Below are 72089 nucleotides of genomic sequence, written 5' to 3' on the forward strand. Positions count from 1 at the left end.
ATTTAAAGTTCTTGCCATTTCCAAATGGAGCTCCTCAATAGGGTGTTTAAAAATGCTGACTAACAGCTGCTGGAAGTATTCCTTGTTAGAATGATTGACTTGGTGAACAGCTATCTCTATGTTGTAAATTCAAGATTAATTTACAAATATGATGTGCTATATAAATAATTTTAAAGTAAATTTCAAACAATATTACACTAAATATAACAATAGGACATATTTTAAAGAAATTATATGACAATAAAGTAGAATATCATACACTCATTAAACACAAAGGAGAAGAAAAATTCTCCAAAATATTGCACAGGTAATACTGTTTAATTTTCTTCAGACACATTTTTATTGTAAATCAATCTTAATTTGTACCTACCCAAATATTGAATAATCACATCTGCTTCTTAAGTAGACAGGTGGAATTCACCCAGAAGAAAGGGATCTTTGACTAACTTTGAAATTCCAACTACTCTTTTGAATTGCTAGCAATAATACATAAAATTCAAATTCATTCATTTTAAATGTAAATATCAAATTTTCACAAGTGGATACAGTCATGTAACCAACACCACATTCAAGATACAGAACAATTTCATCACTCCAAAAGTTTCCAAGTACCCTTAGTACTCAATCCCTTCCCCCATCCATGACCTCAGGCAAGCACTAATCTGCTGTCACTATAACTTGTCTTTTTTTTAGAATTTCATATAAATAAAAACATGCATTGCAGTGTAGAAATACAGTTGCAGTCTTGTGTCTGAGTTATTTCACTTAGCATAATACTCTTGAGAGTCATCCATGTTGTTGAGTATATTAACAGTGTTTTTCCCCCATCTTTTTATGGCTGAGTAGTATTCTATTGCATGATTATGAGACAATTTATTTCTGAATTCTCCAGTCAAAGGACTTTTGGGTTGCTCCCAGTTTGGGGTCTTATAAATAAAGCTGCTGAGAATATTCACATACAAGTCTTTGTGTAGAAAATTGTCTTTATTTCTCTTAAGTAAATAACTAGGAACAAGATTACTAGGTCACATGTATTCACATTTACAATAAATCTATCAATAACATACTAGGTATGTTTTTAACTTATAAAATACTACCAAACTGTTTTCAAAACTGTTTCAAAAATAGCTGTACTGTTTTGCAATTTTATTAGTGATGTACAAAAGCTGCTTTTGTTCCACATCCTCTTCTACACTTGGTGCTTCAATAGACTGAATATTGGTCTCTTCCCAAAGTTTGTATTTTGAAATCCTAACCCTCAATGTGATGGTATTAGGAGGTGGGGTCTTTGGGAGGAAATTAGGTCATAAGAGTGGAGCCCTCATTAACAAGATTAGTGCCCTTATAAAAGGGACCACCAGAGCCTCTCTCAGTCTCTTTACACTAGGTGAGGATACTACAAGAAGACGGCAGTCTGTAGCACAGGAGAGGACTCTCACCAGAACCTGACTAGGCTGGTACTCGGACCTGGAAATTCCAGTCTCTAGAGCAGTGGGAAATAAATTTCTATATTTTATAAGCCACCCAGTATATGATTATTTGTTGTAGCAGCCTGAACTAAGACAGTACTTTCAGGGTTTGTTTTTTTTATTATTATTATTATTTTAAGCATTCTAGTGGTTGTGTAGCAATGTCTCATTGTGGTTTCAATTAGCATTTGACTAATGATGATGAGCATCTTTTCATGAACTTATAAGCCACTCATATATCTTCTTTGATTAAAAATGTATTCAAATATTTTGCTGTGTTTTTGTTATTGAATTGTTTTACCTGTTATCTATTTATAGGAGTTTTTTTTTTTAATACTTTAAGTTCTAGGGTACATGTGCATAACGTGCAGGTTTGTTACATATGTATACTTGTGCCATGTTGCTGTGCTGCACCCATCAACTCGTCAGCACCCATCAACTCGTCATTTACATCAGGCATAACTCCCAATGCAATCCCTCCCCCCTCCCCCCTCCCCATGATAGGCCCCAGTGTGTGATGTTCCCCTTCCTGAGTCCAAGTGATCTCATTGTTCAGTTCCCACCTATGAGTGAGAACATGCGGTGTTTGGTTTTCTGTTCTTGTGATAGTTTGCTAAGAATGATGGTTTCCAGCTGCATCCATGTCCCTACAAAGGACACAAACTCATCCTTTTTTATGGCTGCATAGTATTCCATGGTGTACATGTGCCACATTTTCTTAATCCAGTCTGTCACTGATGGACATCTGGGTTGATTCCAAGTCTTTGCTATTGTGAATAGTGCTGCAATAAACATACATGTGCATGTGTCTTTATAGCAGCATGATTTATAATCCTTTGGGTATATACCCAGTAATGGGATGGCTGGGTCATATGGTACTTCTAGTTCGAGATCCTTGAGGAATCGCCATACTGTTTTCCATAATGGTTGAACTAGTTTACAATCCCACCAACAGTGTAAAAGTGTTCCTATTTCTCCACATCCTCTCCAGCACCTGTCATTTCCTGACTTTTTAATGATCGCCATTCTAACTGGTGTGAGATGATATCTCATTGTGGTTTTGATTTGCATTTCTCTGATGGCCAGTGATGATGACCTTACTCCTTATACGAAAATTAATTCAAGATGGATTAGAGACTTAAATGTTAGACCAAAAACCATAAAAACCCTAGAGGAAAACCTAGGTAGTACCATTCAGGACACAGGCATGGGCAAAGACTTCATGTCTAAAACACCAAAAGCAATGGCAACAAAAGCCAAAATTGACAAATGGGATCTCATTAAACTAAAGAGCTTCTGCACAACAAAAGAAACTACCATCAGAGTGAACAGGCAACCTACAGAATGGGAGAAAATTTTTGCAATCTACTCATTAGACAAAGGGCTAATATCCAGAACCTACAAAGAACTCAAACAAATTTACAAGAAAAAAACAAACAACCCCATCAAAAAGTGGGCAAAGGATATGAACAGACATTTCTCAAAAGAAGACATTCATACAGCCAACAGACATATAGGAGTTTTTTAAAGAATATTCCTTGGCCACTAATCCTTTATGACACATATGTTTTACAAATATTTTCTCCCCATCCCTGCTTTGTATTTTCTGCTTCTCAATAGTGCTTTTTGATGATCAAATTTTAATGGCTCTTATTTTTTCATGTACTGTCTAAAAAATCTTTGCTTAACTCAAAGTCACTCAAATTTTTCTGTTTTCCTTTAGAAAGTTTATAATTTCATCTATTACCCTGTCTATGACTCATCTAAATTTTCTCTACTCTTCTATCATTTTGGAAAACATTGTGATGAATTAGTATTATTTCTTCTTATATATTTAGTAGAATTCAACAATAAAATCATCTGGACATATCGTTTCATTGTATTAGGTATTTCAACTATAAATGCAAGTTTTTCAAAGATATATAAGGTTATGCAGATTATCTATATTTTTGAGTGACTCTAGATTGTTTCTTTTAAGAAATTTCTTTAATCTAACTTGTTGAACTTACCAGCATAAAGTTGTTTTATCATTTTTATCATATTTATGAAATCTGCATGAATAGTACAATCTCCTCCCTTTCATTCCTGATATCAGTAACTTGTGTCTTCTCTTTTTTGCCTGGATAGAGATGTACCTGTATTAATGATTTTTCAAAAGAGCTATCTTTTGATTTAAATAATTTTTTTCTAATTCTTTACATCTTTAACTCATTTATTTCCCACATTGTTATTTTTTTCTTTCCACTTGTTTTGGATTTAACATGTTCTTCTTGTTTCCGGTTACTTAAGATAGAAGCTTAGCTTATTAATTTTACACAGTGCTTTTTAAATTTTTAATTATTTAAACCTATAAATCATCCTCTGTGCACTGCATTAACTGCATCATTAACTGCATCTCACAAACTGAATACGTTGTATTTTCAATTTCTTCTAATTCAAAATAGTTTCCAGTTTTATTTTAATTTTCTTTGACTCAGTGGTTGTTTGCGTTTCCAATCATACGGAGTTTTCCAGAAAATTTGCTATTTTTATGTTCTTGCTTAATTGCATTATGGTGACAGAACATTCTTCATATGATTTCAATCCTTTTAAATTTATTAAGATTTGTTTAATGACTCAGAATATAGACTTTCTTGGTGATGTTCCTTGTGCTATTGAAAAGATTATGCTTGCTGCTGTTGTTAGATCGAAGGTTTATGTCAAGTAGGTCAAGTTGGTTGGTAGTGTGGTTCAGGTCTCTAGATCTCAGAGATCTCCTTTCTGCAACCCCTCTACAATTTCTAACGAAACATTTGGCACCCAATCAGAAGCAACAACTGGATTGTTAGAGATTAGCCCAGTATCTTGACAGTAAAAGCATTGCATGGCTTTTTTACCACAGCATAAATACCACATGTTCATAGGGCCTATATTTCTACTCTTAGAAAAATGAAACATTTTTGTTTTTATTTGTTTGTAAGATAAAGATAATGTACCAGGGGGCCTTATTTTATGAATAAGTAAGTAAATACCTACAGAGAGTTATACTATTTCCTAAAACAAGACCAAGGTGAGGACCAAATAAACAGTTTTCTTTTACTCCAAATAATCACCTTTTAAATGGAAAGTTGAGAATCCCCACCCCTAATTCAAAATTAAGCAGTCCTCAACAATGTTTTCAAAGAATAAAACATATATAAGTCTACGTTTCTGGCATGATTCACTTGAAACATTTAATAATTTCAGGCAAATTTAGATACATAGAGAAATTAAGAGAGAAAGTTGTTATGTTTTCAGAATCAAGATGATAGGCAATTTCTATGAACTAAAAATTATTTTGGAATAAAGTTCCATGTAACTAAGAGATTAATCCAGACACAAAAACTTTATTTTCTGGGTGAGGGACACACTGATTGGGTGATGGTTATTTTAGAATTGTAAAGATAGCCACAATATTTTTTGTTTCTGCATAAGTATAAGGTACATGTGAAATTTTGTTACATGTGTATAATGCATAGTAATCAAGTCAGTGTATTTAGGGTGTTGGTCACTTGAATATAACACATTTTTATAGCATTTTTGTGACAAAAATATTAAGTATAAGCACTCTATCCTGCCATTAAACATTGAATTTGTTTCTTCTTTCTTACTGTTATGTTTGCATCCTTTAGAACACCTCCCTTTATCCTGCTTCTTCCTCCAACTCACCCTCCTTGATCTATTTTATCAATCTTCCCCTCTCTATCTCAATGTGATGAAATTTTTTAGTTCCAAAATATGTGACAATATGTGATATTTGTCTTTTTGTGCCTGAATTATTTCACTTAAGATGATCTCTAGTTCCGTCTATCTTGCTGCAAATGACATAATATCATTCCTTTTCAGGGCCAAACAGTATTCCATTTTGTGTGTACATATCACATTTTCTTTATCCATTCATCCATTGATGGATGTTTAGGTTGATTCCATATCTTAGTTGTTGTGATTAATACTGCAATAAACATGCAAGTTCAGGTATCCCTTTGATATATTGGTTTCTATTCCTCTGGGTAGATACCCAGTAGTGGGATTTCTAGATCCAACAGTAATTCTATTTTAGTTTTTGAGAAATGTTCATATTGTCTTCATAGTGTACGTGCTAGTTTACATTCCCACCAGCAGTATATGAGAGTTCCTTTTTTTCCACATCTTTCGAGACATCTTTTTGTTTGTTTGTTTTACTTTTTAATAATAGCCATTCTGAATGGGAAAAGATTGTGTCCATTGCAGTTTTGATTTGCATTTATCTGGTGATTAGAGGTGTTGAGCATTTTTTTCAAATCATATTAGGCATTTTTATGTCTTCTTTTGAAAAATGTCTATTCATGTTCTTTGCCCACTTTTTCATGAGATTATTTGCTTTTGCCTGTTGAGTTGTTTGAGTTCCTTGTATATTTTGTTAAGTTGTTTGAGTTGCTTGTATATTCTGGATATTAGTCCCCTGCCAGATGAGTAGATTGCAAATATTTTCTCCTATTTAACAGACTGTCTCTACAATAATTTTGTTAATTATTTTTTTCTCTGCAGGAGCTCCTTAGTTTAATATAGTCCCATGTGTCTATTTTTATTTTTGTCACCTGTGCATTTAAAGTCTTAGTGATAAATTATTTGCCTAAACCAATGTACAGGAGGCTTTTCCGTATGTTTTTCCTAGTATTTTTATAGTTTTGAGGTCTTATGTTTAAAGTCTTTAATCCCCATCTTAAGTTTTTTAAATATGGTGAGAGTTGGTGATCCAGTTTTTTTTTTCAGCATGTGGCTATCCAATTTTCTCAGCACCATTTATTGAATAGGGTGTCTTTTCTCCATTGTAAGTTTTTGTCAGTTTTGTAGAAGATTAGTTGGCTATTAACATGTGCCTTTATTTCTGAGTTCTTTATTCTGCTCCATTGGTCTATGTGTCTATATTTTTACCAATTCCATGCTGTTTTTGACTATGATAGCCTTGTGATACATTTTGAAGTCACATGATGTGATGCCTCCAGTCAGGCTTGCTTCAGCAATTTAGGCTCTTTTTTGGATCCATATGAATGTTAGGATTGTTTTCTCTGATTCTACAAAGAATGACATTTGTATTTTTAAAAAGATTTCATTGAATCTGTAGATTATTTGGGGTAATACGATTATTTTAAGGATATTAGTTCTGATACGTGAGCATAGGATTTTTTTTTATTATTATACTTTAAGTTCTAGGGTACATGTGCATAACGTGCAGGTTTGTTACATATGTATACATATGCCATGTTGGTGTGCTGCACCCATCAACTCGTCATTTACATCAGGTATAACTCCCAATGCAATCCCTCCCCCCTCTCCCCTCCCCATGATAGGCCCCGGTGTGTGATGTTCCCCTTCCGGAGTCCAAGTGATCTCATTGTTCAGTTCCCACCTATGAGTGAGAACATGCAGTGTTTGGTTATCTGTTCTTGCGATAGTTTGCTGAGAAAGAGGGTTTCCAGCTGCATCCATGTCCCTACAAAGGACACAAACTCATCCTTTTTTATGGCTGCATAGTATTCCATAGTGTATATGTGCCACATTTTCTTAATCCAGTCTGTCACTGATGGACATTTGGGTTGGTTCCAAGTCTTTGCCATTGTGAATAGTGCTGCAATAAACATACATGTGCATGTGTCTTTATAGCAGCATGATTTATAATCCTTTGGGTATATACCCAGTAATGGGATGGCTGGGTCATATGGTACTTCTAGTGCTAGATCCTTGAGGAATCGCCATACTGTTTTCCATAACGGTTGAACTAGTTTACAATCCCACCAACAGTGTAAAAGTGTTCCTATTGCTCCACATCCTCTCCAGCACCTGTTGTTTCCTGACTTTTTAATGATTGCCATTCTAACTGGTGTGAGATGGTATCTCATTGTGGTTTTGATTTGCATTTCTCAGACGGCCAGTGATGATGAGCATTTTTTCATGTGTCTGTTGGCTGTATGAATGTCTTCTTTTGAGAAATGTCTGTTCATATCCTTTGCCCACTTTTTGATGGGGTTGTTTGTTTTTTTCTTGTAAATTTGTTTGAGTTCTTTGTACATTCTGGATATTAGCCCTTTGTCAGATAAGTAGATTGCAAAAATTTTCTCCTATTCTGTAGGTTGCCTGTTCACTCTGATGGTAGTTTCTTTTGTTGTGCAGAAGCTCTTTAGTTTAATTAGATCCCATTTGTCAATTTTGGCTTTTGTTGGTGTTGCGCTTGGTGTTTTAGACATGAAGTCCTTGCCCATTCCTATGTCCTGAATGTTGTTACCTAGGTTTTCTTCTAGGGTTTTTATGGTATTAGGTCTAACATTTAAGTTTCTAATCCATCTTGAATTAATTTTCGTGTAAGGAGTAAGGAAAGGATTCAGTTTCAGCTTTCTACTTATGGCTAGCCAATTTTCCCAGCACCATTTATTAAATAGGGAATCCTTTCCCCATTTCTTGTTTTTGTCAGGTTTGTCAAAGATCAGATGGCTGTAGATGTGTGGTATTATTTCTGAGGACTCTGTTCTGTTCCATTGGTCTATATCTCTGTTTTGGTACCCGTAGCATGCTGTTTTGGTTACTGTAGCCTTGTAGTATAGTTTGAAGTCAGATAGTGTGATGCCTCCAGCTTTGTTCTTTTCACTTAGGATTGTCTTGGCAATGCAGGCTCTTTTTTGGTTCCATATGAACTTTAAAGCAGTTTTTTCCAATTCTGTGAAGAAACTCATTGGTAGCTTGATGGGGATGGCATTGAATCTATAAATTACCTTGGGCAGTATGGCCATTTTCACAGTATTGATTCTTCCTATCCATGAGCATGGTATGTTGTTCCATTTGTTTGTATCCTCTTTTATTTCACTGAGCAGTGGTTTGTAGTTCTCCTTGAAGAGGTCCTTTACATCCCTTGTAAGTTGGATTCCTAGACATTTTATTCTCTTTGAAGCTATTGTGAATGGAAATTCATTCATGATTTGGCTCTCTGTTTGTCTGTTACTGGTGTATAAGAATGCTTGTGATTTTTGCACATTAATTTTGTATCCTAAGACTTTGCTGAAGTTGCTTATCAGCTTAAGGAGATTTTGGACTGAGATGATGGGGTTTTCTAAATATACAATCATGTCATCTGCAAACAGGGACAATTTGACTTCTTCTTTTCCTGACTGAATACCCTTGATTTCTTTCTCTTGCCTTATTGCCCTAGCCAGAACTTCCAACACTATGTTGAATAGGAGTGTTTAGAGAGGGAGTCCCTGTCTTGTGCCAGTTTTCAAAGGGAATGCTTCCAGTTTTTGCCCATTCAGTATGATATTGGCTGTGTGTTTGTCATAAATAGCTCTTATTATTTTGAGATACGTTCCATCAATACCGAATTTATTGAACGTTTTTAACATGAAGGGCTGTTGAATTTTGTCAAAGACCTTTTCTGCATCTTTGGAGATAGTCATGTGGTTTTTGTCTTTGTGTTCTGTTTATATGCTGGATTACATTTATTGATTTGCATATGTTGAACCAGTCTTGCATCCCAGGGATGAAGCCCACTTGATCATGGTGGATAAGCTTTTTGATGTGCTGCTGAATCCAATTTGCCAGTATTTTATTGAGGATTTTTACGTTGATGTTCATCAGGGATATTGGTCTAAAATTCTCTTTTTTGTGCATGTCTCTGCCAGGCTTTACTATCAGGATGATACTGACCTCATAAAATGAGTTAGGCAGGATTCCCTCTTTTTCTATTGACTGGAATAGTTTCAGAAGGAATGGTACCAGCTCCTCTTTGTACCTCTGGTGGAATTCGACTGTGAATCCATCTGGTCCTGGACTTTTGTTGGCTGGAAGGCTATTAACTATTGCCTTAAGTTCAGAGCCTGTTATTGGCCTATTCAGGGATTCAATTTCTTCCTGGTTTAGTCTTGGGAGGGTGTATGTGTCCAGGAAATTTCCCATTTCTTCTAGATTTTCTAGTTTATTTGCGTAGAGGTGTTTATAGTATTCTCTGATAGTAGTTTGTATTTCTGTGGGATCGGTGGTGATATCCCCTTTATCATTTTTTATTGCATCTATTTGATTCTTCTCTCTTTTCTTCTTTATTAGTCTTGCTAGTGGTCTATCAATTTTGTTGATCTTTTCAAAAAACCAACTCCTGAATTCATTGATTTTTTGGAGGGTGTTTTGTGTCTCTATCTCCTTCAGTTCTGCTCTGATCTTAGTTATTTCTTGCCTTCTGCTAGCTTTTGAATGTGTTTGCTCTTGCTTCTCTAGTTCTTTGAATTGTGATGTTAGAGTGTCAATTTTAGATCTTTCCAGCTTTCTCTTGTGGGCATTTAGAGCTATAAACTTCCCTCTACACACAGCTTTAAATGTGTCCCAGGGATTCTGGTATGTTGTATCTTTGTTCTCATTGGTTTCAAAGAACATCTTTATTTCTGCCTTCGTTTCATTATGTACCCAGTGGTCATTCAGGAGCAGGTTATTCAGTTTCCATGTAGTTGAGTGGTTTTGATTGAGTTTCTTAGTCCTGAGTTCTAGTTTAATTGCACTGTGGTCTGAGAGAGTGTGTTATAATTTCTGTTCTTGTACATTTGCTGAGGAGTGCTTTACTTCCAATTATGTGGTCAATTTTGGAATAAGTGTGATGTGGTGCTGAGAAGAATGTATATTCTGTTGATTTGGGATGGAGACTTCTGTAGATGTCTATTAGGTCTGCTTGCTTCAGAGATGAGTTCAATTCCTGGATATCCTTGTTAACTTTCTGTCTCGTTGAGCTGTCTAATGTTGACAGTGGAGTGTTGAAGTCTCCCATTATTATTGTATGGGAGTCTAAGTCTCTTTGTAAGTCTCTAAGGACTTGCTTTATGAATCTGGGTGCTCCTGTATTGGGTGCATATATATTTAGAATAGTTAGCTCTCCTGATGAATTGATCCCTTTACCATTATATAATGGCCTTCTTTGTTTCTTTTGATCTTTGATGGTTTAAAGTCTGTTTTATCAGAGACTAGGATTGCAACCCTGCTTTTTTTTGTTCTCCATTTGCTTGGTAGATCTTCCTCCATCCCTTTATTTTGAGTCTATGTATGTCTCTGCATGTGAGATGGGTCTCCTGAATACAGCACACTGATGGGTCTTGACTCTTTATCCAGTTTGCCAGTCTGTGTCTTTTAATTGGAGCATTTAGTCCATTTACATTTAAGGTTAAGATTGTTATGTGTGAACTTGATCCTGCCATTATGATATTAACTGGTTATTTTGCTCGTTAGTTGATGCAGTTTCTTCCTAGCCTCGATGGTCTTTACATTTTGGCATGTTTTTGCAATGGCTGGTACCGGTTGTTCCTTTCCATGTTTAGTGCTTCCTTCAGGGTCTCTTGTAGGGCAGGCCTGGTGGTGACAAAATCTCTAAGCATTTCCTTGTCTGTAAAGGATTTTATTTCTCCTTCACTTATGAAACTTAGTTTGGCTGGATATGAAATTCTGGGTTTAAAATTCTTTTCTTTAAGAATGTTGAATATTGGCCCCCACTCCCTTCTGGCTTGGAGAGTTTCTGCCAAGAGATCTACTGTTAGTCTGATGGGCTTCCCTTTGTGGGTAACCCGACCTTTCTCTCTGGCTGCCCTTAAGATTTTTTCCTTCATTTCAACTTTGGTGAATCTGGCAATTATGTGTCTTGGAGTTGCTCTTCTCGAGGAGTATCTTTGTGGCATTCTCTGTATTTCCTGGATTTGAATGTTGGCCTGCCCTACTAGGTTGGGGAAGTTCTCCTGGATGATATCCTGAAGAGTGTTTTCCAACTTGGTTCCATTTTCCCCCTCACTTTCAGGCACCCCAATCAGACGTAGATTTGGTCTTTTTACATAATCCCATACTTCTTGCAGGCTTTGTTCATTTCTTTTTCTTCTTTTTTCTTTTGGTTTCTCTTCTTGCTTCATTTCATTCATTTGATCCTCAATCGCTGATACTCTTTCTTCCAGTTGATCGAGTCGGTTACTGAAGCTTGTGCATTTTTCATGTATTTCTCGTGTCATGGTTTTCATCTCTATCAGTTCGTTTATGGCCTTCTCTACATTAATTATTCTAGTTATCAATTCTTCCACTCTTTTTTCAAGATTTTTAGTTACTTTGCGCTGGGTACGTAATTCCTCCTTTTGCTCTGAGAAGTTTGATGGACTGAAGTCTTCTCTCATCTCTTCAAAGTCATTCTCCATCCAGCTTTGATCCGTTACTGGCGATAAGCTGCGTTCCTTTGCAGGGGGAGATGAGCTCTTATTTTTTGAATTTCCAGCTTTTCTGCCCTGCTTTTTCCCCATCTTTGTGGTTTCATCTGCCTCTGGTCTTTGATGATGGTGATGTACTGATGGGGTTTTGGTGTGGGTGTCCTTCCTGTTTGTTAGTTTTCCTTCTAACAGTCAGGACCCTCAGCTGTAGGTCTGTTGGAGATTGCTTGAGGTCCACTCCAGACCCTGTTTGCCTGGGTATCAGCAGCGGAGGCTGCAGAAGATAGAATACTGCTGAACAGTGAGTGTACCTGTCTGATTCTTGCTTTGGAGGTTTCCTCTCAGGGGTGTACTCCACCCTGTGAGGTGTGGGGTGTCAGACTGCCCCTAGTGGGGGATGTCTCCCAGTTAGGCTACTCAGGGGTCAGGGACCCACTTGAGCAGGCAGTCTGTCCGTTCTCAGATCTCAACCTTCGTGTTTGGAGATCCACTGCTCTCTTCAAAGCTGTCAGACAGAGTCGTTTGCGTCTGCAGAGGTTTCTGCTGCTTTGTTGTTGTTGTTGTTGTGTTGTTGTTGTTGTTTGGCCGTGCCCTGTCCCCAGAGGTGGAGCGAGCATAGGATGTTTTTCAATTTGTTTGTGTCATCTATAATTTCTTCCATTAGTGTTTTAGAGTTTTCTTTGCAGAGATCTTTCACCTTCTTGGCTGAATTTATTTGTAAGTATTTTATTGCTTTTCTAGCTATTGAAAATGGGTGGCTTTCTTGATTTCTTTCTTGGTTAAATCATTGTTGGTGCATAGAAATGCTACTAATTTCATATGTTGATTTTGTATCCTGCAATATTACTGAATGTATTTACCAAACCAATGAGTTTCTTGGTGGAGTCTTTAGGTTTTTCTAGATATAAGATCATATTAACAGCAAAGAGAAACAATTTGACTTCCTGTTTTCCACTTTGAATACCTTTTATTTCTTTTACTTGCCCGATTTCTCTGGCTAGGACCTCTAGTACTATGTTGAATAGGAGTTGTGAAAATGGGCATCATTGTCTTGTTCAAGTTCTTGAAATGTTTTCAACTTTTCTTCATTCAATATGATGTTACCTGTGAGTTTGTCATATGCGGTTTTTATTATTTTGGGGTAGTTCCTTCTATGCTTGGTTTGTGGAGAATTTCTATCATAAAAGAGTGTTGAATTTTATCATAGGATTTCTCTGTATCCCCTGGAATGATTGTATGGTTTTCAGTCTGTTGATATGTTGTATCATGTTTATTCATTTGTGTATGTTGAACTAACTTTGCATCCCTGATATAAATCCCACTTGATTGCAGTGGAATTTATTACCCACTTTTGATTACCTTTTTGATGTGCTATTGAGTTTTGTTTGCTAGTTTTGTTCTTGAGAATTTTTGTGCCTGTGTTTATTAGAGATATTGGTCTATAGTTTTCTTTTTTGTTGTATCCTTTTCTAGTTTTGGTATCAGGGAGATGCTGGCCTCTTTGAATGTCTAGGGAGAATTCCCTCCTCTTCAATTTTTTTGGAGTAATGACAGAAATTGATTTTCATTCTCTTTTTTTTTTTTTTTTTAACATTTGGTGCAATTCAGCTGAAAATCCATGCAATTCTGTTTTTCTTTACTGGAAGATCTTTTTTTTTTTTTTTTTTTTTTTTTTTTTTTTTTTTTTTTTTGAGACAGAGTCTCGCTCTGTCGCCCAGGCTGTAGTGTAGTGGCGGGATCTCTGCTCACTGCAAGCTCCGCCTCCCAAGTTTACGCCATTCTCCTGCCTCAGCCTCCCCAGTAGCTGGGACTACAGGCGTCCGCCACCTCACCCGGCTAGTTTTTTTGTATTTTTTTAGTAGAGACGAGGTTTCACCATGTTAGCCAGGATGGTCTCCATCTCCTGACCTCGTGATCTGCCCCTCTCAGCCTCCCAAAGTGCTGGGATTACAGGCTTGAGCCACCGCGCCCGGCCTGGAAGATCTTTTATTACTGATTCAATCTACTACTCATTATTGATCTACTCTGGTTTACTATTTCTTCCCGATTCAATCTCAGTAGCTGGTCTATTTCCAGGAATTCTCTATTTCCTCTAGGTTTTCCCATTTGTCAGCATATAGCTGTTCATAACAGTCTCTGATGATCTTTTGTATTTTTGTGATATTCATTTTAATGTCTCCCTTTTCATTTTTGATTTTGTTTCTTTGAATCTTCTCTCTTCTTTTCTTGGTTAGTCTATCTAGTGGTTTATCAATTTTGCTTATTTTTCAAAGAAGCAATTTTTCATTTCATTGGTCTTCTGTATTTTTGGGAGCCTCTATTTGGTTTTATTTTGCTGTAATTGCTATTATTTTTATTCTGTTAATTTAGGGTTTGACTAGATCTTTTTAGTTCTTTGTGTTGTCTTGCTTGATTAATTTCTAATATTTCTACTCTTTTGATTTAGACATTTCTTTTATTAAACTTCTCTCAATGCTACTTTTGCTGTCCCCCACAGGTTTTGGTATGTTCTGTTTCCATTTTCAACTGTTACAAGAAATTTTTTATTTCCATGTTAATTTATTCATTGACTCAGTGGTCATTCAGGAGCATGTTCTTTAATTTTCATGTATTTGTATATTTTCCAAAGCTTCTCTTAGTATTGATTTCTGGTTTTATTCTGCTATGGCATGAGAAGATGCTTGATATAATTTTGTTGAGACTTGTTTTGTGGCCTGATATATGGTCTACCATGGAGAATATTCCATGTGCTAATGAAAATAACTTGTATTCTGCAGCAGTCAGGTGACCTGTTCTGTAAACATCTCTTAGGTCCATTGGCCTAAAGTCCAATGCAAACCTAATGTTTCTTTGTTTATTTTCTCTCCAGATGATATGTTTAGTGCTGAGAGTCAGGTATTGAAGTTTTCACTATTATTGTATTGCGCTAAATCTCTCCCTTTTGATTTAGAAATTTTGGCTTTATGGATCTGGGTGATCCAATGTTGGGTGTATATATTTTCAAAATTGTTATATCCTCTTGCTGGATTGATCCTTTATCATTATATTATTTGTCTTTTTACAGTGTTCTTGACTAAAAGTTTGTTTTATCGGATATAACAATACCTTCTACTAGTATTTGGTTTCCATTTGTGTGGATTATCTTTTTACATTCTTTTAATTTCTATCTTTATGTGTATTTACTGGTAAGGTGAGTTTTTTGTAAGCAACATATAATTGGATTATGTAATTTTGTCCATTTAGCCATTCTATATCTTATAAGTGGAGAATTTAATCTATTTAAATTCAAAGTTACCATTGATATGTGAGGCTTTTTTCCTGTTATATTACAAATTGTTTTCTGGTGGTTTGTATATTCTTTGTTCCTTTATTTTTTCCTTGTCATTGTGGTTTAGTGGATTTCTATACTAGTACCATTTGGTCTTTTCCCTTCCTCTTTTGTATGATTGCTTTACCACTGAGTTTTATACTTTTGTGTGTTTTTGTGATGGTAAATGCGCTCCTTTCACTTCCAGATTTAGTACTTTCTTGAGTATTTTTGGGTTTTATTTGTCAACTTGTTATGGACTTTAATCCCTGGAACATTACTTGTAGGACACGTCTAGTGTTAACAAATTTTCCTCAGTATTTGCTTTTGTAGGACAGAGTAGTTCTCCATTTATACAGAATAATTTTGCCTGGTATATTTTCCTGGCTGGTATATTTTCTTTTTCTTTTGCACTTTGAATATATTGTCCCATTCTCTTCTGACCTGTGAGATTTCTGCTGATAAATCTACTGTTAACCTGACAGAGTTTCCTTTATCAGTGACTAAAGACTTCTGCTGTTTGGGGGATTTGCTCTTTATCATTTTCTTTAGATGGTCTGATTATAATGTGCCATGGAGAAGACCTTTTTTGTATTGCACCTGGCTGGGGATAATTAAACCCTTGTACCTGAATGTCTAAATCTCTTTATATACTTCAGAGATTTTCACCTATTATTTTATAAAAATGATAAATAGATTTTCTAACTTTATACCAGTTATAAATAATAATTTATACTATTTATAAATAAAAAATAGGTTTTCTAATTCTTTCTTTTTCTTTTCACCCTCGGTGATATGGTTTGGTAGTGTCCCCACCCAAATCTCATCTTGAATTGTAGCTCCCATAATCCCCATGTGTTGAGGGAGTGACCCAGTGAGAGGTAATTGAATAATGGGGGCAGATTTTTCCTGTGCTGTTCTCATGATAGTGAATAAGTCTCACAAGATCTGATAGTTTTATAAAGAGCAGTTCCCCCGCACATGCCCTCTTGCCTGCCACCATGTAAGACATGCCTTTGTTTCTCCTTTGCCTTCTGCCATATTTGTGAGGCCTCCCCAGCATGTGGAACTGTGAATCCATTAAACCTCTTTTTCTTTATAGATTACCCAGTTTCAGGCAAGTCTTTATTAGCAGAGTGAGAACTGACTGATACACTTGAGGATAGTGATAAGCCATATATTTGGTCACTTTATGTACTGCCAAATGTAATAAAGGCTTTGCTCGTCTTTTTAACTCTTTTTCTTTATTTTTGTCTGACTGAATTGTTTCAAAGACTTGTCTTAAAGTTCTTAGATATTTTTCTGCTTCATCTAGTTTATTACTGAATATTTCATATGTATTTTGCATTGTCTTCAATGAATTCTTTAGTTCCAAAGTTTTTGTTTGGTACTTTTTAAAAATATCTATGTATTTGGCAAATTTCTCATCTATAAGCTAAATTATTTTTTGACTTCTCAGTATTATTTTTCAGATTTTCTTGTATCTCAGTGAGTCTCTTTAAAATTAATGTTTTAAATTATTTATCTGAGATTTCTGAGATGTTTTTATTAATACCTATTGCTTGAGTATTACTTTGAAGGTGTCGTATTTTCTTGCTTTTTCTTGTTTCTTGTGTCCTCACATTGATATCTGCACATCTGGAATAACAGTCGATTCCTCCTATTTTTTGAATTTACTTTCATAGGGATAACATTTTCCTGAAGACATATCTATCGATTGGTCTGAGCATTTTGGATTTTACTCTGAGTGTATGCAGTAATATAGTCTCTGTATATCTTTAGCTCTAAATAATGCTAGTGGTATCTGTGGTTTCCTATCAGGGTTAGGTTTTAGTTATTCGGGGAGGTTATGGTGAAGTCATGCTGGGGACTAGGAAGCCAGGAGGGTCAGTCTTCAGGCTACAGTAGTAGCAGCAGTGGTCTGTGTATGTCTGTCTTTGTGGTCCAGGGTGGTGTACCCTGGCACATGTGTCAGCAGTTACCAGTGGGCTGATTCTTGAGCCCCTAAGTGGCTTGCTTGGGTGACTATAGTGGTAGCATTGAGCCAAGTAGGTGAGCAGGTTCTCAGGTTTCTGGGCAGCCAGCATGGTAAGGGCTATGGCAGTAGCAGTAGTGGAATGACTCCTTGGGTCCTAAGTAATGTGGGCTAGTGTTGGTGGTGTCTGTGGTATGGGGTAGTCCCCAACACCCCAAGACACACTGCTTTCAATCTCTCTTGCTCCCTGTAGCAGCAGCACTGCAGCACCATGAAGAGGGGGGAAATCCCAGCCGTGGAGCCCATGCTGCTAGTGGAGTCATAGCTATGACTCATTCCCCCAGACAAGTAGTCTACTGGCTCATTTGCTCCAGTCTCTGGTAGCAGAAAGAGAGCATGTGTGGAGGGGCAAAAGGGCTTCATTCTCTGTTTGTGAAGCCAAGCACAGAGGTCACTCTGCCAGTGACAGGGGATTTTGCTCTTCCCTTGCAACGCTGAGGACACAGTTTGTGCTGCTACTAAGGTCAGGGTCACTTCTCAAAGCTCCAGTCAGGGAGCTCTCAGGCTCTGAAAAGAATGTGCTATTCCAAGCTCCTGGCCCAACTCAGTGAAGCTGGCTATTCACTTTCTTCTCCTTCTGCACCTCAGATCTTTCTCATCAGTTCTCTGTTGGACTCCAGAATTCTCCTTTAGATGTTCTCTGTAGTGTATGATTGTCAATTTATAATTTTTCTTCTTCTTTCCGAAGATGTCTCAAGTTAGCCATCTTGAACTAGAATCCTTCAATAGCCTCTCTTGGGGAAAAAAACTAAAATTTTCTCATATTCTTGACAAATGTAGAAATTTACAGTAATGCTGATTCCAGTAACCAGTTCTTTTCTGATGTCTGCTATTCCCTTAATTTCTATATGAAAATTTAAAAATATACTTCAGTTCTTTTTCTATTTTCCCATGACATACCTATTTTGAACAGCCCATTTATTAAATATTATCAGCTTTTCTGATGAAACTGTTTGTAGTTCTCTTTAAAATAGGGACCATCATCTTTCTCATAGGCAATACTTAAACTGAAAAACTGGAAAATTACTTTTAATAATTACCAACCTTCAATTTGCCTATTTATTTAACCAGAGCAAAATCCCAATAATCTTTAACTTTCTGTTTCTTTTATTAATACTCTCAAACTTCTTATCTTGGGGCCCCATAAGACAAACTTTTTCCATGGTAGTGCTATTCCCATAAAGATGGTTCTGATGCAAAACATACTAAGGGCCCAAGTTCAGGCTCAGAACCTTTCCCTAATTTCATCACAGTGACTGCTGAGACCATTTTGTAACTCTTTATATTATTTGGTCATGTTTCAAGAATGAATTAATGTAGAGTTCATAGAGAATAATTCCTCTTGGTTTTAGTACAGGTTGGCATTTTGTTCCATAATGTATTATTTAACTTCTAGTTTAGGTTAAATTGTATAGCAATTATTATTTTTTACTTCAATCCTTTCTTAATTTGCACCTTGATTACTAATGAAATCCGTTTTCTGTCTGTTTTTCCTTTTTGTGGAGAATAGAATCTCACCATGTTGCCCAGTCAAGTCTGGAATGCCTGGGCTCAAGCTATCTTTCCAGCTCTACCTCACTAAGTGCTAGAATTACGGGCATGAGCCACAACACCCGGCCCAGAAGTCTCTGTAATGACACCCTTAAAATCAACCTCTACATGGCAGACCCAGTTATGCTTCTAAAATGCAAACATTGTAGCTACTCTTTCAAACACTCTTCCATGTGTCAAAAAAAAAAAAGTAAAATGGTACCAAAATAGGAAATGAGTGAACTGTGTCATTAGTTTTTTGTTTATAGCTCAGGGGAGAAGAAATCCCTTGGCAATGGCATGTTTGAAATCAGAAATTGTTTTTTTCAGATCTCTGTTTAATACATTTTTACGCTCTCATGCTAGTTTTGAGGAGTGAAAATGTGTCATTTCAATTTTTGATACATTGTATCTCTATCATTTGCATCTTTTATTTTTTTCTTCTGCATTTATGTCTGCACATCTGGCATCTCAGATAATTTTGCTACAGACTCTCTGTGTAAATAAATTACTTGGCCATTATGTCTTTATGAACCTCTCAAATGAAACTATAATCACTATTATTTTGTAAGTGTTACTTTTTAAATTTGTCACTGCTCCAAATTTATAACATTTCTGAAACTTGTACTCCTTAAAAATTTGTTAACACTTTGCTGATTTCCTTGATAATATGTTAATAAACTTGGACACATTCTCAAGATCAATTTTTCTAAGAAGTTCTTAAGAATAGTTTATAAATACATGTTTTTTCCCCTCTTATTGAGATCACATCCAAATACTGTAGTATGACACACAAAGGCCTGTACATTCTACCCATATACTCTTTATACCTGGCCATGTCCCATTTCTCACATTCTATGTCTGTGCTTCTCAACCCACCTAAGGTGAAAGACCAATGTTTTCTCCCAGATTTATTGTAGACTTTGTAAAACACAATGAAACTTATTATTTTAAAAATGAAACAAAATAGGACATACAAGACCTTTCTTTGTTACTGTTAGATTAACAGATGTAAAATGACTTTGTCGAATTTCCATAAAAGTTTCTAAACATTTACTCTCAATTTCTATACTTATCTTTTCAACAATGAGTAACAAATGTTTCCTAGTCTGACTCTATTCCTTGGACCATACTTTGAACAGCATTACTTGGATATGAAGATTTAAGTTGCATAGTTAGTTCTGCTTTTCACATTTGGCTAATTTAAATATTAGAACATACCATTGACTTTACTTGGTGCTTGTTTATTACATGTATTTGTTTTGGGAAAGGCAGTCTTATGCAGTTGGTCTTTTGATCCACAATAGGCTGTAGAACAATGGTCACTGTTCCTTACCAAGAGACAAACAACCCACACAGCCTGTACTAGTCTTATCGTCTTATGTGGGATTATCTTTCCCTGTTGCAGACCCATTGAGGCTTGAGGGAGCATACCTCTTTCTTCCGCCATGTGAAAACATGGCAAAAGGCACAATCTTTGAAGGAAAAAACATACCCTTACCAGACACTAAACCTGCTGGTGGCTTGATGTCGGACTTTCCAACCTTCAGAATTGTGAGCAATAAATGTCTGTTGTTTATAAACCACCTAGTCTAAGGTATTTTGTTACAGCAGATTGAACATACTGAGACAGAAATTGATACTGAGAAGTAGAGTGCTGCTGTAATAAACACATAAAATTGTGGAAGCAGCTTTGGAATTGAGTAGTAAGTAGAAACTGGAAGAGTTTGGATGTTAATGAAAGAAAACGCCTATATTGCTGTGAACAAAGTATTAAGTGTGATTTCTGTGAGGGCTCAGAAGAAGAGGAGAGCTGTAGACAAAGCCTCAGTCTTCTTAAAGATTACCTAATTGATTATGATCAGAAGAATATTGGCAGAAATATGGGCAGTAAAGGCTACTCTGATAAGATCTCAGACCAAAATTTGGAAAACATTATTGGAACCTGGAGAAAAAAAATCCCTGTTATAAAATGGCAAAGGACTTCACTAAATTCTATTCATGGCCTAGTGTTCTGTGGAAGGCAGAACTTACAAACAATGAAAAAAAAAATTTGGTGGAAAAATCTCTAAGCAAAGTGTTGGGATGTAGTCGGGCTTGGTATGCTTACAGTAAAATGTGAAAAGAAAGGGATAAAAAGATAGAATGTATAATCAAAAGAGAAGCAGACATTAAAGATTGGGAAAATTCTCAGCCTGGCTATGTTGTAAAAAATAGAAAAGATAGTTCAGGAGAGGACACCAAGGATGTGGTCAAGAAACCTTATAAGGAGACCAGTATGAATGGGCAGAAGCCTGGTGATATTAAGACAATGGAAGAATGATCCCAAAGGCATTTCTGAGATCTTCAGAGCTGCTCCAACCATCACATGCCCAGAATGCCAGGACCTTGGGGGCAGAAAGATTTCAAATCTCTCTGCACTCCACAGCAGAGTTCTTTGGCAATCCAGCTATGGCTCAAGTGGGCCCAGACCACTCCACCAAAGTGCACAAGTGATAAATCTTGGCAGCATCCTATGGTGCTAACTTTTCAGGTGCACATAATTCAAGGGCTGCGGGGACATAACTACATCCAGCTATATTTCAAGGGATGCTCCATAGGGTCTTAAATCCCCGGCTGAGAACTGCCCAGCTACCTGACCAGGAGAAGGTCAACTAAATGACTGAACTATTAAAGGATTGTCCGTGTGTGGACAAGAACTATGGCAGCATCTTGCTGCCTGTGAGGAAAAAAATATATGCTAATCATGTAACAAATGATCTTTTAAAACAAAATATAAATTAACTCTCCTGCTGATGACACTTGTGGCCAATAGGTAGCCTACTACCTATCAGGACTGAAAATGGATGTTCATCTTAGATATAAAAATTTGATAAGATCCAAGAGATGATCCCGGAAAATGCCAAGATTAAGGACACTGTATAATATGGTGGCTCTTGCTAATGGGCTCACATCATCCAAAAATAAGGACAAATTAACCAAAGACTAAGACCTGCCTGAATTTGACAGATTGACCACATCAAACCCATGGCCCCTAGCCACAAGTACTGATGGTGCCTTGCCACTATTGACACCTATTCAGGCTATGATATTGCTATTACAGCCCAAAATGTGGATGATAGAATCACCATAGCCCCCTTTGAAAAACACTGTGTCATGTTTATAGATAACATATGAGAATTTACTCTGACCACAAAATATCTTTCACTGCCCAAGCAAAACAACCGTGGATGCACTCTCATAAAATGCAATGGGCTTATGATGTGCACTCTTACTTGCAAGTCAATGGAACCATCAAACAATGAAACAGTAGACTGACTGTAACAACTAAAAATAGGACAACAAATAAGGCTTGCTAGTGGAGTGGTACCCACATCTGGCTAGGACAGCATGGACACTAAACACTGCACTCCATTGCAAGGGGAAGACGATACTGCAATGCATGTTGGGAAACACTGAGCTTGGTGTTTGATATGGCGGATGTCATGGTAGATCAGGCAACCATTTGACTAGACTGTTTATTAGTCTATTTTCACGCTGCTGATAAAGACATACTCGAGACTGGGTAATTTATAAAGAAAAAGAGGTTTAATGGACTCACAGTTCCACATGGCTGGGGAGGCCTCCTAATCATGGTGGAAGATGAAGGAAGAGCAAAAGGACTTCTTACATCGTAGTAGGCAAGAGAGGACTTGTGCAGGGGAACTCCTCTTTATAAATCCATCAGATCTCGGGAGACTTATTCACTATCATAAGAACAGCATGGGAAAGACCCGCCCCCATGCTCCAATTACCTCCCACCAGGTCCCTCCCACAACATGTGGGGATTAGGAAAGTTACAATTCAAGATGAGATTTGGGTGGGGACACAGCCAAGCCATATCAGGCTTGGACTTCAAAATCTCAAACTCAGTATTCCCAGCCATTTTTTTTTCCTTTTCTTTCCCCTTACAGTGCAAGTCTTAGAGATGATTTGCAGTTCAGGTTGCCACTGTACCCTAAATACCACCTCTCTGACTGTAATCTGAAGGCAATACTTACTCCTGGGGTCCTCCTTTTTATGGGATTGTACTGGGGTGGGCGATGGAACCCAGGAGTGTCAGGGTGCTAAGATCACTCCAGAGGCACTGGGAAATCCAATTCTTCCATTCTCATGGGTGACTTTAACCAACATGTCAAGTTTGTGCAGGGTGTGACCTTCCTTTCTGGACTGGGTATTCAAGTCCAAAAGATCTGGATCAAGTAATAAGGACAATGAGCGCCCACAGAGATAGTAGCCTCAGGACTGGAACAGATAGCCTGGGTTGTAATTCTTGGACATCTAGCACCCAACTAATAGACAGGAATGCCTCCAGCCACTGGAAGTACCAGAAGCAGGTAGTCAGTAGGGATACTAATCTCTCTCCCATTTGTTCCTTAATAATACCCAGTGTGTTATGGATATAATAATGTAGTTGGAGTGCCTGGATTGACAACACATTAGTGAAGCTCCGCCCAGCAGTAGCAGCAGGTGGAAATTTGAAGAGTTGGATCTGCCACACATGTGTTCAGAACGTTTTCTCCGAATTTCCTCAAATAGTCTATGTGTGGCCCATCACCAGCCTGATAGGATTTCCAATGGTCATCAGAGGTTCCAGTTGAAGAGTGACACCCTCAGTGCAGTTCAAATATGCAGGGCACCCAATATTCCATGCATGAAGCTTACCTCTTCCACAGACATAAAATCAGAGGTTAAAAAAAATCAAAGGCAAATTAAACATCACAGATAGCATGGGAAGGTCCATACATTGGACAACTTTACCCTGCCACCTAACTCATGGCTAAATCAAACAAAGCTTTGTATAGTTGGACTACAGACTCTTGACACAACTGCTCCCTGACCAGCTTTACACATGCTCCCCTGGATTATATGTTCCTCTGTGGGGCATACTAGACTTCAGAGTGCCTGTCACCCTCACATGGGCATGCTGCTTGGGAATGTGAGGATCTCAGGTGCTTTTTCAAAATGACAATGAATTGGAAGGATCCACATTTCTGACACATCACAGGGTTGCCTGAGACACTCTGCCAGGTGGACAAACTGACAGCTGGCTCTATTCTACTGTCTGTGTCCTCAGATCCAACATAGGCATACAGATCCTGGAAAAACAATACACAATTTGCCATGGACTGTGGTGGAGTGAGTTAACACTACTGCCTGAGCCATCTAAGAAAAAAGGTCACTAAATTCACTAGCCAAGGGGGTGATGGATAACTGAATTGCCCTCAGTTATCTGCTGGCAGAACAGGGTGTTAGTTGTGTTATGGTCAACACAGCTTCCTATATGTATATTAATAGTTTAGGTAGGGTAGAAACCAACCTGAATAGCCACGCTCAGTGAGATGCTTGTCAGCAATGTATCCACCCAGACTCATTTTTTACCTCTTTGTTTACCTTAATCCAAGTACTTGGGATTTCTGATGAGAACCATTCTCCTGGTTTTGGTTCCCCTATCGACTCTGATAAAGTGCTCTTTCAAAATAAAAGAGGCTCTTTGAGCAAACTGCATCTGCACAAATTGTTCAGGGGCTCCATGGGACCCAACTACACCTCCAAATCAAGGTGGGTGATTTGATATATTTTATCTGCTGTTTCAGTGGCCAGACAAGAGTTGGGATGGGCTGTAGGGAAAGGCTGTCTTATGCATGTGGTCTTTCAACTTCACGACTGGGGCACATAAGAATGGGCCTTAGGCCTGGAACATTTTCTTACCAGGAGACAAAGAGCCACCATAGCTTTTGCCAAGCTTATTTTCTTGTGTGGGAAAATCTTTCCCTATTTCAAACTCAACGTGTGCTCCTCCATTTTGCTTCAGTGTGCGCATAAATGGCCCACTATTGTAGCACACTCCCAGCTTTCAGTATTTCAGGCTCCAAGAAGAAAAAGAAAATATCCTTCTACTGCAGCACAAGAGTATACAGGCCAACTGCCCTGTGCGGGCTGCCAGGAGGGACCCATAGGCCAAGAGGGACTGACACACACTATTGAAAGTGATTTTGCTCTGTCTCTTTTCTATGTAAGTAAAGTGTTATCCTATCCAGGACCTGACTGTGTTGTGTTTTTCATGGAAACTCTGACATCAAGATGCATTGAGCAGAAGCGTTTGGGTTTCTATTCCTGATGGTTGGCATGATGATGATCTTTGCTACTCTCCATGTCGTTGGAGTCCCCCTCCAACAATGGTAACTGGTGCACAGTGTTCTGTTTAACAATGACTATTTATGATTAATTGTAGGACCCCCTTTTCACTTAATAATTATATAGATAATTATTGCTGATAAACAATCTCCCTGTATTGGTTTCAATACATACATTTTCGTGATTACTGTGCTTACTATTTCCTCTTTAGTCTTGCCTGCTTATGCAAACAAATATGCATATAAATAACCCATAATTAATAGAATGGTATATTAATAGAATGGTATATACTATATATATAAAAAACACTACCATTTATTAAAATCAATAAAAATTAAACATACTATAACACTCAAACAAATTTGCTTGGAAACTCAATATTTTTATTTCATATTTTAGAATGGTTGTTGTTTACCTGAAGAATGTTGGTAATCTAAATTTTTTCTTGACACAAGAAATGGAACCAACTACCTCCCTTGGTGGAATTTCTCTTTTCTTTAAATGTATAATCAGGGCACTGGGGCACATACATATGATACGTAGTGGTAAGCAAGGCACTTACATTAAGAGTAACAGAAATTGAGAATATATTTTAGGTATTTTAACAAATTGAGTTTCTGTTAATCCTTTGCAACCCATGTAATTTCATTTACTGCTATGACTTACCTAGCTAATTTGGCCAATCAACCAAAACTGAAGGGAAAGTTGCTAACAGATTCTTCACTGAACCCCAACAGTTGGGTGAGAGTCAGAATCTGATGTTATTGTACATAGAGGCTTTAAGAACACAACACAAGCCAAGCAACTTCTGGAACTGGGTATCAAATGAGTCAAAGAATGGAAGCATAGCCCATACCCCATGTCTCTGTATGGAGCATCCCTACATAAAGCCATCTGAGGACTGGGCAGAAGCTTTGGAGAAATAGGTGGTAGCTACCCTTGGAATAAAAATCATCTTTTTGCCATGGGTACCAGCAGTTATGAAGCTGTTCCAAGCAACCCTGAGAACAGCAGACAGTTGGCAAAGGAAAGCATGAACTGGAGAGGAATAAACAAAGCAGGTGTTATTTGATAACTGATGCTGAAAGACTGGGTTGTGAGCACACGTGAGGCACACTTTTAGTGGGGATAAGTTTGTACTAGTGAAGATAAGCAGATTGGGATCACCATAATTTGAGTGTAGATATAATCATGTCCCATTTTGTAGTCACAGATGGCAAACGCAGGTGACACTTGTGTTTAAGAACTCATCTCCTTTTGCTAACCACTGTATTAAGGTAGAATTGACATGTAAAAAGCAGTTAATGTTTAATGTATATAATGCAATGAGTATAGAGGTAAGTATACACCTATAATAATCACCACTATCAAACCATAAGTCTCTTCACACCCCCTTTATTAGTAATAGTAATGTTTTGTGTATGTTGTAACAACACTAAACACAAGTTCTCTCTTAGCAAATGTTAAGAATGCAATACAACATTATTAGTCATAGGCACTGTGCTGTACAGTAGATCTCCAGAACTTATTTATCTTACGTACTGAAACTTTGTGCCCATTGACCACAATCTCTCCATTGACCCCTCCCCTTAGGCCCTGACAACCACTATTCTACACTCTGCTTCTCGGAACTCATCTCCTTTTACCTAACAACCATTATACATGTATTTAAAACCTTGCAATGGCTTTTAATCACTGTACAATAGCCTCTAAGGCCCCTTTGTGATCTGACTCCAACTCACTGGCCTCATTTCCTATGTTCCCTACCACTTACTCCAATTCATCTGCACTGGAATTCTCACAGGTTTTAGAAAACAGCCATTACAATGCCACTTTTCTTTGTAGTTCCTTTGACTGAAATGTTCTTACCCCAGATACTGCATGACTTGTTGTTTGTTCTTGCTTTAGTTCCCTTCTCAAGGGCCACATTCTCAGAGTGGCCCATTCTGTCCACAAATTTTGAAATAATAAATAATTTCTCTCTGATTCCTTTCCCCTGATTCAGTTATTAATCTTAATATGTCATCACCTTAATATAATATTTTTGTTTACTTATTATCTGTCTTTCCAGTCCCTCCACTACCAATGTAAATTCTGTGAGGACAGGGTAATTTATTTTTGTGTCTTTAATGCTTTTCATTACCATAATAGCATTTATCACATAACAAGCTTCCAATAGTTATTTAGTGAATGTTTAGTGTCATAGTTAAAGCAGGAATTTTGGAGCAAAATTGCCTACATACTTACTAATTATGTGACTTTTGTCTCCTCATATATAAAATGGGAATAATATTATATGCTCAGGATTGATCAGAAGATTACATGAGTTAATATTTATAAAGTATGGAGAAAAGTGCCTGGTCTACAGCAGGCCCCATTCAAATAACTTTTATTATTCAATCAGCTTTAACCGTAAAACAGATACTTCTCTTATTTGCTATAATAAGAGCTCATGCTCAATATGTGATCATTATTGCATTATTGATAATGGGATTAGTAATTTGCATTACATTTTTGGCAGTGGGGTTCACACATGGGTCAGGATCAAGGAAGAGGGAATGGAACATAAGACAACTTATAAAGAAAGCTTTGATAACTTGCTATTCAGGAAGAATAATGAAGCAAGCAGAAGAAAGTTTGGTCTTGAGAAACTAGTAAGATAATGGAACCATTTACATAAGGAAGTGAGAAAGAGAAAATGGTTAATGAGGAAAGATTATGAATTAATTCTAATTCCTTTAGAGTAAAGTCGAAGTTTTAAAACTCTATAGGTACCTTCTATGCGTAACCTGAAAAAGAAGTCATGTGCCTTTAATGATACCTCCTCCTCCTCTGAACACTAGCTCCAGAGCAGGTGCTGCATAAACATCTTTCTTCATTTGCAGGTGGTACACTTGGAGGCCTGGACCCCTGTTTCAGTTTATGTTGTTCCACTTATCAAGTCTTCCATATCCTCAGCGTACCTCATTCATTAGATAGAAGACAGCAGACAGGTTAGGTCATGGTTTTATCCAGGGCATGTGGATACTGCACTGTTCTGGGCTTTGGCCCCAGCATATTCTGATTCCACCAGTCCCACCGCATCCTCCCTCAAACAATAAATGCTATTTGTAGAGAAATTTAGCAACCATCAAGAATACCCCCTCCATCTCTTTTTCCAAAACTACCTACTCTCATTCCTACTGTATTTGTGTTCACAACAGAATGCAGAAAGCTCCAGATGTGTACTGTCAGCAAAGCAGATTACCTTCTTTGTTCTATAGTTGGTGGGAATGGAAATTGGTATCCTTAGCTTCTGAAAAAAAACTACCCTGGTCTTCTAGAGTAAGTCTCACGTCCCAGAGTTTCAGCCAGAATGAAGCGGTTAATAGTACTAGGTAACATCTCTGTCTCGGAGCAATTTAGCAACATGTTTTGCTCTTAAGTACTCCATCATCCAGGAGTTATAATGAAATTATCTAGCCCAAAGGTTTACCACACTACATGGAAGACCCACAGCTTCTTTGACACTATTATGGACTGATATTTAAACTCCCTCAAGTCCTATTGAGCTGATACTTCTTATAACAAAATTATTTGTTCTCAGGCTCTCTTTTTGACCCTTCTATGTCAATTTATGGGGAAGGAGGATGTATATGTGCAGGCAGCCCAGATCTATGGTCTCCAGGAGGTATAACTAGTGCCTCACCCAAATATATGCCCACTTCTCAGCTAAAGGGCCTTGTGAAAAATTGACTTTGAATGCATTAAGGTACTTTGTTCAAGAACCTGGAGCTTCTTAAAAATCACTGTAGACAACAGTCATCTGTCCCTAAGCGGTTCCACGGGGATCACCAAAATACAACAGAAGAAAAAAAACAAAGTGGCACTTGAGATTAACTGGGGTTGCTACTCATAGTACAGAGAATTCTGATCTGGGGTCTCCTCCCTTCTTACTAAGCTTTATCTGTATCTTAGATTGTTGGCGGACTTATAAAGGTAATGACTTGAAGGAAAGAGAGAACTTGGTTCTTGCCTTCAAACAGTGACCATTTTACCATCTTTGCACAGTATCTATGATTCACCTGGTTTTTTTAGTGACACCAGCACTTTGGAAACATATCAGTACCTGAAAATCTATGGCCTATCAGATAGACACTGGTAAAATCTCTTCTGGCAAGTAAAGTTTAATCCCGTTTTTTCACTCAACGAAACTTTTTAAAATCACCCACTATATGTCAGGCTATAATCTAGGCACTGAGATACAAATGTGATCAAGATGGATAAAATCTAGGATATTATAGTGCTCACATTTCAGATGAAAAAGACCATGAAGACATAAAAAGGTAATTTCAACTAAATTAAGTATTCAAAATAAATTGGACTAGTATATGACTGAGATGGAGTGTGCTGCTTAGGCTAATCAGAGTATGACACTTGAACTGAAAGTTTGACGTAACTAAGAGACAGAAAAAAATCTAGTGTCACAGAAGCATAATATACAGTGGGAAAAATATTGGACAGGAGACCAGAGAAGGTAGCATGAGGCAGATCAGGAATTCGAGAATTACTATAACTCTCCGCTGTAGAGTTACACCACGTGATGCAACCCTGACCTTTCATCATTTGTTGCTCCAAACAACCCTTTAAAATTCTACCTTCCTCTCTGGACTCTAGTGGCCTGACCGTAGATAGACTGATTGGATGTGCCATATGGAAGGTGATGGACTCTCAACAGTGAAAAGTCTGGCCTCGATACGTTGTTCATGAGTAAAAGTGCAGTCTGGATGTGTGATCATGGGACCCTTGCTGATTACTTGAAAATGGCCAGCATGAAGTTTATAACTTCCACTAAGAAATCTGCACACATTGTTCAATTATTCTATCTAAGGGAGGGCTTGACTGGACATCTATATAAACACTGCACCTCTACCAAATCCCTGTTCTCCAGTAGGCTCAACTAAATGTATCTCAATTGAAGTAAATTATATAAATGTAAGAATCCATATAAAAACTAAAGAAAAACAAACTGTAAATAATAATAAGCCAGACTAATATACAAAAACAAACATGTAGTTTAACTGGCATCCAATCACTCTTTTGCTTCATTACCTTAGCTCTGGCTCAAACCCTATGTCCTCTTTCTAATTGCTCAAAATATGAATTTCTCCCATGAATATGCACATCCACAAAGACACACATAGATAAACACAGCTCAGGGAAGTAGGAATGCCAGTTCAAACCTGTCCTAACTTTGAAAGGAGATAGCCCTTATGTTATTATTTTCCTAAATATCCCTGAAGATTCATTAACATCCCAATCACTCAGATTGAGGCACTCATCTGCCTCCTTCACTTCTGGTGAGAGACAAAGGGAGATAGGAAGAGTTTTAGTAAGAGCACAGTCAAATGATGCAGAGATATCAGAGAGGGAATGGAGTAAAACAACATCACTTGAGCTGACAACAAATTTATTCAGTCCGCATTTATTGAGGAATATTACATTCAAACTGAATCAGCTATATAATTTGTGGTGTCAGTGAAAAATGAAAATACAATATCTCTTGTTTGAAAATGACTAAGGATTCCAAGATGACAATAGCAGAGCATTGAATCTAGCATGGGTTCCTGCAGAGCATACGATTCCATGTGTCTGCACAGATCACATGCTTATGAAACTGGTCCTGAATTCAGGTAAGATTTTTGGAACACAGACACAAATACCTACATCCTACTTTCAAGCAACTGAGATTAAAAAAAAAAAAAAAAGCAAAAACCTAATTAACTACTGTTCAGAGTAGGAAGAAATGAATGTGCTTGCAAAGATCAGTTCAATTTGGGGAGTACAGAAGAGCTCTTAATTGGGTGATCATGGGAATCCATGAAAAAGAAGTATCTGGATTATAGTTTGAAAAATCAACAATGGTGGATATGTAGCCAAAGCAGGAAAAAAAAATCTCTGGAAGTTGAGGAAAAAAGTATGCCTAAAGGGATCAGTATCTTTGCTAGTACAAACTGTTTAAATTAAAGCATGCTTCCCTTATGGGACCTGGATGGTGTTTCAGAAGATACAGACAAGGACTTTATGTAGAAGGTAAAGCAAATGTCACGAGAGTTGGTTTAGGCGTGTCTTCCACTTCAAGAATCTGTTTTTGATCCACGATACTTGTGCCAAGCAGAAGTGATGTCTTGAATTATTGGTGTCCTGGGTGTTGGCTCCCATGGGAAACGCAGGGCTGGGTGCACGGGGAGAAAGAGCGTTCTTATTTGAACTGTGGGAAAAGAGGAGGATATTAATCTCAAAGAAAGGAAATAAAGGGGAAAAGCAGAGAGAAAAAAAGAAGATAGAGGAAAAAAAGAATGAGTTGATTACAGGTTGAAGAAACAAAGAACAAGAAAAGGCTCACCTCTGTTTTTTTAACCGTGAGTGAACTACAACCAATATGACCAGGTTAACTATCACAGTTAAACAGATCAGGATGAGAAAGATGGAATATCCACCTGGTTGGGGATAGAATAAGAATATCATCCCTAAAATACTCTATTCCACCAAGCTGAGATTTCCCATTTTGCAAGGGTGGTATCTTCCTAGAGTTTTATCTGTGTTTTCCAGAGCCCTCATTTCAATTCCTCCTGATCCTTTGTCTGTGATCTCCTCCCAGCACTCTCCCACTAAATCACTAGTTCCTCCTCCTTTTTTTGTTAGTATGTCTAATTCCCTACTTCCATTTTCTTAAAATTTAACTACTGTCATACTCTATCCTTTATTTTCATTGTCCCAGTTTTACCCTTCTTGTGCCTAGCGTTCCTACCCATTTCCTCAGCCCCCACCCTCAAAAGCCCCAGGGCTATTTTCATTATTTCCCAGCAGAGCCTCAGCTCTTTCTCACCCCAATGGATGATTAGATCATGGCCCTCTATACTGCTGTGTTTCACCCGACAGGACAGGCCAGCTGCCTCCCCAGTTGCCACATCCAGGGTTGCTCGGAGATACCATGTCTCGTCAGCATTAGGCAGGATGTCCCCTCGCTGAGTGCCCCGCTGCTCCTGTTCACCCCGCATCCACATCACCCACACGGGCTTTGGGTAGAATCCTGAGACATGGCACACAAGCTGCAGACGGCCAGGGCCAGGACTGGGGCCACGGGACAGCCAGGCTTCTGGCTTCACTAGACAGAAGAAGATAAGAAAAAAATGGAATTTTGAGGGGCACCCCAGGCCAGAGCTCAGGCACTTATGTGCCTAAGTAGTAATACTAAGAGTGATTTAATAATCACTTCTTTCTCTTTTCTAAGAAACAGTCCTAAACCCACACATCTCATTCTCTAGTCTCTCACATTGTCTTTCAAAATGATGATGAGAGGCAAATTCAAATAGGAGAGTTACAGTACTAGGAACAAGAGGGGAGAGAGAGAGTTGGGCTCACCTTTTCGTTTCAGTTCTGACTCCCCTGCTTCCATGAGCCCCGCAAGAAATCGAGGACAGGTGTGACCAAGAAGGCTTTGCAGTATTTCCTTAATATCTAGGTAGCGACTGAGCACTTTACAGACGTTCTGGGCCCGGATCCCTGCTCCTGGAGATGGCTCCCAGGAAATTCCTTGGAAACTCAGGAAATCTGATCCTTGATATGCCATATTTAAGAAGATTTGTGGGGCATTCATTCTACAGCCAGCTAATATCTGGATCTCGAAGGGGTCTGAGAGTAGACAGGCACGAGAGATCAATATGGAAAGAATGACAAGGAAGAAAAACAAACAATTTAGAGAGTAAAGAGATTCAAGGGAAGAAAAATTTGCTGGGAAATCATATGGAGACTAGAGTTTAGTGGCAAAGGGGAAGAAAATTTGTGGGAAGAAAATGTGAAGATAATAAAGATTCTTTGAAATAACTAATGGGAAAGTGGTAGATGGGAAGGCTATCAGGAAGATAGGAGATTGGTCACCAATAATTCACGTGAAAGTGGTTAGGTACAGGCCAGTCCAGGTCAACACTCAGGCAAAAGATAAAGAAGGGTAGAAAGCGGGGTGAGAAAGGCTGAGTCTGAGGGCAGGAATGAGGGGCAGAAGATCCAGAGGAGACAGTCATTCCAAAGAGCCAGACACGAAGGTATATTCATGTTGAGATACGTACACACAGGCCCTTTTGTGTATATAGTGGAGTGAGGGTGGTGAGGAAGGGTGAAGCAGAGGAGGGAGTGGGAGCCAGAGAGTGGGGAACAAAGTTAGTAAGGTTAAATGATGGTCAGAGTCTTTATACCATCTCCACTTTGGAAAATAGTTGATGTTCCCAGGCAAATTATCAGCTTAGAGTGACGAACTTACATTCAAGCTGAAATTGACCAGCAGAAGCTTGCACTATCCGGACAAAACCATTGAAGTATAACTGGAACAGTGACTGTAAGTTTTTCAGCTCCTGCTTGCTGAAGTTTCCATGGGACCAGGGCTTCAGAAAGCGGATGGTGCCCGTGACAGTGTCCCAGCCATGAGTCTGAAGGTCACCCAGCCATCCTGAGCCCTCACTGTGTGCCCAGCTGTGGTTGGCAAAGGAGGAAATTTGGAGCATGCGGAAGGACAGGGGGTCCTCTGCTGCTGGACGGTAGGATTGTAGAGCCTGGGGAGCTGAAAGAGAGGGAAATGACAAGTAGAGAGAATGTAAAGGAATGGGAAAAGTGATGCCAAAGGAAAAAAAGGAACTTAGAGACGAGAGATAGTTAGGCAATTTGCACGTATGCTTTTCCTCTGGGGCCAGCTTCCTTTCCCCAAAATCAGAGACAAAAACTGAGACTGAGGGCAAGAATTCTCTGCCTGGAACTAGCCTGAAAGTCATACTCCAAGGGCATCCTAGAGGAGTACTGCTCCCTTCCCCCAGGACCTCCCCAGAACTTCTCCGTCCTCTGGTGCCCTACCATAGGTAACTTTCCACCTGCACTCTTCTTACCTGCTGTATTTTCCCCAGGACAGCAGAGTCCCTCGAAGAGGAGGAACAGGAGCAGCATTGAAGCTCTGTTAAAGCAAAGATTCCTTGGCAGGACACCTGCCCTCAGAATTCAGATATCAGTACCCCTCTCCACGCCCTCTTGTACTCTCATCTGACTTCCCTTACCGCACAGACAGAAAAACCTCTCCCTCTGCAGACTTCCCTGTCAGAGAAGCCCCACTGCCTCCCTTTGCCACAGCCTCCCACGGGGTTCTTCATTTCCCCTCTGTCTCTCCCACTGTCTGGCTCCAAATTTTCTCCCTGCTCTTGTCTACATCCTCCCAACCTCCCTAATTGCACTAACTGCTGGAAAACGGGTCCTGGCTTAAAGCAAATCTGTGGTCTGGCTTGAAAATTGAGCAGCTTTTCACCTTGGAGAAATCAAATCCATACTTGGGTTGTCAATAATCTAATCTGTGGGAAGTGATGGTAGTCACTTGGTGGTGCCTATCCACCAGTCTCCCACTTCTACCTTTCTGAGATCCTCTCCTCTGCCTGTGTCTCTTCACTCTGCTCTTGATCATGATCAGAAGACACTCGGCATCCTGGATGTAGCTGCATAATCCGCATGCAACCCTCCATAATCCAACTCTCCGTGCTGCTGAAAAAGGAGCAGCAATGGCAATGCAGATTATCAGATAATCTAAAGAAAGCTCCCTTTGCTCAGTTTCCCCAGTCAAGCCAACCGTCACTGTTAAAGTGGTCCATGAGTGGGCTTGACCTGGAAGTGGTGAGCTAAAGGGCAGGTAGATTTCACCCATGTTTTACAAGTGGGTCTGGAAGAAATACACAGGGGACTTGGATCCCCGTCCCTACCCAGATGAAGAGAGCATGTCTGGAAGTCTGTGGGCCAGTTTCGCCCTGGGTATGAAGAAAGACTGAGAACAAGCATGAAGCTTCTCATTAGTTCATGGCCTGAGAGCATTGGCGTTCCCTTGCTTGCGTTTGCTTAGAAAGCAGTGTTGGTGGACACAGGGAAGTAGCCTTAGAGGACTGAAGTGTTCACTGGAGAATTAATTACTGTATTGAGTCTTTATTTTTGTTTCTTGTTCATTAGTGTTTGTTGTGACACCCTGAAGGCAATTGAAATAACATTCCTTTGTTTGGTTTTTATACATTTGTTCAACTGACATTTATTCAGAGCCCTATGACCAAAAACAATTCCCAGACCCTAAGATATCAGAGACAGAAGTCTTTGGAAAAAAAAATAAAACAAAACTCAGCCACAAACCTCTACTTTTCTTATAGCGTGAATTTGCAGAACGGTGGTCAGAATTATTGAAAAAGGTCCAAACCTAGTTTCATCTTATTATCATTTCTAAATTCTGAGGTTAAAAAAAGATAAAAAGTTTCCTTGTTTCTTGAGTAGAATGTCTACATTTATTTTCAATACTCTTTCTTTTCTACAAATACATTCAAAGCTATGAGTTGCTACGTAAATCTATCTATAAATCGCTATGTAAATCCAAAATTGGTTTCATAATAAAATTATCAACAGTAAACAAAGATAAATATTCATGAGAATATATGCTAACCTATGAAAACCATAACACATAGTAAAAAGATTGGAATGACCTATGCCAGACATCAATACTACAAATAATTGTATTCATTGGAATTTTTGTTTTGTTTTGTTTTGTTTTTTCCTGAGACGGAGTTTTGCTGTCTTGCTTGTTGCCCAGGCTGCAGTGCAGTGGCATAATCTCAGCTCATTGCAACCTCCGACTCGCTGGTTCAAACTATTCTCCTGCCTCAGCCTCCCTAGCAGCTGGGATTACAGGCAAGCGTCACCGTGCCCAGCTAATTTTTCTATTTTTAATAGACACAGGGTTTCATCATGTTGACCAAGATGGTCTTGATCTCCTGACCTCATGATCTGTCTGCCTCGGCCTCCCAAAGTGCTGGGACTGTGCCTGGTCCATTAGAATTTTTAAATCAGGCCAGGCACGGTGACTTATGCCTATAATCCCAGCACTTTGGAAGGCCGAGACAGGTGAATTTGAGACCAGCCTGACCAACATGGCGAAACCCTGTCCCTACTAAAAATACAAAAATTAGCTGGGTACCTTGGTGTGTGCCTGTAATTCCAGCTACTGGAGAGGCTGAAGCAGGAGAATTGCTTGAGCCTGGGAGGTGGAGGTTGCAGGGAGCTGAGATTGTGACATTGTACTCCAGCCTGGGCAAGAGAGGGAGACTCTGTTTCAAAAAAAAAGAGAGAGAGAGAATTTTTGTATCGTTTGCAAAGTAAAATAAAGCTAAGCATAATTGGAGAATAAAGCAATTTTGTTATTCCACAGAACAATTGCACTATTGTACAAGTAAAGATAACCACACCCTAGTTTTTAATTTTGAGGTTACAGAACTCACAGATAACTGCAAATTAGTAAGCAAAGTAGAAATAATGTCTGATAGCAGCCCAATAATCATTAACAAAATATTTAATGAGATTCCTTCTAAATTAAAATTATCCAGAAGTTAAATTCCAAAGAAAAATTGTTGTAACATTATATGGTACAATTATTTCCTTCCTGCTTTACAAAATTCCATCAGTGAGTAGGCCAGGTGCCGTGTCTCATGCCTGTAATCCCAGCATTTTGAGAGGCTGAGGCAGGCAGATCAGGAGATCAGGAGATCGAGACCATCCTGGCTAACAGGGTGAAATCCTGTCTCTACTAAAAATACAAAAAATTAGCTGGGCATGGTGGCAAGTGCCTGTAGTCTCAGCTGTTCGGGAACCTGAGGCAAGAGAATCACTTGAACCTGGGAGGCAGAGGTTGCAGGGAGCCAAGATTGCACCACTGCGCTCCAGCCTGGGCAACAGAGCAAGACTCCATCTCAAAAAAAAAGAAAAGAAAAAAAATTCCATCAGTGCCTAACCACATTTTTTACTAAAAATACTTACTGTCTGTGGCCAGAGATCTCTTTTAAAAAGAAATTCCCCCTCCTATGTTTTTCTGAGGCTGCCCCACAGTCACATTTGCAGATCCCTTTTTGCCAAAACCAGAAAATTCTCTCAAAACATATTACAAGATGTGACTTGGGACAAATTAATCTTTCTATGTAAGAAATTTACAGGAGATAAACCATTAAAATTGATTTAAAATAAAATTTTTGAGTACATTTGTAGAAATGTAAGAAAATGTTACATCTACTAATTTTTTTTCAAAGAATTTAAATAAGAGTTTTATTCTTTTGGCTTATTTTCAGGAAAGATTGCAATTTCTACATACTTATTTTCTTGTTTGTGTATACTTACATTTCTTTAACATTTATTCAAATATGTTTTTCAGCTTTAGTGAGGTACAACCAACAAATAAAAATTGAGTGTAAAAAAAGTATTTATTGCCACTGAGCTGTACATTTTAAAATGGTAAAGATGATAAATTATATATTTATATTCTACCTTTTTTAAAATTGAGTATACTTAAGGTGCACAACATGATATTATATGTATGTACTGTGAAGTAATCACCACAGTCAATTTATTAGCATATCCATCACTTTGCATAGTTATATACATATATATATATATTTTTTTTTTTTTTTTTTTTTTTTTTGAGACGGAGTCTCGCTCTGTCGCCCAGGCTGGAGTGCAGTGGCAGGATCTCGGCTCACTGTAAGCTCCACCTCCCGGGTTCACGCCATTCTCCTGCCTCAGCCTCCTGAGTGGCTGGGACCACAGGCCCCGCCACCACACCTGGCTAATTTTTTGTATTTTTAGTGGAGAGGGGTTTCACCGTGTTAGCCAGAATGGTTTCAATCTCCTGACCTCGTGATCCGCCTGCCTTGGCCTCCCAAAGTGCCGGGATTACAGACGTGAGCCACCACGCCCGGTCGTTTGCAAGTATTTTCTCCCCTTCTGTAGGTTGCCTCTTCACTCTATTGTCTCCTTTGCTGCACAGAAGTTTTTTAGTTTGACACAATCCCATTTGTCTATTTTTGCTTTTATTGCCTGTGCTTTTGGTGTCATATCCAAAAAAAAAATCCCATAATAGAGGGCATATATGAAAATCCCACAGCTAACATCATGATCAATCTTTTCTCTAAGATCCAGGACAAGGCATGAATGTCCACTCTCCCTACTTCTATTCAACACAGTGTTAGAAGCCCTAGACAGAGCAAGTAGATAAGAAAAGGAAATAAAAGGCATCAAAATCAGAAAGTAAAAGGTAAAATTATCTTTTGCAGCAATAATCTACAAAATCGATGTGATATATAAAATCTACATGATGATGTACACAGAAGACCCTTAAGACTCAACAAAAAAATGATTAGAACTAAAAAATTCAGTAAAAGATGTAGAACACAAAAATCAACACACAAATATCAATGGTGTTTCTATACACAATAAACTATCATGAAAGGAAATTAAGAAAACAATCTCATTTATAGTAGCATAAAAAGAATAAAATACTTAGGAATAAACTTAATCAAAGACTCATGCACTGAAAATTACAAAATACTAATGAAAAATATTAAAGTAGACACAGAAAAATGACAAAGAAAAAGTGGACAAAGCACCAGTAATTGAAGGGGATGTTACCCAAACATGGGAATGGACTTGTAGAGGGACCCATATATTGACCCCCATCTCCGCTTCCCAGAGCACTGTTGCAAACACACTGAAAAACAAAAGAAGTGTACAGCTGACTAAGAGACTATTTTTCAGCTCTACTGTTAAGCACCATCTACTTGACTGCAGCCTGAAGTACACCACCAAACAAAAATGCATTTCACCAACACTCATTGCCTGTGAAACCCACTGCAGGAAACTATCTGCAACCTAGGAACCTGTACAGAGCCTTGGCCCTTTGAAATAACTCATTATCTCTCTCTCTATATATATATATATAATATATACACACACACACATACACACACACACGCATATATACATATATATGTATATATGTGTGTGTGTATATATAGTGTTAGTGTGACCTATATATATAGTTAGTGTGATATACATATATATAATTAAAAACTTCATCCAAATGGCAACAAATTCAAAAAGAAAAAGAAGTGTCCGCTCCTTCACATGGGAAGGAATCAACACAGTAACTCCAGCAATTCAAAAAGTCCGAGGTGATTTGTTACCTTGGAAAGATGACACTAACTCCCTAGCATGAACCTAACCAGACTGAAACGTATGAAATGACAGATATAGGGTTCAGAATCTGGATGCTAACGAAGCTCAACAGGATCCAATAAAGTTTAAATCCAGCATTTACGAGGAACTTAAACAAATTTACAAGAAAAAAAGTCCCATCAAAAAGTGGGCAAAGGACATGAACAGACACTTCTCCAAAGAAAACATACATGCAGCCAACAATCATATGAGAGAATGCTTAACATCACTGATCATTAGAGACGTGCAAATCAAAACCACAACAAGATACCATCTCACATCAGTCAGAATGGCTATTATTAAAAAGTCCAAAAATAACAGATGCTGGTGAAGTAGTGGAGAAAAAGGAATGCCTTTACACTGTTGGTGGGAGTATAAATTAGTTCAGCCATTGTGGAAGATGGTGTGGCAATTCCTCAAAGAACTAAAAACAGAAATACCACTCAACCCAACAATCCCATTACTGAGTATATACCCAAGGGAATATAAATTGTTCTATTATAAAGACACATGTAGGTGAATGTTTATTGCAGCATTTTCACAATAGCAAAGACATGGAGTCAACCTCAATGTCCATCAATGATAGACTGGATAAAGAAAATGTGGTACATATACACCATGGAATACTATGCAGCCACAAAAGGAATGAGATAATGTCCTTTATAGGACATGGATGGAGCTAAATAAAGGCCATTATCCTTAGTAAACTACACAGGAACAGAAATCAAAATACCACATGTTCTCATAAGTGGGAGCTAAATGATGAGAATCCGTGGACACATAGAGGGGAACAACACACAGTGGGGCCTATGGGAGGTTGCAGGGTAGGAGGAGGGAGAGGATCAGGAAAAACAACTGGTGGGTACTAGGCTGAGTACCTGGGTGATTAAATAATCTGTACAACAAACCTTCATGACAGAAGTTTATCTATGTAACAAGCAAGTACCCCTAAACTTAAGATAAAAGTGAAAAAAAAAAAGAGAGAGAGAGAGACATGATCCAAATAAGCATAAGCAGAAATGGAAAAGGTGACGTTACAACTGATCCCACAGAAATACAAAAGATCCCCAGAAACTACTATAAAAACCTCTATGCACACAAATTATAAAATCTAGAGGAAATGGGTAAATTCCTGCAAACACATAATCTCTCAAGATAGAACCAGGAAGAAATTGAAACCCTAAACAGAGTAATAACAAGTTCCATAACTGAATCAGCAATAAAAACTTACCAACCAAAAAAGTCCCTGGACCATCAACAAAGTAGGCATCAAAGGAACATACTTCAAAATAATAAAAGCCATATACAACAAACCCATAGCCAACATCATGCTGAATGTCCAAAAGCATTCCTCTTAAGAGCTGGAACAAGGATGCCTACTCTCACTACTCTTATTCAACATAGTACTGGAAGACCAAGCCAAAGCAGTCAGTCAAGAGAACAAAATGAAAGGCATCCAAATACCTAAATGGGAAGTCAAATTTTCTCTCTTCACTGATGATATAGTTTTATTTGTAGAAAACTCTAAAGATTCCACCAAAAGGCTCCTGGAGTGGATAAACAATTTCAATAAAACTTCAGATACAAAGTCAATGTACAAAAACTAGTAGTATTACTATACACTGGTAACATTCAAGCTGAGAGCCAAATAGAGAATGCAATCCCATTTGCAGTATCCACCAAAAAAAGTAAAATATCTATGAATACATTTAACGAAAGGGGCAAAAGATCTCTCCAAAGAGAACTACAAAACACTGCTGAAAGAAATCATACAGGACACAAACAAATGGAAAAACATTCCATGCTCATGGATTTGAAGAATCAATATTATTAAAGTGTTCATACTGCCCAAAGCAATCTACAGATTTGATGTTATTTGTATCAAATCACCAACATCATTTTTCACAGACTTAGAAAAAAACTATCCCAAAATTCACATGGAACCAAAAATAAGCCCAGATAGCCAAAGCAATCCTAAGGGAAAAGAACAAAGCCAGAGGAATCACACTACCTGACTTCAAACTTTACTACTAGGCTACAATAACCAAAACAGCATGGTACTGATACAAAAATTAGCAGAGAGACCAATGGAACATAATAGAGAAATCAAAAATAAAACAGCATACTTACAACCAACTGTTCTTCAACAAAGTGAACAAAAATGAGTAATTGATAAAGAACTCAATATCCAATAAATGGTGCTGGGAAAACAGCTAACCATATTGCAGAAGAATAAAACTGCACTTCTGCCTTTCACCATTTACAAAAATTAACTCAAGGTGGATTAACAATTAAAATGTAAGACCCTGGCCAGGCACAGTGGCTGACACCTGTAACCCCAGCAATTTGGGAGGCTGAGGCGGGTGGATCATTTGAGTTCAGGAGTTCAAGACCAGGCTGGCCAACATGGTGAAACCCTGTCTCTACAAAATAACTCAAAAATTAGCCAGGCGTGGTGGCGGGCGCCTGTAGTCCCAGCTACTCAAAAGGCTGCGGCAGGAGCATAGCTTGAACCCGGGAGGCGGAGTTTGCAATGAACCGCGATCGCACCACTGCACTCCAGCCTGAATGACAGAGCAAGACTCCATTTCAAAAAAAAACAAAAAACAAAATTAAATGAATAAACAATAAAATAAGCACCTATATAAACAGATCTCCATAATAATAATAACAAAAAATTTTAACAAATTTAAAAGAGAATATTCTTAATCTGGTAAGAAAAGTTTACACAAAACACTCCCAGCAAATATGACTCTTGTTAACCTTTTAAAAAATCTTATCTCGGCTGGGCGCGGTGGCTCACGCCTATAATCCCAGCACTTTGGGAGGCCGACAAGGGTGGATCACCTGAGGTCAGGAGTTTGAGACCAGCCTAGCCAACATAGTGAAATCCCGCCTCTACTAAAAATACAAAAAATTAGCCACACATGGTAGCAGGTGCCTGTAATCTCAGCTACTAGGGAGGTTGAGGCAGGAGACTTGCTTGAACCCGGGAGGTGGAGGTCGCAGTGAGCCGAGATCACGCCATTGCACTCCAGCCTGAGTGACAGAGCAAGACTCTGTCTAAAAAAAAAAAAAAAAAAAAAAAAAAGTAGCTATCAAAAATTCTATTTCTCATTTTACTGGAGGTAATAGGCCAGTGAAAATGGGTAAAAAATATAATCAAAGGTATAACAATTGAAAGAAAACTAATGAAACTTTCGTATCTAGAGATATCATTAGAAAATCCAAAAGGATCTATAGATAAAACATTAAGCTTAATAAGTTAATTTAACATGGATACTGGTAGCAAGGTCAAAATATTTTTTTTATTTGTAACATACAGTAGACCTCTCCTTATTCATGGTTTTGTTTTCCACAGTTTTAGTTAGCCATGGTCAATGGCAGTCTGAAAATATTAAATGCGCAATTCCAGAAATAAACTGTCTATAAGTTTTCAATTGTGCACCGTCCTAAGTAGTATGATGAAATTTCATGCCAGCCTACTTCATCCGGACGAGGATGCAGATCACCCCTTAATCCAGCGTATCTACACTGTATGTGCTACCCAACCATTAGTCACTTAGTAGCTGGCTCAGTTATCAGATCAGCTGTCCTGGTCTCGCAGTGCTTGTGTTCAAGTAACCCTTATTTTACTTAGTAACGGCACCAAGCACAGAAGTAGTGATGCCTGTAATTCAAATATGCCAAAGAGAAGCCATAAAGTGCTTCCTTTAAATTAAAAGGTGTAAGTTTTTGACTTAGTAAGGAAAGAAGAAAAAAAAAATGCTGATGTTGCTATGATCTACAATAAAAAGGAATTATCTTCCCATAAAATTGTGATGGGAAAAAAGTAATTGTACAAATTCTACCGTCACACTTCAAATTGCAAAGGTTATGATCAGAGTGTGTGGTAAGTGCTTAGTTAAGATCTTAAAAAGCCATCAAATTTGTGGGTGGAGGACATGAGCAGAAAGGGGCTCCAATTGGCAGCAATCAGGTTCAACACTATTTGTGGTTTTGGGCATCCACCCAGGGTCATCTGCCACTTTGTGTTCATTGACCTACATCTCCTCATTTCCTCCCACCACCACCTGCTTCCTGCCCCTGGTAATCAGTGTTTTATTCTCTATTTCTGTGTACTCAACGCTTTTAAGATTCCACATATAAGTGAGATTATGCAATCAATATCTGAGAAAACCTGTGTCCTGAGGAGCTTATTGGAAGTGTGCATTGTCTTTAGGCCCATCGGAGAATATGGGTCAGAAGCATCAATTAAAGTTTTGTTTTAGAAGTGTGCATATGTTGATTTTTTAATTTGAAACCAACACTGGAACTAGGGATAATCTTTCCCTGGAAGTCAGGTTTCATGTCAAGTAACAATGGTACTAATGCAGAGTGGAAATACAAACTATGCCATAGCACTGAACGAGCACAGTCACAGCATAGTATGGAAATGTGAGACTCTGCTATGTGGACACTGTGGACACTGCCATGTCCGTTTCTGTACTTTTGAAACAGAAAGGAAATATGAAATACTGGATATGATATGTGGGAAAGAATGTAACTTGAAAACCTGGTTAATTTCTAGACCTTTCAAACAATCTCAATTGCTCCACTTTTCATGGAAAAGACAGTGTATAAAGTAAATTTTTCCCTCAAATATGACATTTGAAGAATTCCAAAATTTTCATTTTGTCTGGCGATTTTCTTAACTAATTTTAAATTTACAGTCATCTTCTTGCAAATGTTGCCAGAAACAAAACGGAATCACTAAGGTAAAAAAAAAAAAAAAAAAAAAAAACCTGGCAGAGCTAGGGAAGACTATGCAGAGAGGATTCTCACACTTGTATACCTAATAAGAACAAATACCATGAAAGACTTTGCAAAAACCACAACCTTGAAAAGGCCATCACAACCTTACATGAAAAATGCCTCAAAGACACCTGCCTTGCCAGCAACTGTCTGTTTAACCTCTGACTGGTGTCACCCTTGTTACTGATATTTGTAAGCAAGGATAATTATTTCAAAACAAATATGTAATCTCTTCATTTTTTTTCTTTAAAAATTTTGCCTTCCTTTACCTCCCTGAATATGCTCATAGTTTACTATGGCATATATATTTCCATTGCAATGCTCTATTCCCAAATAAATATATTTTGCTTTTAGAGAGCCTCTTTTTCTGTTTGTTATTTAGGTAGACATTCTGCACGTATTTGGCAAAAACTTACACGCTGTTGAAACTGAAACCAAGGCCTCTTCCTCTATCTTCCTTCTCTCAGGCACAACTCAATTTCTAACGTGGTCTTTGGCAACACTAATATTCCTTTCTGGTAACATAATTTTGACTGGATTACTGTTCTCATGTTTTAGGCTTACCTTGTTTAAAAATTTGATGAGTAGCCGAGTGTGGTAGCTCATGCGTGTAATCCCAGCACTTTGGGAGGCTGAGGTGGGTGGATCACGAGATCAGGAGATCGAGACCATCCTGGCCAACATGATGAAAACACGTCTCTACTAAAAATACAAAAATTAGCCAGGCATGGTGGCAGGCACCGCAGTCCCAGCTACTCAGGAGGCTGAGGCAGGAGAATCACTTGAACCTAGGAGGCGGAGGCTGCAGTGAGCCGAGATCACGCCACTGCACTCCAGCCTGGGCAACAGAGCAAGACTCTGTCTCAAAAAAAAAAAAAAAAAAAAAAAGTTGGATGTGTGTGGGGTTAGTGTTGTGATAGCCTCTTGTGCCCTACCAACTCTTTTGGATTTTTTTTTTAAATCAGGCACATTTCAGATTTAGTTTCTATCAATTCAACTTTGGGAGTCTTGGAAGAACTCTCTCATTTTAATGGAAAATAGCTCAGGTTGTCTACCAGCTTTTCCTGAACTCTGTTTTGGGGGTTCTACCCAAAATAAAAAGCTTATAAACACAAAAACAATAATGTTCATGTCTGTGACGGCCAATGTTAAGTCTCTGCTGTTGTCTATGGCTGTTATCCAAAAAGTAGATTCAATTCTGTCATGTATTGGAGTCTGGGAATATTGTTAAGAGATACATACATTGCAATTTGGAGAGCTGCTCTGTATTTATCAATTAGGCAGTGATAATCTTGGATGAAGGCTAGTCTTATTGATGTTGTGAACCAGTTGTCCCCAGGAATAGAGAACACTACACTATTCACTTTGCATTTTCTTATCCACGTAATAGAATTAGTTAGTGGTAACCCTCTACACTTGGAATTGTTTGCCGCTACATTTCTGCATGACACATAGATCTATGCAAATACGTGACTTTTTCCCAAATGGAGAAAATCCAAAAATTCTTAAAATTTTTCATAGGCATACAAGAAGATAGGAGGTGACATTTTAAAACAAGTATCTCTGAACTTTCTTTATAAAAAAATAGCGGCCTCTTTGCTCTATTATTAATACCTCATGTGGTGTTATGAAGGCCCAAATGTAGACAGCAGTTATGAGATATTACAAGAGAAGAAGATAGCTCTGCTGCTTATAGAACCTTATCCAAAAAGTTATCTTTGACTTAGACTGGAGGTGCACATAGCATAGCTCCTAGAGTTCTGTTTATCTCATAAATATTTGTTATTCAAAACTCCATAGGCCAAGAGCTCCTGAAGAGAAGGTCATATGCTAGTAGCAATTGTCATTTTTTCCCTCAAATTTTGCTATAGTATAATTTTGTTTGAATTATAAACTTCAGTCTTTATTATATTTGATTCTGGCATTCTGGCTTGTAGTGCTATAGTACTGGCAATGTTTTAAATGCTTTACCTTTATGTAAGTGAATATCAGCACACACACATGCACACACACACACACAGACATAGACACACACACACGCACAGCCAGTTTAGAATGTGGAGTAAGGAACACCAGACAAAGAGGGCAATATAAGAAAGAGAAGACATTGAAAACATTGGGAAGGGGCAGTAACAGAGTGCCAGAGAAGATAAAGCAGCTAGGAGGGGGAAAGACTAAGTGAGGTGGATAAACCAAAAGCATCCTTCTGGGTTAAAGCGGACTAAAAGCTTAGCAATTGTTTAATATCATCATCCTATCCTATAGACGTGGGAATAAAGACTTAGGAAGGTGAAATGAAAATGCAAAATCATACGGGGGCTTTCCCAAGGAGGTATGAAGGAAGTTGAGGACAGGGAGAGCAGCTGGAAGTCAGGGGGTAAGACAAAGTCTAAAAGTCAGGGCTTGAGGGAAATATGAGGTGAGGTAAGAGGCTCAGGGCTGTGGGAGGCACATTTTTCTCTGAAAAGCAATTTGGATGAGGAAGAGATTTGTCAGTTGAAAAGAGAAGAAGTCACTGCAGGGTACTGAGGAAAAGGTTTGCTGAAATTGGAGATCAAATACCAGCTCTGCCAGTAAGAAGTTGCATCTCCCGGTGAAATGCTGCTGCTGCCATTTCAACTGTTAGCTGTTCTCTTTCCCGGTGGTGACAGTGAACGAGGTGAGAGTCACTCTGAAAGCTCCCAACACTGATGCAGGGTTTGGATTTTAAAAAGCATGCAGCGCTTTCCTAGGTGCAATTGGACACTAAGGGTCTGGGTCTTTCTGTCTCCAGCCCTCTTCAACCATTCTGGTGTTTGGGACTACAGCGTGAAGCCCTAAGGCAGTCAAATGTGTCAGACTTTCTGTGTTCTTTAGACTGTAGGTTCTTGTTTCCTAAATCATTTTCATTCCCATTCTTCTTAATTGTCTATTGCTCTCTTTATCGTCACCATCTTGCTTTTCCACTCTTCACAGCCTTCCAGGGGCCGACCTCCTTTCATGTCATCCAGACCTCATCCTTTACCAACAGTACCTGGGCACAAACTCAAGGCTCAGGCTGGTTGGATGATTTGCAGATTCACGGCTGGGATAGTGACTCAGGCACTGCCATACTCCTGAAGCCTTGGTCTAAAGGTAACTTTAGTGATAAGGAGTTTGCCGAGTTAGAGGAGATATTCCGAGTCTACATCTTTGGATTCGCTCAAGAAGTACAAGACTTTGCCGGTGATTTCCAGATACAATGTGAGTCCAGTCCACTGAACTGGGAAGATTCTCAAGGGCTCTCTTTTCTCTCTTTTTTGCAAGGCGTTGCTCTCTCTGATTCTTCTCCCTTCCTTTCTATTTTACTCAACTGCATGCACACGCTTTTCTAGAGTAGTCTCTCACTCCAGCTTCACACCTTCACACCTCATATTTTAGATTCTTGCTGCCTCTGCACTCTTCTCTTACCCTCAGACTAAGGCTGCTGGTTTGTCTTGTGTGAAACCTCTCCTCAAGGGCCCTTACTTCTCCTACCCCATGCCTGAGTGATCTAACGTGTGGCTTTCTCCCTTAATCCATCTTTTCAATCATCTCTTCCCTGCACCCTCCTTCTGCTGAGAACCTCCAGCTCACTCTTGTTTCTGAAAATGTCTAAATGTTATCATTAGTTTTTAGCTCATCATCATTTTACACCCAAGAACTTTATGCCCACCAAAATCTAAAATCCTAGGTTCTTTTCTCATGCCTTTTTTTCTTATTTGTGTTTAATAACCACAAATATTTGCTCTCTGTTTTCCTTCTACATAGACCCCTTTGAGATCCAGGGAATAGCAGGCTGTGAGCTACATTCTGGAGGTGCCATAGTAAGCTTCCTGAGGGGAGCTCTAAGAGGACTGGATTTCCTAAGTGTCAAGAATGCTTCATGTGTGCCTTCCCCAGAAGGTGGCAGCAAGGCACAGAAGGTCTGTGCACTAATCATGCAATATCAAGGTATCATGGAAACTGTGAGAATTCTCCTCTATGAAACCTGCCCCCGATATCTCTTGGGCGTCCTCAATGCAGGAAAAGCAGATCTGCAAAGACAAGGTTAGTCCTGCTGTTTTCACTTCCCACTACCTCCTGTAAGATCAAGAGTAGGAAGATACCCAAGGATAGGAGCTTAATTAACAAGTTATTTGGTTCCCAAAGTGAATGGGGTCACTGTCCAAGCTTGTAGGTTTCTGAGTTCATAACCTCTGAACTTGAGTTATAACATGACACTTTTTCTTCCCCTTCCTGCCTTAGTGAAGCCTGAGGCCTGGCTGTCCAGTGGCCCCAGTCCTGGACCTGGCCGTCTGCAGCTTGTGTGCCATGTCTCAGGATTCTACCCAAAGCCTGTGTGGGTGATGTGGATGCAGGATGAGCAGGAGCAGCGGGGCACTCAGCTAGGGGACATCCTGCCCAATGCTAACTGGACATGGTATCTCCGAGCAACCCTGGATGTGGCAGCTGGGGAGGCAGCTGGCCTATCCTGTCGAGTGAAGCACAGCAGTTTAGAGGGCCAGGACATCGTCCTCTACTGGAGTAAGAAATAGCAGGGCCCCAGGCTGGAAATGCCAGGAAGTGATCTTCAGGCATAGAGGGAGGCACTGGGAAAGGACAGAGCTTGAGAAATGAAAGAGGCAGAGAGAAATTGATTGATTGATTTCCAGGACCCCAATCCCAACGGGAGTAAAAATAGATAATCCAAGTTATCAAAAAGGTAGGAATTAAGGACCTGTAAACTGAGTAGAGGAGATCAAAGGATAGACAGATGGTGGGCAGGAATATGAGAGAGGAAGTTGGAGATGACCATACATTGGAAGTAGGTGGGCAAAGGAAGGCCAAGGAATTCTGTGTATAGGATCTGAAGTGACATCCTTTTGTCCTCTCTCATTTGCCAGGAAACCCCACCTCCACTGGCTCGATTGTTTTGGCAATAATGGTGCCTTCCTTGCTCCTCTTGCTATGCCTTGCATTGTGGTATATGAGGCGCCGGTGAGTTGTGGGTGTCGTGTGTGTGTGTGTGTGTGTGTGTGTGTGTGTGTGTGTGTGTGTTTAATATGTCTCTTCTGTTCACCCTTCCACTCTTTTTTACCATTTTATCTGTTTAAAAATTGTTTATCCTCAATCCTTTCACCATATCCTTTCCCCCAAACTCCCATCCCTTTTATGTGGACTTAAAAAAAAAAAATTCTGTTAAAACACACATAAGATTTACCATCTGTACCATTTTTCAGTGTACAGTTCAGTGGTGTTAAGTGTATTCACATTGTTGCACAAGCCATCTTCAAAACTCTCCTGTCTTGCAAGACTGAAACTCTATTCCTAGCATACTGCAAGGTCCCATTTCCCCTCTTCTCCAGGCCCTGGTTAGGACAGTTCTACTTTCTGTCTCTATGAATTCAACTACTCTAGGTAATATAAGTGGAATTATAAAGTATTTGTCTTTTTGTGACTTATTTCATTTAGCATAATATCCTCGTTGTAGCATGTGACAGGGTTTCCTTCCTTTTTTGAAACTGAGCAATATTCCAGCATATGTGTATAACACATTTTGTTCATCCATTCATCTATCTATGGACACTTGGGTTGCTTTCACTTTTAACTTTCATGAATAATATTACTATGAACATGGGTGTACAAACATCTCTTATGTGGAGCTCTTTTGTTCTTCTGTTTTTAACAGGTCATATCAGAATATCCCATGAGCCCTCATCATGTCTGCTCCCCCATTCGCAATAAGTACCAAGAAGCCCAAGTTATCCACCCAAAAGTCAACCTTACCATATTTCAAATGATTATCAAATTTGATGAAATCAGAGTTTTCATGTATTTTAAAATAAATTAAACGTCAGCAAAAAAGTACTTAAAACTGTAAATTTATTATGAGACTGTATATGACTCACCCAGATTTTACACAAGTTAAAATGTTAGAAAGAATGTGTCTCAGAATAAATGAAATATAATACATATGACTTAATGGTGACTCCCTTTGGCTTCCTATTTTAAAACTTTTCTTTTTCTGCTTCTGGTTAAATATCATCTGTCAAAGTGAAGCAAATATAATTACACCAGGATCACCGTATTTGCAGAGATGCCAAGCCTTTTTGATGCAATTTCTTCTCTGTCTCTGCCTGGATGACTTTCTAGCCCTGAAGGCTCAGCTGAGATGTTTCTTCCTCAGGAAGCCTTTTCTAGTGCTGTAATAAAAGGAACTATGCAGAGATCCACTTTACACGGTACCCACAGCGTTGGAGTTATTTTTGTTTTTCCTCGCCTTCTATTTGTAAGTTCCTTGAGGACAGTGTTCCCTATTTGTAGAACTCTGGAAAGATCTCTCAGCTGCAAATTCATTTTCTCGGTAAAAACAATCTGAGTTGCTGTAACTGCCAAGTTAAGTGTTTTCTTTCAGAGTCATCTACTTTCTTTCTTTTTTTCTCTTTATTTGATATTGTAGATCCTCCTCTTCTTACTAAAATTGTTCCCACTTAGCCAAAAAATATTATGCTTTCTTTATTTCTGTTCCAAACTCCTTTGGAGAAAACTGCCTTTGGCTTACTACAGCTATAGTCTAGCTTTAAAGGGTCATAGTGAGAGATGAAGCCAGCTAGACTTCCTGGGTTGAGTGGGGACTTGGAGAACTTTCCGGTAGCTAGCAAGAGGTTTGTAAAATGCACCAATCAGCACTCTGTAAAATGGGCCAATCAGCGCTCTGTAAAATGGACCAATCAGCAAGATTCTAAAAGTAACCAATTGCAGGGAGGATTGAGAAAAGGGCATTCTGATAGGACAGAAGGACATAGGCGGGGACAAATAAGGAAATAAAAGTTGGCCACCCCAGCCAGCAGGACAACCCACTTTGGTCCCCTTCCAGGCTGTGGAATCCTTGTTCTTTTGCTCTTCACAATAAATCTTGCTACTGCTCACTCTTTGGGTCTCTGCCATCTTTTAAGAGCTGTAACACTCATCACGAAGGTCGGAAGGTCCCTGGCTCGATTCTTGAAGTCAGGGAGACCACGAACCCACCAGAAGGAACCAACTCCAGACACAACAGAAATGGTATTCTGCTCATTTTTCCAGTGAGAATGAGTGAGAGAGGCAAGGTGAGTGAGGAGTAATGGTTTAGATAGACTACAATATATTCAAGGAAAAAAGAGCACTGTTTCTTCCCACAGAGTCTTTGATATCTGTGTTGTATCAATTTAGTTGTACCTTTGATTTGCATTTACCTTTATTCATTTTTTGTTTATTCCATAGTTTTCTAAAACAACCCATTTTAAAACATCTAAATTCATTTTTATTAAAACAATGAAGACCAGGGGCAATTTGAGTATGTATTTTCTGTAGAACTTAGAAAGATAGGTCAGGGCAAACCGAAGTTTTGGAGAAGCCCGGAATACTAGAAGCAATTTTCCCACCTAGAAATTTTAGGACAATGTGGCATTTGGAACTTGAGAAGTGTAGGAAATGGGTGAAAACACAGCTGTCTCCTCTACTAAGACAGCTGGTTGCTTCTCCAGAATGCATTCAACTTGACCCCATCTTGTAGCATAGCCATGCTTTTGTTGTATGCTTGACTGCACCTTAAGTACAGTCTTGGGCCCTAGTTAGTCTGTGGTTCTTGGAATATAAACTATGAACTATCTGCAGCAATAGCACTTGGCACCTTGTTAGAAAAAGCAATATATAGCCTTCCTACCTCCCTGACCTGCTGAATCAGAAAATCTGAGAATGAGAGCCAGTGATCTGTTTTAAAGACTTCCAGTGATTCTGATGCACACTCAAGTTTAAGAACCCTTGGTCTAATCGTTTCTCTTACTGTTGACTATTGACTATTTTAGCCATTATTGACCACTATTCCACTATTGACATTTTGGCCCATTTAATTCTTTGCTGTGGAAGGCTCTTCGGTGCACTGTAGGATGTTTAGCAGCATCTGCTCACTGGATGCCAATAGTATCTCGTCAGCTGTGACAACCAAACATATCTTCAGACATTGCCAAATATCTCCTAGGCGGCAAAATTGACACCAGATGAGAACCAAGATCTAAGATAATACTCAGAATGGTATGCCCCTGCTTAACCAGAATAATTGGTTCATAGTTTATATGTGACCCGATTGGCCAAATCCAACTGAAGCCTTGGGTTAATGTTTGTTGGTTGAGGAAAGAGGAATTCTGTCTGGATGGTGTAATGTGTGCAAAGCCTAAAATTGCTGTAAAATTTTATTCCATAGAAAAACCTGGCCTAGAATTGAAGCTCACAAACAAAAAAGATAAAGGAGCAAATGAGATAACAGGGCCAAAGCCCAGATCAGACTATATCTGGAAACTAAACTACCTCTGGACAATTTAGTATATGACCCTAGTAAGTCTCAATTTTTCCTTTTAAGCCAATAGAGATTGAATTTTCAGTTGGGTTGAAAATGCTGACATTACTGTGATCTCTGATGTCTTAAACCAGCTTTTTCATATTTTTCTTATTTTTTCTCTGTTTTCTTTACTCTTATTTTTTTTCTTTCCAAATTACCAGCCCTCAACAGTGGTTTGTTTTTGTTGTTGTTTTGTGTGTGGGGTGGGGGGATTGTTGTTGTTTTGTTTTGTTTGGACGTGAGATTTTCCTCTAAGGGTCCTTACCTTGGTAAATCTTAATTTACTCGTGATTTTAACTATGACCTCTGAATGAACGACTTTCGGAAGTAGATCTTCCGCCTCAAATTATAAGGCCTTCTTGACTGTTTTTATTTATTAGAGAGTGTGTGCGTGTGTATGTGTTTGTGATATTTTGGCCAAAATATTAAAATACAGTCATTACCCCTTATCGACAGCAGACGCGTTCCAATACCCCCAGTGATGCCTAAAGCCTGCAGATAGTGCCAAACCTAATTGCCATCAGTTGGAACACATTTCTGTTTATGTTTTCCACCCGCAAATTTAATGCCTTAATTATCTTAACTAAGCACTTATCATGCATGCACTCTGTCATAGCTTTTGCAGTGTGAGGTGTAACAGCAAAATTAGCACAAATTTCTTTTTTCTTCTTCACAGTTTCATGGATAGAAAATTCATTCTTACTGAAGATTTTAGCAACCTCAGCATACAATTTTTTTCTTTGCTTATTTTTCACCTTTTCACTAAAGGGAAGCACTTGACAGCTTCTCTTTCACATATCAAAATTGCTAGCATCACTGCTTCTGTACTTTGGAGCCATTAATAAGTAAAATAAGAGTTACTTGAACTGTGCTTGTAGTAATTCTACAAGCACTGTGATACTACAGCAGTCAATCTGATAACCAAACCAGCTACTAAGTGACTTAAAACCATGAGGTAAAGAATGACTTCTTTTCAACTTTTTAATTAATAATTTTATAGGAGCCAAGCGTGATGGCTCACGCCTATAATCCCAGCACTTTAGGAGGCTGAGGCAAGTGGATCACCTGAGGTCAGGAGTTTGAGACTAGCCTGACCAAAGTGGTGAAACCCTGTCTCTACTAAAAATACAAAAATTAGCTGGGCATGGTGGTGAGTGGCTGTAGTCCCGGATACTTGGGAGGCTGAGGCAGGAGAATCACTTGAACCCAGGAGGTGGAGGTTGCAGGGAGCCGAGATTGTGCCACCGCACTCCAGCCTAGGTGACAGAGCAAGACCCTGCCTCCAAAAATAATAATAATAACAATAATAGTAATAATAATAATAATTTTATAAATGCAAAGATAAAGCAGTATAAAAATCACCCTTTGCTCATTAGACAGTTTTGAAAAAATTATCAACTTGTGATTAAAATAAATTTCAGATATTGTATCATTTCCTCCTTAACTATTTCAACATGTCTTTCTGTAACACATAGACTTTTTTAACATATAGCCAAAATTACATTATGACATCCCCAAATAAAAGATTTCTTAATATCATTAAATATATAGTTGGTCAGCAAATTTTTTCCAACTGTCTCATGAATTGTTTTTTACAGTTTATTCTTTAAATTGGAATAAAAATAAGATTCATGCATCAAAATTAGTTGATATGTTTCATAAATCTTTTTTAATCTGTAGGTTTCTTCTCTCATTTTTATCCTAGATTTTTTTTTTAAGAAATTTCATCATTCTTGTAAAATCATCCACAGTCTGGATTTTGCTGATGACATAGCTATAATGTCATTTAACATGCTCCTTTGTTCTCTTTATTTACTATATATAAATAGATTTGTGATGTGATCAGATTCAGGTTTTATTATACTATGTATATCTCATAAGAGGCATATAATGCTTGATGGTCTTCATTCATTACTAGATTAATAGGTCTCAACTCTTACACATTTTACACATGTAGAAGTTATTGAGGGTGCCACAATAGTGTGAGTGTACTTAATAACACAGAATTGTACACTTAAAAATGGCAAAGATGGTAAATCTTATGTATGTGTATTTTACCACAATAAAAAAAGATTGAGATCACCAGAAAAACTTTTCTTTGTGTGATGGAGAGTGTGTGTGTGTGTGTGTATATAAAATGTATGTCCAGACAGATAGCTAGATATATCTTAAAAGTAAAAACTAATAAACTAATAATTAAAATATGTATAAACTTCTCTACAATTAAACATGGATTACATATCAACAAAAATTATATCTTTACTTTTAAAAGTTTTTCAAAAATGTAGTGAGAAGCGTGGTTTTACAGCTGCATCTATTTATTTATTTAGTATTTTGGCAATTCTCTTTAATGTCTGGCTTAATAAGAAAACAGCTACATTTTCATATCTGCTTTGGCATCCAATCTGATGCAATATCATATTCCATGTAGTCTCTGGAGAACAACATGCAATCATGAGAAGAACAGAATTAAAAATTTAACCTGTTAGTATTGTTAAGATTTATTGTGAACTATGAACCCACAGAAAAGGAGTCAGGGACCTCAAGGTGCCGTGGGTCACATCTTGTGAACGAATGGCCTAGGGGTGAAAGAAAAATATGTTAAACATTCTTCACTTATTAGTTAGAATATTCCTAAAGAGACACTACCCTCAGTAACTATCTTATTACCTTGAGGGAATCAAAGAATAAATTATTTATTCTTTCTATTTATTTGCCAGTTCTCAAGAGGATGAATGCTTTATATGGCATTCTCCACAAGCGATCAATATTTTTTTGCATAATTGTATACTCATGAATTTCAGCGTATTTAAAATGCTTGGATCTCTCTTAGTAGTTGTTTTATTGAAGCTCAAATTGTCCTATCTGTGACAATGAGACTCTTTTCAAGTCAGTTCTTCCTGAACTCCATCAATACACCTCTGTCATCAAGACTCTATTGCTTTCTGATGTGGCAAAGTTGCTCAAGGTTCTTGCCGAAATTTCTTGCCCTCCACTGGAAATTAGGAAGGATCTCTGGTCCTTGTTAGTGGAAAACATGTGATATGGAAATTACTGGGTTAATCCTGGTGTCTAGGCCTTCTAAGGGGGAAAACCTAAAAAAAAATTAGACTGGGAGTTTTTTTAAGGATAAATATCATCACAAGCTCAGATTTATACTTTCACTTCAAATTCAAAACTACATGTTTAACTCATCAGTCTCACTTATACTTCTCTTTTCTCCCACACGGAAAATCTTGGTTTCCAATGAATCAATGTAATTATGTATTCACCTAATCCCTCTATATACGTTACAGTCAGAATAGAAATACAAACACTATGTCAGAAAGATGGTGGAATAGGTGGTAACCCACTCATATCCCCCCACTCCAAGAATTGTCTACTCATCCACAGACAAAAGTCTCTCCGAGGAAGCCTCAGGAAACAGGAAGGAATCTGTGAAAATTCAATGGAACCTAAGCCCTAGGTAGGCAGCTTTGGGTTTGCAGACCAGCACCTGGATAGCAGATCCACCAATGCTACTCCAGTTTTCAAACTTGGAACATCCCCATTAACCAAAGGCTTGGCTACATCCCAATTTTGTCTTGAGTCTTGAACCAAATACATCTGCCAATGTGTCTAGGAGGAATCACGTACACTAGTGCCTTGGCAGAAAAGCTCTTCTGCCCATTACATTTTTGGCAGTGAATCTGAAACTTACCCTGTAATTTGGCTCCAGACCCACTCAGCTGTGATCTTAGTTTGTTACTGTTCACACAAGGATACCTAGAGAAAGACTTACCCTTATCTCATAGCCAGGAAATTACCCATTTTTCTGAACCTCCTTGATGGGAACACCAACCTTTGTCCCAAAATAGATCCTGAAGGGACCCAGTCTCAGCTCCAGCTCCTCTCACTGCAGTTGGGAAATTCTCTTGCACATACATGTGACAACTGGAGATTGTGTGCCCACCTGAGCTACCAGGGAGAGTTGCCAGCATCCATCCCACAATGGATCCTGAGGATGCACAGTCTTAGCTCCAGCTCCTCCCATTGTAGTCAGGGAATTCCTCTGCCCATGCAGCAAACTGCTGGGAAGTGCACGCATCTGGAAATGATGTAAGACTGAGGTAAGTCTGTCAGCCACCCTCCCACAGCAGATCCTGAGCAGGGACAGTCTCAGAACTATCACCTTTTAATTCAATTGGGGAATTGTCCTAAATGTGCAGGGATCTACCAGGAAATGTGCACCTATCTGAGCCAATGAGACAGGCTTCTGGACTTAGGTCCCTGGTCAGCTTCCTCACACAGCTTGGGTACCCTCCTTGCGTCTTCCTCATGTCCTTCTACATAAGGGCTCCATGCCAACCTGACAGCCCTCATGAGACAGTGAACCTGGGCTTAGCTTCCCTCTACTGCTGAAATGGCTGCTGCAGTCATGGACTCTGACATTAGGTTTGCTTAAATTCTGGACAGTCCCAGTGAAGAAAAACAGGCACAAACAAAGCCAGACTGTGAAGACTAAAATAAATACCTTTATTCAAAGCAAATATATCAATGTACATCCACAAGCATCAAGAACAACCAGGGAATTATGACCTCACCAAGCAGACATAACAAGATGCCAGTGACAAACCCTAAAGTGATGGAGAAGTATTATCTCCCAAGGAATTCAGAATAGCTTGCTAAGGAGGCTTAGTGAATTTCAGTAAAACACGGAGAAAAACAATTCAGAAATTTATCAGAGAAGTTTAACAGGGAGTAAAATAATGAAAAATCTAACAAATCCTAGAGCTAAAAGATGCAATACAGAGCATTAACAGCAGAATTAATCAAGCAGAAGAAAAAAAAATCAGTGAAATAAAAGATAGACTATTTGAAATATTGCCAAAGGAGAACAAAGAATAAAAGAAAAAAAGAAACAAGTGAAGTTCATGGAGTCTATGGGATGGTATTGAAAGAGCAAGTACTTGGGTCATTGGAGTTCAAGAGGGTGCAGAAAAAGACAAAGAGATAGAAGGCTTATTCACAGAAATCATAATAGAAAATTTTACAATCCTGGAAAAAGATGTAAATGCTGTAGAGGAAGATCAAACGCCATCAATCAGATTGAACACAAATGGAACTACCTCAAGACATACCCTTTGACTCTCAGAAACAGAGCATTCTAAAAACAGTAATAGAAAAGAAGCAAATAACATGTAAGGGAATGTTGATATGCCTGGCAACAGACTTTTCAGCAGAAACCTTGCAGGCCAAAAAGTGTAGGGCAATGTATTCAGAATGCTGAAAGAAAAAGATTGCCAACCAAGAATAAAGTAACTGGCAAATATATCCTTCATAAATGAAGGAGAGATAAAGACTTTTCCAGACAAACAAAAGCCAACTAAATGCAAAACTGATCTGTCTTACAAGAAATAACAAAGGAAGTTCTTCAACTTGAAAGAAACAAATGCTAATGTGTGACAAGAAAATATCAAAAGGTATAGAACTCACGGATAAAAGTAAGTATATAGGCCAGGCATTGTAGCTCATGGCTGTAATCCCAGCACTTCAGAAAGCTGAGACAGGTGGATTGACTAAACTCAGGGATTTGAGACCGGCCTGGGCAACATGGCAAAACCCCATCTTACGGGAAAAAAAAAAAAAAAAAAAAAAAAAGTCAGCCATGGTGGCTTGTGCCTGTAGTCCTAGCTATTCAAGAAGCTGAAATAGGATAGTTCCTTGAGCCTAGGAGACAGAGGTTGCAGCGACCCAAGACTGAGTCATTGCACTCCAGCCTGAGTGACAGAGTAAGACCCTGCCTTTAAATAAATAAGTAAATTTAGGGATACAGATAAATTTGGGATATCTAATATTGTAATTATGGTGTGTAAACCACTTATAACTTTAGTATGAAGACAAAAATGCAAAGCTCTTAAAATGATAACTAAAATAATTTACTAAAAGATAAACCATATAAAAGATGTAAATTGGTACATGAAAAATCAAAATACATGAGAAGAAAGGAGTTAGTGTGTACAATATTTTTGTTTCCTTTCTTGGTTTTTTTTTCAGGTATTTTATTTTATTTTATTTTGTAGTAGTATACTTTAAGTTCTAGGGCACATGTGCATAACATGCAGGTCTGTTTCATATGTATACTTGTGCCATGTTGGTGTGCTCCACCCATCAACTCATCAGCACCCATCAACTCGTCATTTACATCAGGTATAACTCCCAATACAATCCCTCTCACCTTCCCCCTCCCCGTGATAGGCTTCGGTGTGTGATGTTCCCCTTCCTGAGTCCAAGTGATCTCACTGTTCAGTTCCCACCTATGAGTGAGAACATGCAGTGTTTGGTTTTCTGTTCTTCCGATAATTTGCTGAGAATGATGGTTTCCAGCTGCATCCATGTCCCTACAAAGGACACAAACTCATCCTTTTTTATGGCTGCATAGTATTCCATGGTGTATATGTGCCACATTTTCTTAATCCAATCTGTCACTGAGGCACATTTGGGTTGATTCCAAGTCTTTGCTATTGTGAATAGTGCTGCAATGAACATATGTGTGCATGTGTCTTTATAGCAGCATGATTTATAATCCTTTGGGTATATACCCAGTAATGGGATGGCTGGGTCATATGGTACATCTAGTTCAAGATCCTTGAGGAATCGCCATGCTGTTTTCCATAATGGTTGAACTAGTTTACAATCCCACCAACCAACAGTGTAAAAGTATTCCTATTTCTCCACATCCTCTCCAGCACTTGCTGTTTCCTGACTTTTTAATGATTACCTTTCTAACTGGTGTGAGATGGTATCTCATTGTGGTTTTGATTTGCATTTCTCTGATGGCCAGTAATGATGAGCATTTCTCATGTGTCTGTTGGCTGTATGCATTTCTTCTTTTGAGAAAAGTCTATTCATATCCTTTGCCCACTTTTTGATGGGGTTGTTTGTTTTTTCCTTGTAAATTTGTTTGAGTTCTTTGTAGGTTCTGGATATTAGCCCTTTGTGTGATGAGTAGATTGCAAAAATGTTCTTCCATTCTGTAGGTTGCCTGTTCACTCTGATGGTAGTTTCTTTTGCTGTGCAGAAGCTCTTTAGTTTAATTAGATCCCATTTTTCAAGTTTGGCTTTTGTTGTCATTGCTTTTGGTGTTTTAGACATGAAGTCCTTGCCCATGCCTATGTCCTGAATGGTATTACCTAGGTTTTCTTCTAGGGTTTTTATGATATTAGGTATAACATTTAAGTCTCTAATCCATCTTGAATTAATTTTCATATAAGGAGTAAGGAAAGGATCCAGTTTCAGCTTTCTACTTATGGCTAGCCAATTTTCCCAGCACCATTTATTAAATAGGGAATCCTTTCCCCATTTCTTTTTTCTCTCAGGTTTGTCAAAGATCAGATGGCTGTAGATGTGTGGTATTATTTCTGAGGACTCTGTTCTGTTCCATTGGTCCATATCTCTGTTTTGGTACCAGTAACATGCTGTTTGGGTTACTGTAGCCTTGTAGTATAGTTGGAAGTCAAGTAGTGTGATGCCTCCAACTTTGTTCTTTTGGCTTAGGATTGTCTTGGCAATGCGGGGTCTTTTTTGGTTCCATATGAACTTTAAAGCAGTTTTTTCAAATTCTGTGAAGGAAGTCATTGATAGCTTAATGGAGATGGCATTGAATCTAGAAATTACCTTGGGCAATATGGCCATTTTCACGATATTGATTCTTCCTATCCATGAGCATGGTATGTTCTTCCATTTGTTTGCATCCTCTTTTATTTCACTGAGCAGTGGTTTGTAGTTCTCCTTGAAGAGGTCCTTTACATCTCTTATAAGTTGGATTCCTAGGTATTTTATTCTCTTTGAAACTATTGCGAATGGAAGTTCATTCATGATTTGACTGTCTGTTTGTCTGTTACTGGTGTATAAGAATGCTTGTGATTTTTGCACATTAATTTTGTATCCTGAGACTTTGCTGAAGTTGCTTATCAGCTTAAGGAGATTTTGGGCTGAGATGATGGGGTTTTCTAAATATACAATCATGTCATCTACAAAGAGGGACAACAATTTGACTTCTTCTTTTCCTAACTGAATACCTTTTATTTCTTTCTCTTGCCTGATTGCCCTAGCCAGAACTTCCAACACTATTGAAAGGAGTGGTGAGAGAGGGCATCCCTGTCTTGTGCCAGTTTTCAAAGAGAATGCTTCCAGTTTTTGCCCATTCAGTATGATATTGGCTGTGGGTTTGTCATAAATAGCTCTTATTATTTTGAGATACCTTCCATCAATACCGAATTTATTGAACGTTTTTAACATGAAGGGCTGTTGAATTTTTTCAAGGCCTTTTCTGTATCTATTGAGATAATCATGTGGTTTTTGTCTTGGTTCTGTTTATATGCTGGATTATGTTTATTGATTTGCGTATGTTGAACCAGCCTTGCAACCCAGGGATGAAGCCCACTTGATCATGGTGGATAAGCTTGTTGATGTGCTGCTGGATTTGGTTTGCCAGTATTTTATTGAGGATTTTTGCATCGATGTTCATCAGGGATATTGGTCTAAAATTCTCTTTTTTTGTTGTATCTCTGTCAGGCTTTGGTATCAGGATGATGTTGGCCTCATAAAATGAGTTTGGGAGGATTCCCTCTTTTTCTATTGATTGGAATAGTTTCAGAAGAAATGGTACCAACTCCTCCTTGTAACTCTGGTAGAATTCAGCTGTGAATCTGTCTGGTCCTGGACTTTTTTTGGTTGGTAGGCTATTAATTTTTGCCTCAATTCAGAGACTGCTATTGGTCTAATCAGGGATACAACTTCTTCCTGGTTTAGTCTTGGGAGAGTGTAAGTGTCCAGGAAATTATCCATTTCTTCAGGTTTTCTAGTTTTTTTGCGTAGAGGGGTTTATCGTATTCTCTGATGGTAGTTTGTATTTCTGTGGGGATGATGCTGATATCCCCTCTATCATTTTTTATTGCATCTACTTGATTCTTCTCTGTTTTCTTCTTTATTAGTCTTGCTAGTGATCTATCAATTTTGTTGATCTTTTCAAAAGACCAGCTCCCAGATTCATTGATTTTTTTGGAGGTATTTTTGTGTCTCTATCACCTTCAGTTCTGCTCTGATCTTAGTTACTTTTTACCTTCTGCTATTTTTTGAATGTGTTTGCTCTTGCTTTTCTAGTTCTTTTAATTGTGATGTTAGAGTGTCAATTTTAGATCTTTCCAGCTTTCTTTTGTGGGCATTTAGTGCTATAAATCTCCCTCCACACACTGCTTTAAACGTGTCCCAGAGATTCTGGTATGTTGTATCTTTGTTCTCATTGGTTTCATAGAACATCTTTATCTCTGCCTTCAGTTCGTTGTGTACCCAGTAGTCATTGAGGAGCAGATTGTTCAGTTTCCATGTAGTTGAGTGGTTTTGATTGAGTTTCTTAGTCCTGAGTTCTAGTTTGATTGCACTGTGGTCTGAGAGACAGTTTGTTATAATTTCTGTTCTTTTACGTTTGGTGAGGAGTGCTTTACTTCTAACTATGTAGTCAATTTTGGAATAAGTGTAATGTGGTGCTGAGAAGAATGTATATTCTGTTGATTTGGGATGGAGAGTTCTGTAGATGTCTATTAGGTCCGCTTGGTGCAGAGTTGAGTTCAATTCCTGGATATCCTTGTTGACTTTCTGTCTCATCGATCTATCTAATGTTGACAGTGGGGTGTTAAAGTCTCCCATTATTATTGTGTGGGAATCTAAGTCTCTTTGTAAGTCTCTAAGGACTTGCTTTATGAATCTGGGTGCTCCTGTATTGGGTGCATATATATTTAGGATAGTTAGCTCTTCCTGATGAATCGATCGCTTTACCACTATGCAGTGGCCTTCTTTGTCTCTTTTGATCTTTGATGGTTTAAAGTCTGTTTTATCAGAGACTAGGATTGCAACACCTGCTTTTTTGTGTTTTCCATTTGCTTGGTAGATCTTTCTCCATCCCTTTATTTTGTGACTACGTGTGTCTCTGCATGTGAGATCGGTCTCCTGAATACAGCAAACTGGTGGTCTTGACTCTTTATCCAATTTGCCAGTCTATGTCTTTTAGTTGGACTATTTAGTCCATTTACATTTAAGGTTAATATTGTTATATGTGAACTTGATCCTGTCATTATGATATTAGGTGGTAATTTTGCTCGCTAGTTGATGCAGTTTCTTCCTAGCATCGATGGACTTTACATTTTGACATGTTTTTGCAATGACTGGTACCTGTTGTTCCTTTCCATGTTTAGTACTTCCTTCAGGATCTCTTGTAGGGCAGGCCTGGTGGTGACAAAATCTCTAAGCATTTGCTTGTCTGTAAAGGATTTTATTTCTCCTTCACTGATGAAACTTAGTTTGGCTGGATATGAAATTCTGGGTTGAAAATTCTTTTCTTTAAGAATGTTGAATATTGGCCCCCACCCTCTTCTGGCTTGGAGAGTTTCTGCCGAGAGATCTGCTGTTAGTCTGATGGGCTTTCCTTTGTGGGTTACCCGACCTTTCTCTCTGGCTGCCCTTAATATTTTTTCCTTCATTTCAACTATGGTGAATCTGACAATTATGTGTCTTGGAGTTGCTCTTCTCAAGGAGTATCTTTGTGGCATTCTCTGTTTTTCTTGAATTTGAATGTTGGCCTGCCTTACTAGGTTGGGGAAGTTCTCCTGGATGATATCCTGCAGAGGGTTTTCCAAATTGGTTCCATTTTCCCCATCAGTTTCAGGCACCCCAATCAGACGTAGATTTGGTCTCTCCGCATAATCCCATATTTCTTGGAAGCTTTGTTCATTTCTTTTTACTCTTTTTCTCTACACCTCTCTTCTCACTTCATTTCATTCATTTGATCTTCAATCACTGATACTCTGTCTTCCAGATGATCAAGTGGGTTACTGAAGCTTGTGCATTTGTCATGTAGTTGTCGTGTTATGGTTTTCATCTCTATCAGTTCTTTTAAAGACTTCTCTACTTTGGTTATTCTAGTTAGTCATTTGTCAAGTCTTTTTTCAAGGTTTTTAGTTTCTTTGCGCTGGTTACATAGTTCCTCCTTTAGCTCTGAGAAGTTTGATCAACTGAAGCCTTCTTCTCTCGACTCATCAGAGTCATTCTCCGTCCAGCTTTGTTCTGTTGCTGGCAATGAGCTGCATTCCTTTGGAGTGGGAGATACACTCTGATTTTTTCAATTTCCAGCTTTTCTGCCCTGCTTTTTCCCTATCTTTGTGGTTTTATCTGCCTTTGGTCCTTGTTGATGGTGATGTACTGATGAGATTTTGTGTGTGTGTCCTTTCTGTTTATTAGTTTTCCTTCTAACAGTCAAGACCCTCAGCTGTAGGTCTGTTGGAGTTTGCTTGAGGTCCACTCCAGACCCTGTTTGCCTGGGTATCAGCAGCAGAGGCTGCAGAAGATAGAATATTGCTGAACAGCGAGTGTTGCTGTCTGATTCTTGCCCTGGAAGCTTCGTCTCAGGGGTGTACCCCACTGTGTGAGGTGTGAGGTGTTGGTCTGCACCTAGTGGGGGATGTCTTCCAATTAGGCTACTCAGGGGTCAGGGACTTACTTGAGCAGGCAGTCTGTCCCTTCTCAGATCTTAACCTCCATACTGGGAGATCCACTGCTCTCTTCAAAGCTGCCGTATGGGGGCATTCACCTCTGCCAAGGTTTCTGCTGCTTTTTGTTTAGCTATGACCTGTCTGAGAGGAGGAGTCTACGGAGACAGGCCGGCCTCCTTGAGCTGTGGTGGGCTCCACCGAATTCGAGCTTCCTGGTGGCTTTGTTTACCTACTTAAGCCTCAGCAATGGTGGGCGCCCCTCCCCCATCCTCGCTGCTGCCTTGCCGTTAGATCTCAGATTGCTGTGCTAGCAATGAGGGAGGCTCCCTGTGCGTGGGACCCTCTGTGCCAGGTGTGGGATATAATCTCCTGGTGTGCTATTTGCTAAGACCCTTGGTAAAGCGCAGTATTAGGGTGGGAGTTACCCGATGTTCCAGGTGTTGTGTGTCTCAATTTCCTTTGGCTAGGAAAAGGAATTCCCTTCTCCCTTGAACCTCCCAGGCAAGGCAATGCCTCGCCCTGCTTCAGCTCTCACTGGTAGGGCTGCACCCGCCGACCAGCACCACCTGTCCGACATGACCCAGTGAGATGAACCTGGTACCTCATTTGAAAATGCAGAAATCACCCATCTTCTGTGCCACTCACACTGGGAGCTGGAGACTGGAGCTGTTCCTATTTGGCCATCTTGGGCCAAATCTTGCTCTGTTGCCCAGGCTGGAGTGCAGTGGCAGGATCTCGGCTCACTGGAACCTCCGCCTCCTGGATTCAAGTAGCTGAGACTACAGGTGTGCACCACCACACCTGGCTAATTTTTTGTATTATTAGTACAGACAGGGTTTCACCATGTTGGTCTCAAACTCCTGAACTTGTGATCTGCCTGCCTTGGCCTCCCAAAGTGCTGGGATTACAGGTGTGACCCATCACTACTGGCCAGGTTTTTTTTTTTTTCTTTCTTTCTTGCAATAGAGGAGACAGGTCTAGTTTGGACTTACTACCTTTCCCATGCAGAAGCTGTTCTCATACCTCAGACCCGCATCATGAGAGAGGATTTATGTGGTCTACATCTCTGATCCTAATCTTTCAGAAGACCCTGATGAGGTTTACAGAAAAGGGCTTAGAGACTGATGTGAAATTCCCTGTTTCTATGACTCCCAGAGCTTCTATATACTCAGGCCAGCCTTTACTAATTTGTTTAAAATTGTAGCTGAATTTTTCTTCTTATTGGCTTGTAGAGTGTCTGGCATCTGTCCCAAGTAAACAAGGGTTTGCATTCCTTCTGTCCTTGGAGGAGTCTGTCTTTCTTTATATTTTGGGTTAACTGGTTGCCCTGATATTTCAGTTCTTTGATAAATTCAAGTTGTGATTTTGATGGTCCAGCTTCAAAAAATTGTAAATATGGAAATGAAGCTCTTTACAGCTTTTTGCATGCTAATCTTAACTTTAAAAAAATTATCTGTAATCCAGCACTTTGGGAGGCTGAGGCAGGTGGATCACCTGAGGTCAGGAGTTCAAGACCAAGATGGTGAGACCCCATCTCTATTAATAATATCAAAATTAGCCAGGCATGGTGGCACACACCTGTAATCCCAGCTTCTTGGGAGGCTGAGGCAGGACAATTGCTTGAACCTGGGAGGCAGACATTGCAGCGAGCTGAGATCACGCCACTGCACTCCAGCCTGGCTGACAGAGTGAGACTCTGTCTCAAAACAAAACAAAACAAAAAACAAACAAACAAACAAAAATTATTTGCAGGCCATGCCTGGTGGCTCATACCAATAATCCCAGCACTTTCGGAGGCTGACACAGGAGGATTGCTTGAGGAGTTTGAGGTTACAGTGAGCTATGATCATTCCACTGCACTCCAGCCTGAATAACAGAGTGAAACCCTGTCTCGAGAAAAAAAAATGTTTCCCCTAAATTAGCTTCACATAATTTTTTTGAAACCCAGGCAATAAAGTAAATAGCCCAAACACATTTATATGGATGATACCTACAAAGCACAAACATATATTTAGAAGTCCTTGAACAGTAACAAGCAGCATAAAAGAGGAATGTAAATCTGTCCAGCAAAGACTCGTTTATCACAAAACAACCCTGAAACATCCAAGTAGGACTAACAAAAAGGGATTCTGGGATACAGACTTTGGAATATTCCATTAACTTCACTGCTCTCAAGTTCTGACTAGTTTCTTATAGGTAATAGGAAATTTATAGCAGGATCCTTTATGTAAACCTCATGGCAGTAACTTCTACTTTTATCCTTAATAAAAGTGTATGAGATTCTCATCTCACTATGTAGGGTTACAAGTAACATTTATGATATCTTTAAAAAGTTTCATGTTGAATATCTCCTCCATAATTAAAAAATGGATGTATTGGCTGAATTCATTCATTCATTTGACAAATATTCACTAAGCACCTACCACTTGCGAGGTACTCTGTTAAGTGGGGATACAGTGTGATAACGGCATGGAACTAATATCCAAGTCAACCATTGAAGTCAAAATTCTGGGCTGGCAAACTTTAGTTAGGAGTCCCCATTTTAGAAAATATTATTTCAAGCAGGCCTTGTTTTTATCCAGTGTATACAGTATAATAAAACTCAGCACACCAAGATTTATAGTTCTTGTGTTTTTCTCCCTAAGTAGAGTAAAAACTCCTTCAATAAAGTGATTGTGTTGTCAACCACTGCATATTCTTAAGTACCAAGATGCTTGACTCCAGGCAGGTGCTCAGAGAGTCTCTTGGGTGAGTGAATGTATATCAATGAAAATCAAACAGAGAAAATTTTCTTTATATATTTTAGTAGTAGTGTTTTGTTTTTCTTTTTTTGTGATGGTTACTGGCTCTTCTCTAAGAATAATGGAGAAAAGGTGTTAGTTTATACTGTCACACAGGGCAGTCATAGGAGACTCTGACAAAGCAAATCAATCAATGTTAAATCAGAAATGAGAATGTAGTAAGGGGGTGAAGAGAAGGGAAGAAAATACGTGGGAAAATATTGAAAAGGACAGAGTGATCAAAAACAGCAGGGACATGGGAACATTGGGCGGCACTCTGGGAGCCATTTAGTTTTATGCTCTTATTGTATGATTGAGGAAAAATAAGGTCCTTAGTGGTTAAGTGGCTTTTCAATGCCACGTCAGGCTTGTTCCATAGCAGTTGAATTAGGGGAAGGTGAATAAGTTGGAAGTTGGTGACAAGGAGAGAAGTTGAAAACTAGAGAGGAGAGTCAGAACCAGAGGGAAATGAGAGACTGAATAGGCATCTCAGGGTTTTTGGAGTGAATTTTCTTTGTTGCAGTCAGGGGAGGTTTGTCTGTTGGTTGCAGAAAGAAGTCAGAATAGAGATATCGTGGGGGTAGGTTTGTTTGGAACAGAAATCAAAGACCATTTTTTCTGAGAGAAGGAAATAACATCTGCAAATGACATGCTGTTTTTGCTACTTCCATTGCTAGCTGTTCTCCCAGGTGGTGGCAATGCAGACGGTAAGAACTCTGACAACTGCCCAGTTGGGTGGATGAAGGTCTGTGTGTGTGTGTGTTTGTGTGTGTGCACATGTGTGTATGTGTGTGTGTATATGTGTGTGTGCTTTCCCTAGCATATACCTGGAAAGTGAGAGTGCCAGGCTGGTTCCATTCTGACTGTCCATGACTCCAAGTCCCCGAGCTCTGATGAAGGTGGTTGATAAGTCATGGGGCTCTGTGGCAAGCAAACGTCTGCTAAGACCATGATGGATCCCCTTTTCTCCAGATTCTGAGTTCCCCAACTCTGGCCTCTTTCCATTCTCTTTCTCAATTTCTTCTCCCTATTCTATTTGTTCTTTTGCCACAGGGCTCAAGGAGCCAGTCTCCTTCCATGTCATCTAGATCGCATCCTTTTACAACCATTCGTGGAAACGAAATCTGGTCTCCAGTTATCTGGGTGATTTGCAGACCTACACCTTGGACAGAAATTGCAGCACCATCATTTTCCTGTGGCCCTGGTCCAGGGGAAACTTCAGCAACGAGGAGTGGAAAGAACTGGAAATGTTATTCCATATACGCTGCATTCAGTTCCTCAAGGGAATGCGTAGATACTCCCGTGAATTGCAGTTTCAGTGTGAGTTCAGTTTCCTCCATGGGGAGTGGGGAGGTGGGAGACAGGGGATGTCTCAATGTTTCTTATTCCTGTAGGAAACAGCCTGACTCTCTTCTGTATCTTATTCTATTCTTTCCACCATAAAACTGCAATTGGATACTTTTGGGCAAGGGCTCTTATCAAGACCCTAATTCTTCAAACACTTCTGCTACTTATGAACTCCTCTGTTATTGACTGCAGGGTTATGCATTATTACCTTTTCTTACAGGTATCCTATGGCCACCCTTTTTCCTGCCTTACAACCAGATACTTTCAGCTTTCTCACTTTCTCATTCATTCTCTTCAGCAGTCACTCTATATATACTCAATTGTAACCCATTGCATTCCATTCAACTTAAGTTGTTGTAATCCCAGTTCTCTTACACCAAGTCCTTCCTCACCCACAGCATTCACATCACTTTCTTTGACCAATCTGCCCTCTTCCATACGTTACTAATCTTTTCCTCCACCTACAGCTTCCACCAATTCCTCTTTCTCTGAATCCCTGACCAAACCAAATTTTATTCCATTATGTCAAACCCTGCAAACTTCCCCCTTCTGCTTCTGCAATCTTTGGTTCTACTCCTACAATCTTTTCTTCTACTCATTTCATTTTATCTTTTTTTCTCCGTCTTTCCCATATTTCATAACCCCAGATCCTTTTGAGATACAGGTGACAGGAGGCTGTGAACTGCACTCTGGAAAGTTCTCAGGAAGCTTCCATAGGTTGGCTTATCAAGGATCAGATTTCGTGAGCTTCCAGAACAATTCATGGTTGCCATCTCCGGTGGCTGGGAATATGGCCAACCGTCTCTGCAAAGTGCTCAATCAGAATCAGCATCAAAATGACATAACACACAGTCTCCTCAGTGACACCTGCCCACGTCTCATCTTGGGTCTTCTTGATGCAGGAAAGGCACATCTCCAGAGGCAAGGTCAGTCCTGCACCCTCCCTCCAAGAACTTTTGATTTCAAAATCATACCCTTCCACCACCCCCTTCCAATTTGGAATAAGGAAGAGCCACCCAGAAGTGGGAAAGGCTGGGTGCAGTGGCTCACATCTCTAATCCCAGTGCTTTGGGAAGCTGAGGATGGAGGCCTGCTTAAGGGCAGGAGTCCCAGACCAGCCTGAGCAGCATAGTGAGACCCCTGTCTCTAAAAAATTAAAATAAGTTAGCCAGTCATGGTAGCACATACCTGTAGTCCCAGTTACTTAAGAGGCTGAGGCAGGAGGATTGCTTGAGCCCAAGAGTTTGAGGTTACAGTGTGCTATGATTATAATTATGCCACTGCACTGCAGCATAGTGACAGAGTGAGACCCTGTCTCAAAAAAAAAAAAAAAAAGAAAAGAGAAATGGGAATGATGTGTCTATCTAATCTTCTAAACTACTGTGGAGATATGAAACTCCAAGTCTGTATTTGAATATCTTTTCTGTCCTCTGCAGTGAAGCCCGAGGCCTGGCTGTCCCGTGGCCTCAGTCCTGGCCCTGGCCGTCTACAGCTTGTGTGCCATGTCTCAGGATTCTACCCAAAACCTGTGTGGGTGATGTGGATGCGGGGTGAGCAGGAGCAGCAGGGCACTCAGCGAGGGGACATCCTGCCCAATGCTGACGGGACATGGTATCTCCGAGCAACCCTGGAGGTGGCCGCTGGGGAGGCAGCTGACCTGTCCTGTCGGGTGAAGCACAGCAGTCTAGAGGGCCAGGACATCATCCCCTACTGGGGTGAGAAAGAGCTGGGGCCCAGGCTAGAAAGGCCAAGAGGTGGTCTTCAGACATAGAGGGAGGGCAAGCTGAAAATTTTAGGATTTTAGGGATTATAGCCCCAACATGAATAAAAATAGGTAAGCTAAGAAATGGAAGTGTTGAAAATGAGGGCACTGTAGATGCAGGAGGATGCTGAGGATAAGATGAAGAATCCATCTCTGAGCAGGGATGAGAGAAAAACAAAAAAAGGAAAGAGATTGGTAAGTTGGATACTCAAATGAAAAAAAGAAGCCAAGGGAATGCAGTGAAACAGGGAGTGGTGAGGTAAAATGGGGTGGATTATAACATCCTTGGTGTCTCCCCAAATTCACAGAACATCACAGTTCCATGGGCTTGATCATCTTGGCGGTGATAGTGCCTTTGCTGCTTCTGATAGGTCTTGTACTTTGGTTCAGGAAACACTGGTGAGTTCTTTGCATGTGTCTTTCCTACTCTTATTTCCTACCCCACTTGTCTTCCCATGGTTTTTCTTTCTCTCTCCTCAGTTCTTCTCTCCCCAGTCCCCTTCCCTCTTACTCCTCAATTCTTAGCTCAACTTTATTCAGAGTGACTTCTATCTCTGTTTTCATCCAGTTTCCGTTAAGATACACCATGATCCTCCTTGTCACCCTTCTCCTTTTGGGGTGAGAGACCAGCAGTTCAACAGCTCAGGATACACCTGAACACATCATGGTGATGACGTCCTCTCAACTCTCCTTGTAAAACTTTTGTCAGTTTTGCTTGTTTCTGATTAAAGATCATTTGTCAATATAAGCTCAATTTAGTTTTGCAGGATTTGTTGTTCTGACCTGGGTTCTGGGACTTTAAAATTCAAATTTTATCTCCAAATGGAATGGGATCCTAGCAATCTTCACGTGTTCAACTATTAATGGATCATCAGGCTTGTTATAGATGTCCCTTATTCCCGAGGGCCTTCCCTGACTCACAAGTGGGAAGCAGACTCTTCCTGGTCTGAACTCCCACCACATTTCAGCCGTACTTTGCTAACTGTACTCCTCACTTCCTCTCCTTCATTGCAGCTATTTAGGACCCCCTTTTCCTCCTAATTTTTCTACTCCTTCAATGCAAAGTATGTGTGTTTTGAATATATGCATCCCTGGTGTTGGATCTTGCTTTCATGAAACATGTTCTCAATAAAACTCTGTGTTGAATTTATGCCAAATTTGTAGTCTTTTCTTATTCTTTTCCTTCCTGGTGCTTTTGAAGTAGTTGAGACATTTGATACTCTTCTGTTTAAAAGCCTTCTTGGTAGGAGGAAATTTTACACATTCCTAGTTCTATAGTTTGTTCTCTGAGCTCCAGAGGAGAAACACAATTTTGTCTCTTACTACTCCTATCATTCAACTATAGAGAGTTATTCGAGTTAAATTAGTGTTGCAGGTATGCAAGGCAGGATGTATATCTTTACTATTCAGTGGTTCAGGGACAAGCAGCAGAGTTCTCACATAGGAGCTTGTTAGAAAGGTAGAATTTGGGCCTCACCTTAGATTTACTGAATTATAATTTGTATTTTGGAAAATCAGCAGGATACTCACAAGTCCACTAAAATTTGTGAGACACTGATGCTGGTGATGCCTGGGATATAGTACAAGTGTGTCACTGAAGAGAAAATGATCAAAAAAGGGAACAAGAGTGTTGCTCCTCAAGATTGAAGTGAGATCAAGGCAAGTAATATCGTACTGCACATTCTTATTATTCACGACCGTTATATTCTGTGCAGTTGCTGCAAACACTGGATTCGTGAGCACTGAGCCATTGTTCCCAGGGAAATATAGGTGTTAGGTTCTTGTGAGCTTTTTCACAACATTTTTGTTAACTGATGAATACATAAGCTTGTTTTATGTGTGTTTCTGTTTAAAGACATCTTATTTTATATATGTATATATTTATAATTAATTCATTATATGCAGTATTTCCATATAATAAAACACTATCTAAGAAGTATATTCCTGACCTTGGTTAACATGATCATAAATTTCTTTGGTTTTCAGCCTCACAACATTGCTGTCCACTATACTTAAAAAAACGGTTGTCATTTCATGAATCCACAAATGTAGCTGTTTTCCCATATGTTCAGCATAGCATTATAGACGTTACTTTCCCAAGCAACCTCATCTACAGATGGGTGAATTTCCTCCCCCTTTTCCTGCATGTACTGCACTCTTGATTTATTAACCTTGAATTCATAGTCAACAGCCATGTAACTATAACAAAGCTTATCTAACACACACATTTTTCCCTGTAAGGCATGTCACAGCCTTCTTATGCTTAGGAAAATGAGACAACACTTAAGCGTTACACTTGGGAGCCATTTAAGATTGTAAAATCACCAACCAAAAACACAAAAATGTGAAAAAGTTGGCACTATATAGACTACAAAAAGGACGCTTGTTTACTGTGTGAGAGCTGGAACATGAAGACAGAGCGCACCACCTTTTTCTACCTTAGAAATATGTTCTTTGAGGGACTCAAATTTTGTACCTCTCTGCACATGTTCATGAATGATTGTGAAAGTGCTATGAATATATATCTAGGGGCTACACATAAAATTTGGCAAGTAGACAAATTAACAAATATAACAATTTTGGATAATGAGGACTGACTATTGATACCAGATGGTAGTATTTGTCAAGATATCCATAGCAAGACTTCAATTACTTTAGGGTTTTCACCTGTGCCTGGATGCAGCAGGGCTTTCTGCCCTTTCCCTGGCAGATTAGGGCTCTTT

The 72089-nt window shown here is 39.0% G+C and overlaps 3 protein-coding genes across 3 annotated transcripts; 2 read left to right on the plus strand and 1 right to left on the minus strand.

Moving 5' to 3' along the window:
- Positions 1-30756: 30756 nt before the first annotated feature.
- CD1E (CD1e molecule) lies at positions 30757-33739 on the minus strand (the record flags this gene model as incomplete). The annotated part of the gene is given in 6 exon segments (NM_001042658.1): positions 30757-30973; positions 31109-31202; positions 31592-31870; positions 32128-32397; positions 33023-33319; positions 33639-33739. Coding segments are annotated over 6 exon segments (1164 nt in total). The 5' UTR covers positions 33697-33739.
- A 12458-nt stretch (positions 33740-46197) lies between these two features.
- On the plus strand, positions 46198-49289 carry CD1B (CD1b molecule). Its single transcript, NM_001145534.1, is given in 6 exon segments — positions 46198-46258; positions 46555-46821; positions 47368-47646; positions 47845-48123; positions 48483-48576; positions 49268-49289. Coding segments are annotated over 6 exon segments (1002 nt in total).
- Positions 49290-68055: 18766 nt separating this feature from the next.
- On the plus strand, positions 68056-70523 carry LOC709286 (T-cell surface glycoprotein CD1a; the record flags this gene model as incomplete). Its single annotated transcript, XM_028846643.2, has 4 exons — positions 68056-68530; positions 69041-69319; positions 69675-69765; positions 69935-70523. Coding segments are annotated over 4 exons (855 nt in total), but the record flags the coding sequence as incomplete, so codon positions are not given.
- Positions 70524-72089: the final 1566 nt, after the last annotated feature.

The sequence above is a fragment of the Macaca mulatta genome, chromosome 1 (genome assembly GCF_049350105.2).
Source record: "Macaca mulatta isolate MMU2019108-1 chromosome 1, T2T-MMU8v2.0, whole genome shotgun sequence".
In the NCBI taxonomy this organism is placed as follows: Eukaryota; Metazoa; Chordata; class Mammalia; order Primates; family Cercopithecidae; genus Macaca; species Macaca mulatta.